The sequence below is a fragment of the Prunus mume genome, linkage group LG3 (genome assembly GCF_029339155.1).
Source record: "Prunus mume cultivar Tortuosa linkage group LG3, ASM2933915v1, whole genome shotgun sequence".
Classification (NCBI taxonomy): domain Eukaryota; kingdom Viridiplantae; phylum Streptophyta; class Magnoliopsida; order Rosales; family Rosaceae; genus Prunus; species Prunus mume.
This window is the reverse complement of record NC_142700.1, coordinates 11,264,569-11,325,516: the sequence shown is the minus strand read 5'-3', so window position 1 is coordinate 11,325,516 and position 60,948 is coordinate 11,264,569. Positions and strand designations below refer to the sequence as shown.

General features: G+C 36.3%; 6 protein-coding genes and 4 pseudogenes across 10 annotated transcripts; 7 read left to right on the top strand and 3 right to left on the bottom strand.

Annotated features, from left to right (window-relative positions):
- The first annotated feature begins 302 nt into the window (after window positions 1-302).
- LOC103325820 (F-box/kelch-repeat protein At3g23880-like) lies at window positions 303-2,608 on the top strand (annotated as a pseudogene). The gene is made up of 2 exons (XR_016124903.1): window positions 303-1,715; window positions 2,322-2,608. The product of XR_016124903.1 is annotated as an F-box/kelch-repeat protein At3g23880-like (transcript).
- A 3,807-nt stretch (window positions 2,609-6,415) lies between these two features.
- LOC103325821 (F-box protein At3g07870-like) lies at window positions 6,416-9,057 on the top strand. The gene is made up of 3 exons (XM_089049372.1): window positions 6,416-6,507; window positions 6,908-8,203; window positions 8,922-9,057. Exon 2 carries the CDS (start codon window positions 6,989-6,991, stop codon window positions 8,189-8,191), a length of 1,203 nt encoding a protein of 400 aa, XP_088905498.1. The 5' UTR covers window positions 6,416-6,507; window positions 6,908-6,988; the 3' UTR covers window positions 8,192-8,203; window positions 8,922-9,057.
- A 1,868-nt stretch (window positions 9,058-10,925) lies between these two features.
- LOC103325822 (F-box/kelch-repeat protein At3g23880-like) lies at window positions 10,926-13,675 on the top strand (annotated as a pseudogene). The gene is made up of 3 exons (XR_016124898.1): window positions 10,926-11,170; window positions 11,513-12,771; window positions 13,378-13,675. The product of XR_016124898.1 is annotated as an F-box/kelch-repeat protein At3g23880-like (transcript).
- Window positions 13,676-14,138: 463 nt separating this feature from the next.
- LOC103325902 (ubiquitin-conjugating enzyme E2 11 pseudogene) lies at window positions 14,139-15,044 on the top strand (annotated as a pseudogene).
- Window positions 15,045-15,724: 680 nt separating this feature from the next.
- Window positions 15,725-17,118, top strand: HBP1 (SOUL heme-binding family protein). Its single transcript, XM_008228009.2, has 2 exons — window positions 15,725-16,087; window positions 16,472-17,118. Exons 1-2 carry the CDS (start codon window positions 15,831-15,833, stop codon window positions 16,902-16,904), a joined length of 690 nt encoding a protein of 229 aa, XP_008226231.2. The 5' UTR covers window positions 15,725-15,830; the 3' UTR covers window positions 16,905-17,118.
- A 370-nt stretch (window positions 17,119-17,488) lies between these two features.
- On the bottom strand, window positions 17,489-25,108 carry UBP15 (ubiquitin-specific protease 15). Of its 3 annotated transcripts, none has more exons than XM_008228010.2 (14): window positions 24,890-25,108; window positions 23,805-24,243; window positions 22,812-23,259; window positions 22,262-22,721; window positions 22,037-22,185; window positions 21,798-21,886; window positions 21,267-21,352; window positions 20,999-21,161; window positions 20,707-20,830; window positions 20,406-20,563; window positions 20,215-20,299; window positions 19,615-19,827; window positions 18,618-18,679; window positions 17,489-18,340 (listed from the first exon to the last, which is right to left on the bottom strand). In XM_008228010.2, the coding sequence occupies exons 2-14, from the start codon at window positions 24,089-24,091 to the stop codon at window positions 17,653-17,655; spliced, it is 3,012 nt and encodes a 1,003-aa protein (XP_008226232.2). In that variant the 5' UTR covers window positions 24,092-24,243; window positions 24,890-25,108; the 3' UTR covers window positions 17,489-17,652. The 3 variants fall into 3 exon arrangements, with proteins under 3 accessions (XP_008226232.2, XP_008226233.2, XP_088904261.1); XM_008228011.2 differs by having other exon boundaries at window positions 23,805-24,151; window positions 24,890-25,107; XM_089048135.1 differs by lacking the exons at window positions 20,215-20,299; window positions 20,406-20,563.
- A 2,851-nt stretch (window positions 25,109-27,959) lies between these two features.
- Window positions 27,960-30,226, top strand: CAT8 (cationic amino acid transporter 8). The gene has a single exon (XM_089049243.1). The coding sequence runs from the start codon at window positions 28,178-28,180 to the stop codon at window positions 29,933-29,935; it is 1,758 nt and encodes a 585-aa protein (XP_088905369.1). The 5' UTR covers window positions 27,960-28,177; the 3' UTR covers window positions 29,936-30,226.
- A 9,275-nt stretch (window positions 30,227-39,501) lies between these two features.
- Window positions 39,502-41,269, top strand: LOC103325827 (gibberellin 2-beta-dioxygenase 1-like). The gene is made up of 3 exons (XM_008228016.2): window positions 39,502-40,049; window positions 40,159-40,507; window positions 40,830-41,269. Exons 1-3 carry the CDS (start codon window positions 39,649-39,651, stop codon window positions 41,079-41,081), a joined length of 1,002 nt encoding a protein of 333 aa, XP_008226238.1. The 5' UTR covers window positions 39,502-39,648; the 3' UTR covers window positions 41,082-41,269.
- A 1,520-nt stretch (window positions 41,270-42,789) lies between these two features.
- Window positions 42,790-44,246, bottom strand: LOC107880670 (GDSL esterase/lipase EXL3-like; annotated as a pseudogene).
- An 8,703-nt stretch (window positions 44,247-52,949) lies between these two features.
- LOC103325828 (9-cis-epoxycarotenoid dioxygenase NCED1, chloroplastic-like) lies at window positions 52,950-55,599 on the bottom strand. The gene has a single exon (XM_008228017.2). It carries the CDS (start codon window positions 55,170-55,172, stop codon window positions 53,304-53,306), a length of 1,869 nt encoding a protein of 622 aa, XP_008226239.1. The 5' UTR covers window positions 55,173-55,599; the 3' UTR covers window positions 52,950-53,303.
- Between the last annotated feature and the right edge of the window lie 5,349 nt (window positions 55,600-60,948).

The window sequence follows — 60,948 nt, the reverse complement described above, 5'->3', positions numbered from 1 at the left end:
TCAACCTTATTCAAGCTTTTAATCAGGGACAGAGATATAAATAGAGAAGAGAGATGCATTAGGGTTTCAGCCGACGCGTTGCTTCTTCCACACTATCATGTACGGAAATAAATGTCCTAGAGGCTAGAAAGGGTTTTACTCCTTTCTTCTTCACTCTTCTTCTCTAACGTCAGCTCCATTTCTTCGGCTCTGCTCATCATCAGGACCAAAAATTGTAAGTTCCTAAAGTTTCTCTTTCCTTTTTCTGTCAATTTCGAAAAATCGGCTCCTAGGCGCTAGGCGGCCGCTGGGTTTGATTTGAAAATTATGACGTTTGACGTTTGGGGTACTCTGCTGTAAGAACAGCTCCCTGGATATTTTTTTTATTTATCTCAGTTATAGCTGAGTTTTGTCTCTACTGCTTTTCTCAGTTGGTATAACTGCGTGAATGTGCTGGACATGGATAACATACAAGATATCACACAAGCGATGCAGGAATTCAAATTTGAAGCTTTTCCTCAGGAAATCATACAAGATATCCTATTTAGGCTACCCGTTAAATCTCTGATCAATTGCACCTCAGTGTGCAAGGCATGGAGGTCCATGATCATGAACAAAACCTTTATCCGCGCCCACTTAAGCCTAACAGTCGATTTTGCTAACCAGGATGACATTGACCTCCTCCTACTCCACATAATTTCTGGTAGCAATAGCCTCAACTACCACCAAAACACAGTCGTTCACAAGGTGAAAGACGAGGTTCACTATGTGCATCATGATAACCAAGCATTTGATGTGTACTCAAAGATCGAATTTCCAATTGCTGCAAAGAAAAACTACGGCAATTCACATCTTCGTGTGGTTGGCACTTGTGATGGGCTAATTTGCCTTGCGATGATGTCCCCTCTTATGCTTACAACTTCATTATATGGAACCCAACCATTAAAAAGTCAGTGACCCTTCCCATGCCTGGTATTACCTTTCAGACGCATGGTGGGTACGATGCTTCTATTGGGTTCGGTTTTGATGCTACAACCAATGACTATAAGGTTGTGCGAGTTGTGACTTTATTGGATTACTATGATGAGAAGTCAACTCTAGCTCAGGTTTATTCCCTAGCCACCGGCACATGGATGAGTCTTGGTTGTGTTTCTCCTGCATGTCTAATAGATAAAGCTGCATCCAGTGCTTTTGTTAATGGGGTTCTTCATTGGCCTGTAGCCTGTCAGACAGATGTTGAATCTTACTATATTATATTGACATTTGATCTGGGCAAGGAGGTGTTCGGTCAGATACCTATGCCGAAGATTATTCAACGGGATTACTATTTGGGATTGCAATTGTCTGTTTCAGATAACAAAAAATCTATTGCTTTGTTCATGAGGCCCAACAATCGTGAAGATTTCTATTGGGATTGTGGGCGTGAAGATTCTGTTCTTGATATATGGGTGATGAAAGAGTATGGCAAAGAGGAATCATGGACCAAATTGATTACTCTCAATCCACAATGTCCAGAAACAATTTTCCTCAGTGCCTTATGTTTTAGGAAGAGTGGGGAAGTACTGTTACTGCTCAAAGAAAAAGAGAAGCAGGAACTAGTATCACTAGACCTTGTGAGCAAACAGTTTAAACTTCTTGGGATTTCTGGATACAAATATTGTACTGGTCATTTTTATAAAGAGAGCCTCCTCTTACTCGACAAGAGCGATGCAGAGTCATACCAAGAGAAAGAACAGGTAATGTGATTGTTGTGCTGAGAGCAGAACATTTCAATTCTTTGTTTGCCAGGTTTTTATGTTCATTAAAAGCATGATTGATGACTTAATTGATGTGGGATATTTCTTATGTCAGACTTGTTGTGGGTTCTTTCTTTTAGCTGATTGTCTTTCTCGCTTATGTTGCTAGAACACAACTTGTGAGTAAAGTCAACACAGCTCTCATGGAGACTCAATTTGGATATCAAAAAGTTAAAAACAGTGTAATTATAATTTATAATAATATCGACTCAGCTCTCATGTAAACACGATTAGACTGGTCTTTTATGTACTCTTAGTCTTGGTCAACTTGGTATGACTTTAGACTTTTGACTGATTGCTGCTACTTTAGTGAAGTCTGTGTATTCAATTTGCATGGTTTTGTTTGCTGCTTTAATCCCTTTTCCAATATTTTCATTTGTACATTAGTTTCTTTTCCAATTTAGCTTTCATTTGTGTAAGCATGAAGAGGAAATTTGATTTGCACTCCTGAAGAAGTACTGGGAAAAGTTTTCATGACAAGTGAAGTCAACTCTAATGCTTAACAATTGATTAACGCAGCACTTTTCTTGTTTTCTTTTGTTGCAGATTTTTAGTGCAGCAATGTTGTTTGCCGAAAGTGCCTGACGTGCCTAATGCCTGATGCCTGATGCCTGATGTGCATCAATGTCCGTTTCTTGTTATCTATCTTGCTGATGTATTTTTGTTTTCTTGTTCATTTTTTGCCGATTTGTAGGGCAGTAGTGTCCTATGCCTGAAGTGCCTGATGTTTCTGTGTATTTACTTGGCCTGGAACATGTTATCTAGTAGTTCTTGAACTATTTATTCTTCAGCTTTTGGGAAGCTTTAATGGAAGTACCTAGTTACAAATTTCATTTGCCTTTGCAGTTCTTTGCACCAGTTTCCATGAAATGCTTTTGCAATTTTCTTTTCCCTGATCTGAACAATTTACAGCAGAATTCACTTTTAATTAAGTAATGAGGGTGAATTGAAATTGTACCCTGTTTTAGTTAACTGCATGCCTGCAACATATGATGGTTGTCTATTTTTGCAATTGCATTCGTTTGAAGACTATTTTTGCAACTCAACCCCCATTCAACATTCGACTCAATAATAATGATTTTTAAATTTCATTAAAATTCCCATAAGCTCAGATAAAGCATCTTGTTTCAGAGGCTAGAGCTGTTTCAGCATTTGAATTAAGAACTAGTCTGCTGTAAGAACATTTTAATTAGGAGTTGAAATCTCTTTTACAGTTTTTTATTGAATGATTTTCCTATAAGGGATTTAATTAGGAGTAAAAATCAACTGGATATCATATGCTTGAAACTATAGTCAAAACAATACAACATCAAGCATGTAATAATATACCAAATGCTAACCTATATCAAAGGTTTATTCGAATTTCAAAACCAAGTCCTAATTATTTGACGGAGGAATTAGACCCATAACTACAATAAAACAAGCCGATTAAGTACGAAAATCCCTATTCACCTCCACATCCACCTCCGCAGCCACCTCGACGACCACTGCCACTAGTGCCACTACTAGGTGCACACTACGAACAAGTCCAAGCATATAATCTGGTTTCATTTCTCTTAACAGTTTTACCAGCGTGATGATATACTGGAGGAAGAATAAGCTGGCTATTTGGTACATTGAAAGGCAATTTGTAACCTTTTTTTTAACCTTTCTTATGGATTCGGATTGGATTTTAGTACTTCTAATTTTCCGACTAAAAATTGTATACAAATGTTACTCTGCTGTAAGAACAGTTCCTTCCCTTGATATTTTGTTTTCTCAATTATAGCAGAGTTTTGTCTTCATTGCTTTTCTCAGTTGGTATAACTATTTGAATGTACAAGACATTGATAACATAAAAAATGTCAAACAAGGGATCAAACTGAAAATTAAAGCCATCGCACGCTCTTCAAAATAAAATAAAATGATGGTTTGGCTTTAGTGTTAGTTTTTTTTGGCCCTGATGGGTTTGGAGTTTTGATTGACAGAGTATGATCATGAACATGAACAAAAGCTTCATCCGCGCCCACTTAACCCTAACAGTCGATTTTGCTATCCAGGATGACATTGACCTCCTCCTACTCCACATAATCTCTTGTGACAGTAGCAGCACCTTCGGCCACAAAACGATCGTTTCTGAGATACAAAAAACTTCTCACGACCAAAGGTCACAAGACATCTATGCCGTAAATTTGATGGATTAGAAGAGTACATGCTCACTGTACAATTTCTTTTAAAAAAATTTAAAAATCCAAGTACAACTTAGAATTTTGTGTATAATAGTGAATTTTATGTCTTATTGAATTTTTTTTATACCAAATACGTGTATTAAACACTTAAAATACGTATAATACTATTTTTCCTTCATTAACTGAACCTCAACAGTAGCAGAGTCTAGCCGCACGGCTATACTGCTTCTCTAAAAAAAACAAAAAATCCAGGTATGGCCGCACGGCTATACGTTAGAGGCAAGCCGTTCGGCTAGACTATTTTTTAAAAATTAGGAAATTTTTTAAAACCTGATATAGCTATACTATATATATATATATATATATATATATATATATATATATACAAAGACCTCAAATAAGCTTATTTGAGGATACCTGTACCACTATGGATTGTATTTCACTAATCCAAACCGTCTATTTTGTAGATACTCATTCAAAGATCATCTCTACAAAAATCACTTGAATCCAATATCATTTGACCACTCAATTGAGTTATTGAAATTTTAGTACTTTCTTGAAGTGTTCATTGATTTTGTAAGACACAATTGGATGTCGAAACGATTTCGATTTGTCTAATTTTTTGTAAGGATGATCTATGAATGAAGACCTAAAAATAGATGGTTTGATCACTGAAAAAATTGTAGGTACCTAAAGGCGCCAAATAAAATTATTTGAGGATCGGCACTAATCCACGTCTATTTTGTAGATACTCATTCAAAGATCATCTCTACAAAAATCACTTGAATCCGATATCATTTGACCACCAATTGAGTTATTGAAATTTTAGTATTTTCTTGAAGCACCGTGTTCATTGATTTTGTAAAACACAATTGGATATCGAAACGGTTTCAGATTTGTCTAATTTTTGTAAGGATGATCTAGGAATGAAGACCTAAAAATAGATGGTTTGGATCATTGGGAAAAAAATTATATGGTATCCTAACGTCCCTCAAATAAAATTATTTGAGGATCCTAATATGTATATATATATAAATGTAAAGAAAAGTTAAAGCCAAGTGTCTGTAAAATTAGGGCAAACCGAGTATAGCTATACAATTTTATTTCAAAAAATAAAAATCCGAGTATGGCCACTATTTTGGCACACTACAACTTAAAAGTCTAGCCACTATATTATATTTTAATATAAATTTTTAAATATATATTATTTTTATTCAATAATGCGTGTGAATTGTGTCGATAATATGTGGATTTTGAGTGCCTTATTGAAATTTTTGTAAAAAAAATACATGTATAATACAAGAATTGTACATTTGGTTTTCAAAGACTTGGGCCTTCGGGCTCTTGAGCTCTTGAGCTCTGGGGAAATCTAATTAAGACAACCAAACGGAATAAGTAATTTATTTTTTTGACGTCCATTGAACTTCAAGAACTCACTATTTATTAAGTCATTTGTGAAATCAATAACATATTTAAATATTGACTAAAGAAATAATAATCAAAACATAATTACTAATTAAAATAATTCAAAAAGGCTAAGATATTACTTAATTAAATATATTAATTAAAAGAAGTTGGCCTAACAAACAAAATTAAAGAAACAAAATTTATTTATTTTTTCCCCAAATTAATGCAAAAAAACCTCTCCCGGTGGAATTTGCCGGATTAGCAGAGTATAGCCGCACGGCTATTACTATTTCTCTCCAAAAAATAAAAATCCGGGTATAGCCGCCCGGCTGTACTCTTTTGCCACAGTACAACTTAGAATTTTGTGTATAATACTTGAATTTTATGTCTTATTGAAATTTTTATACCAAATACTTGTATTAAACACAAAAAAATACGTATGTACCTGTCTAATACTATTTTTGCAACACTAACTGAAGCTCGATTCAACATTAGCAGAGTCTAGCCGCACGGCTATACCATTTTTTAAAAACATTAAATATCCGAGTATAGCCGCCCGGCTATACGTTATATAAATATAGAAAAGGACATCCCAGCGCCTAAGTTCCACGTGTCAAAGAAAGTGAAGCCGTACTATTTTTTTTAAAAAAAGGAAATTTTTTAAAACCCGGTATAGCCGCCCGGCTATAGGATTTATATATATTTAAAAAAAGGCGCTCAATTCCTATGCGCCACGTGTCAAAAAGGGTAAAGCCAAATGTCTACACCATTTTTACAAATTTATAAATAAATCCAATTCTAGACATGTATTTATAAAAAAACTCAAGCACTATTTAAATAGAAATACACCCAAAATCAACTCCAAAGTCAACTTTTCGGGTGTGTTTATAAATGAGTTTTAAGTGTGTGTAATGATGGGTTTTGGGTGTGTTTATATGTTTAAATAGTGTTTGAGTTTTTTTATAATTTCAACCCTCATTTTGGGTGTTTTAGTAAAACTCCCTACTATTTTCGAAAAAACCGAATATAGCAATCAACATATAAATAGCGAAACAGAGGTCCCTCCCTCTGATCCGTTAGGGTTCTACTCTTTTCTTCTTCACTCTTCTTCCCTAACACGGCACAACGAACGAGAGGCTGCATCAGGACCCAAAACTGTAAGTTCCTAAAGTTTATCTTTCCTTCTTCTGGGAATTTTTTAAGAGCTTTTTTCTTCGATAAAAATGACGGGTTTGGCTTTAGTGTTAATTTTTTTTTTTCCTGATGGGTTTGGATTTTTGATTTATTGAATGGAGATTGGGTTTGATCTTAAAAATATGACATTTAGGGTTCTTGTTGTTCCCCTTTTTTTGTTTTAATTTTATAGTTTATGTATATGAATGTTACTCTGCTGTAAGAACAGCTCCCTTTGATTTTTTTTTCTTCAATTATAGCTGAGTTTTGTCTCTATTGATTTTCTTTATCAGTTTGTATAACTATTTGAATGTGCAAGACATGGATAACATACAAGATATCACACAACTGATATACACATTCAAAGTTGAAGCTTTTCCTCAGGAAATAATACATGAGATCCTATTTAGGCTACCAGTTAAATCTTTGATCAATTGCACCTCAGTGTGCAAGCCATGGAGGTCCATGGTCATGAACCAAAGTTTTATCCACGCTCACTTCAGCCATACAGTCGACTTTGCTAATCAGAAGGACATTGACCTCCTCCTATTCCACAAAATTTCTGGTAGCGGGAGCACCATCTACTGCCACAACACAGTCATTCACGAGGTAGAAATCGAGGTTTACTCTTTGCATTATGATAATAAGGCTTTTGATGTGCACTCCGAGATAGAATTTCCAATTGCTCCAAAGAAAAAACTGCTCAATCCACATCTCCGTGTGGTTGGCACTTGTAACGGGCTAATCTGCCTTGCGGATGATATCTCCGCTTATGGTTATAACTTCTTTTTATGGAACCCAACCATCAGAAAGTTATTGACTCTTCCCGGGCCTGGTATTACCTTTTGGACGCATGGTGCATACAATGCTTCGATTGGGTTCGGTTTTGATGCTATGACCAATGACTATAAGGTTGTGCGACTTGTGACTTTAATGGATGAAGTTGAGAGGCCAACTCTAGCTGAGGTTTATTCCCTAGCCACGGGCACATGGAGCAGTCCTGCTTGTGTTTCTCCTACATGTCGAATAGAAATGGCTGCATCCAATGCTTTTGTTAATGGAATTCTTCATTGGCCTGTAGTCTCAAACGGCAATCATTGCTATTTTATACTGACATTTGATCTGGGAAATGAGGTGTTCTGTATGATACCTATGCCGAAGATTATCCAATGGAACTTCAATTTGGGATTGCGATTATCTGTTTCAGATGACAGAAAATCTATTGCTCTGTTCATGAGGGATAAGGGTCATGAACGTCCTCATGAAAATTTCATGATAAATAATAGTCGTGAAGATTCTGTTCTTGATATATGGGTGATGAAAGAGTATGGTAGAAAGGAATCATGGACCAAATTGATTACTCTCAGTCCACAAGGTCCAGAAAGCCATTTACCCAGCGCCTTATGTTTTAGGAAGAGTGAGGAACGGTTTAGGAAGAGTGGGGAACCGTTTAGGAAGAGTGGGGAACCGTTTAAGTTTGGGGAACCGTTTAGGAAGAGTGGGGAACTGTTACTGCTCCGAAAGGAACGGTGGCAGGAACTAGTAGTATCACTAGACCTTGTGAGCACACAGTTTAAAAATCTTGGGATTGGATATAAATATTGCACTGTTGATTTTTATAAAGAGAGCCTCCTCTTACTTGACAAGACTGATGCAGAGTCGTACTAAGAGAAAGAACAGGTATTGGTTTTCAAGAACAGTTTAATTATTTGTTTGCCAGGTTTTTATGTTATGATTGGTGACTAAATTGCTGTGGAATCCTTATTATGTCGACTTTGTTGTGGGTTCTTTGTTTTAGCTGATTGGCTTTCTCGCTTCTGATGCTAGAACACAACTTGTGACTAAAGTCAACACAGCTCTCATGGAAACTCAATTTGGATATCAAAAAGTTAAAAACAATGTAATTATAATAAATATCAACTCAGCTCTCATATAAACACGGTTAGACTGGTCTTTTATGTGCTCTTAGTTTTTGACTTATATAATATGGTATGACTTTAGATGGTAGACTGATCGCTGCTACTGTAGTGAAGTCTGTATTCAATTTACATGTTTATGTTTGGTGCTGTAATAGATTGTGCAGTAGTTCATGCTTTAATCCCTTTTCCAATGTTTTCATTTGTACAATAGTTTCGTTTCCAATTTAGATTTCATTTTTGTAAGCATGAAGATGAAGTTTCATTTGCATTCCTGTAGAAGTACTGGGAAAAGTTTTCATGACTAGTGATGTAAACTCCAATGCTTAACAATTGATTAAAGCAGCATTTTTCTTGTTTTCTTTTGTTGCATATTTGTAATGCAGTAACTTTGTTTGCCCAAAGTGCCTGATGTCCATTTCTTGTTATCTATCATGCTGATGTATTTTTGTTTTCTTGTTTCTTTTGTTACCGATTTGTAGGGCAGTAGCGTCCTATGCCTGAAGTGCCTGATGTTTCGGTGTATTTAGTTGACATGCCTGATGTCACTATTTATTATTCTTCAGCTTTTGGAAAACTTTAATGGAACTAATGGAAGTATCTAGTTACAAATTTCAATTACCTTTGCAGTTTGAAACTCTGCACCAGTTTCCATGAAATGCTTTTGCAGTTTTTTGTTTCATTTTTATTGCATAGTTTTCCTGAGCTGAACAATTGACAGCTGAATCCACTTTTAACTAAGCAATGGAGGTGATTTGAAATTGTACCCGCTTTTAGTTAACCGTATGCCTGCAACGCCTTCTCCAATGGCCCTCATTCGATTGCAACTTGCAAACAGCATATGATGGTTGTCCATTTTTGCAATTGCATTTGTTTGAAAAAACTGCTCAATCCACATCTCCGTGTGGTTGGCACTTGTAACAGGCTAATCTGCCTTGCAGATGTTATCTCCGCTTACGGTTACAACTTCTTTATATGGAACCCAACCATTAGAAAGTTTGTGACTCTTCCCGGGTGTTGTTACCTTTTAGACGCATGGTGCATACAATGCTTCTATGGGAGTAGAGAAATACTGACGTGACTTGCAAGGTTTGTCTACTCCCTTGCATTGCATTATCCGTTAAGAGCTGATTGAGTTATTTAGCAAGGGTGTTTATTGATTTGATTATCAACAATTATATGACTTTTTTTGGGACTAGAACCATAATGGATTATGAAAAATGCACCCGTCATCTGACTTGTAAAAACACAATAAAAGTGTGCATGAGTTTCCATAAGAAACTAAACAAAACCTGACTTTCTTGTTGGTGCCCCAAAACAGTGGAGATCCATATTCAAGTAGGATGTCATTGAAGAAATATATTTGCTTGAATGCATGTGCAATGTGAAGAACATTGATGTCTTTGGGTGTTTTCTTATAAAGAACATGTGGTAATTCCTCACCATCTTTAATCCTTCTAAACAAATCCGCATCACCCAATGTTGTCGCCTCATACACCAAACGATCCATGGTTTTGAACTATCTCAAACTTGCTCAATGTAGCACATAAAGCAGCAATGCACTGTAGAGGATTGTTTGTGAACCGTGCTTAACATCCGAGGCAATAAATAAATCTACACAAACTTGGTCCTAATTACTTGTCATGAAAACAGTATTATAATCTGTCACATTTTACTTCTACTAGTGTACCAAAAGTAGAGGTGTCAAACGGGTTGAGTCGGTTCAACATGAGACGAGTCCAACCCATTTAATTATAGTATGATACGGCCCAAAAATAATTATTAGTAAGCAATACTAGGCACGTCACGAAAGCTTATGCCAGATTTAAAAATTAGATCCAACAAACCAAGTCGGCCCACAGCTTGCTATAAGCCCGGCCTGAGCCCGAACCTGACCCAAGCCCACTCTAAGCCCGACATGAACCCACTTAATTAATTATTATTATTTTATTTTTTTTGTAATTCCACTCTCTAATTCAAATTTCCTTTTTTTCCTTCTTTGGTCGACAAGACAATAAGTCATTTTGCTTTATTGAAGAAATTAGCAAACAAAAATTGGGTTTACTTGAAACTTTACACCAGAGAACAATATCAACAAATAGCATCGACATGTGAATGGGCCTGGGGGAAGAAAAACGGGAGTTTCTACAATGAGGAGTTAAAGTGAGAAGACCGATCCGACCGTCAAAACATTTAAAATATTTAAGTCCCATGATTTCTTTATATTTGTTGATGGTGAGATTTGACCTCCTCAAATAACCTCCTCGCTTTAAGCTCTCATTATAGCATTTCTGGAGAAAAACACCGAAGGGGCCTGTGGAGATAAAGTTACATTACAGAAACCAAGCGGTCCAAGAAAAAGAAGGGGTCAAAATATAAATTAGACAGAATTATGGCGAAAAATGAAAATTTCGACAATAAAAAATTGTTCCCGCGAAGCTTATCCAGTTCGTAAACCCATAAACTTTCATCAAGCTTTTAATTTGGTACGGAGCTTTTAGACGTAGGCAGGCAATCTCAGGCTCAGCATATAAATAGAGAAGAGAGGTCCCTATGATCTGTTAGGGTTTGGGCCGGCGACTCTCTCTCCCCTCACTATCATGTACGGAAAATAATGTCTTAGAAGCTTGGGTTCTACGCTTTTCTGCTTCTCTCTTCTTCTCTAGCACAGCACATGCACAAGAACGAGACGCTTCCTCAGATTCGGCTCTGCTCATCAGGACCAGAAATTGTAAGTTGCTGAACTTTTTCTCTTCTTTTTCTGGGATTTTTTTAGAGCTTTTCTGTTTCGAATGTTGGGTTTGGATTTAGTGTTAGTATTTTCCTGCTGGGTTTGGATTTTTTATTTGTAGAGTGGATGTTGGGTTTTATCTGAAAAATATGACGCATCCTTTTGTTTTTGATTTGTAGATTCGATGTTGGTCCTCAATACTGGATCTTTTTAGTTTTAGTATTCTCCTGAGTTACTCTGCTTTCAGAACAGCCCCATGATTTTTATTTTTATTTTATACTCAATTATAGATTTTTTTTTTTCTATTGTTTTATCAGTTGGTATAACTGTTTGAATGTGAAGGACATGGAATACATACAAAATATCACACAAGGGATGCACGAATTGAAATTTGGAGAGATGGCAGGCTCTTTTCCTCAGGAAATCATACAAGAGATCCTAATTAGACTGCCCGTTAAATCTCTGATCAAATGCACCTGTGTGTGCAAGACATGGAAGTCCATGATCATAAACCCAAGCTTTATTCGCACCCACGTCAGCCCAGCAGTCCAGTTTGTTAACCAGAATGACATTCACCTACTACTCCACAGAGTTTCTGGTTTGCAGATGACCACCTTCTTCGGCCAAACGGTCATGTACAAGGTAAATGACGAGGTTCTCTCTGTGCATTATGATAACCAGGCTTTTGACCACTACTCCAAGATAGAATTTCCAGTTGCTACCCAGGGAAAAAAGCACAACTCATATATTCGTGTGGTCGGCATTTGTGATGGGCTATTCTGCCTTGCGGATGATATGTTCCGTTATTGTTACAACTTCTTCATATGGAACCCAGCCATTAGAAAGTTAGTGACCATTCCTTGGCCTAATGTTAGATTTGATACACATGCTGGGTACGATGCTTCGATTGGATTTGGTTTTGATGCTACAACCAATAACTATAAGGTTGTGCGAGTTGTCACTTTATTGGATCAACACGGGACACCAACTCTCGCTGAGGTTTATTCCCTGGCCACCGGCACATGGACCAGTCTTGGTTGTGTTTCTCCTACCTGTCTAACAGATGGACGTGCATCCAGTGTTTTTTTCAATGGGGTTCTTCATTGGCCTGTATTCTGTAAGACAAATGGTGATCTTTACTATTTTATATTGACATTTCACCTGGGCAAGGAGGTCTTCCGTAAGATGCCTATGCCGAAGATTATCAAATGGAAATTCGACTTGGGAATGCAATTGTCTGTTTCAGATAACAGAAAATCTATTGCTCTGTTCACGATGGATAACAGGTTTGAAGATTCTTTTCTTGAGATATGGGTGATGAAAGAGTATGGCATAAAGGAGTCATGGACCAAATTGATTACTCTTGGTCCACAAGGTCCAGAGAGACTTTTACCAAGGGCCTTATGTTTTAGGAAGAGTGGTGAAGTACTGGTGCTTCTCACTGACAAATCAAGGCAGAACTAGTATCACTAGACCTTGAGAGCAAACAGTTTAAAAATCTTGGGATTTCTGGATATCAATATTGCAATGTTGGTTTTTATAAAGAGAGCCTCCTCTTACTCGACAAGAGCAATGCAGAGTCTTACTAAGAGGGAGAACAGGTAATGTTATTATACTGTTGAGAACAGAACATTGCTTTTCAAGAAAATTTTAATTCTTTGTTTGCCAGATTTTTATGTTCATTAAAAGCCTGATTGGTGAATAAACTTATTGGCGTTCTTTGTTATGTTTTGACTTGTTGTGGGTTCTTTTTGTCAGCTGATTGTCTTTCTTGCTTCTATTGCTAGAACACAACTTGTGACTAAAGTCAACTTAGCTCTCATGTAAACTCATTTTGGATATCAAAAAGTTGAAGACATTATAATTATAATAATATCAACTCAGCTCTCATGTAAACACGGTTAGACTGGTCTTTTATGAGTTATTTTAGTTTTTGACTTATGTGACAACAACTTAGTATGACTTTAGTCGGTGGACTGATGATACTTGCTGCTACTGTTATGAAGTTTGCGTATTCATTTACATGGTTTAATTTGCTGCTGTAATAGGATTGTGCAATAGTTCATTCATTAATTCCATGTCCAATGGTTCTCATTTGTAAAATAGGCCCTTTTACAATTTAGCTTTCATTCATGTAAGCATGAAGAGGAAGTTTCGTGCTTAAGCATTGATTAACCTAGTACTTTTCTTGTTTTCTTTTGTTGCAGATTTGTAGTGCCACAACGTCCTCTACCCGATGTGCCTGATGCGCAATAACGCCATTCTCTTGTTATCTCATATGCTAACATATTTTTGTTTTCTTGGTTATTGTGTTGCAGATTTGTAGGGCAGTAGTGTTGTATGCCTGATGTGGTGGTGTATTTACCTAGTATGGAACTTGTTATCTGTAGTGCTGATATGCTTTCTGTAGTAGTTGTTGGACTATTTATTCTTCAGCTTTTGAAAAACTATAATGGAACTATGGAAGTATCTATCTAGTTACTAATTTCATTTGGCTTTGCACCAGTTTAAATGCTTCTGCAGTTTTCTCGTATTTTTTTGTGTAATTTTTCCCGAGCTCAACGATTGACAGTAGAGTTCACTTTTAAGCGACAAAGGTGGCAAAATTATACAAGCTACCAGAAGAAGGGATCAAAATGAAATCAGACAGGAATTATGGCGATAAAATGAAATTTCTACAACAAAATTGTTCCTGGAAAAGCTTTTGCAATTCATAAACCCTCAATTATAAACCCGAAGATGAACCATAGATAAACTTTAATCAAGCTAAATCCAAACCCAAATAAAATATGAAACTTAAAACTAGAATTCGGGAAATCCGGAAAAAGAGAAATCTTACTAGAATTTGAAAAACTAGAGAATCTAGGAAACTAATAAATTGGGTTTAGTTGAAACTTGAAACCAAGAAACAATAACAAAAAATAGCATCGACATTTCCATCGATCGCTCAAACATTCCAATACAGGTTTTGAAGCATGAACTCAAAGCATATTTGGTTAATTTCACATTCAAAATGGCATAAGTTAGCTGCTAATGGACATCAAAGTTGTGTTGTACAATTTATCTATGTGGAAAAATTGGAAAAATGCAAAATCAAGCAATCTCATCAAGACAAGTTTAGGGTCCACTTTTCCATTTCCTTCATTTCGATGATCAATGCTAACCCATGCCATCTTGGAAGTTAATGATGTTAATTATCAGGCAATTTTGAATTTAATTATAAACCCATCTCACATGTCTCTCATCAATGCTAAACCCATGCCATCATTTTGATCAATGCTAAACCATGCCATCTTAAAACATGTTATTGTACAAACTCTATAAATTCAGAGCAATGCAGCTCCATGGAACGTACAAACAACTTCCCAGCAATAAGCAATAAGCAATACATCGTTTCGTCAATCGATTAGCTATGAATTTGAGCACGAAAAACCGCATTCAAAAGGAGCTTAAAGATATTAAGAAGGACCGCAACCCTTTGTACAAAGCAGTAAATACAGTAAAAGATAACATTTATCATTGGCATGCCACAATTATGGGACCTCCTGAGAGCCCATATGAAGGAGGTTTTTTTAAGCTTGATATTGAATTTCCCTCTAGTTATCCATTTAAGCCCCCAAAGGTGAAGTTTATTACCAAAGTGTACCACCCAAATATCAATAGCAATGGAAGCATTTGCCTCAACGTCCTAAAAGACGAATGGAGCGCTGCCCTTACCATCCCTAAGGTGTTGATCTCAGTCATGTCCTTGCTGACTATACCTAACCCTGACGACCCTCTCGACAAGGATGTCGCCCACGTCTACAAGACGGATCTACAGGCCTACAACGCCACTGCAAGGGCATGGACTCTCAGGCATGCGCAAAACAAATAATATGGACGTACTCTAAATCAACTCTTTCCCAGCTTTAGAATAATACCATGCATGTATGCTTAGTGTTAACAGTACAAGGAAGAAGAATTGAGACTGAAGGAAGAAGATGAATATTGAAGAAGAACTCAGGGAAGAAGAGAGAATTTGTTTTCTTTGATTTTCAATCGTATTCACAATTACAGAGAGATGTTGTTTTTATATCAGATGTTTAGCCGATAACTAATGCTTAACAAACTAACTAATTACAGCTGTGACATGTGAGCCACACGTGCCAACACTAACAAACTCTTAGCTAACTATTACTGTTATCACTTAGGGTTTAGAATATCTTTAGGCTATAGCCATTAATTTAATTATGTTGTTTACAATATTTGGCCACCATCAATGATAAAAGAGACTCCATTTTCTATGAGTTCATGTTTATGTTCACATCTCAAATAATTCTATTGGATTTCATTGCATTTCATATCATTCGATAAAGATATCGCCACGTGTACACTCATGGACCTCTAATAGAAGTTGTAAATACCCCCAAAAGATTCTAGAACCACAATAGTGCCACTGGTGTATAAGTATAATGAGCCCAATTGTAAATTCAAGATATTCTTGAGGGCATTTCTCCATCACCTCCTGCTTCTAAATTCTTCCCTAAATCATCCAGACAAGTCCTATAAACTTGTGGACCTAAGACATTGATGCTCTTCAGCAACATATACCAACCTCTCACAAAAATTACCATATCTCTCTGTTAGGGATACAAATACATACAACTTTCACAACTCCACCATGGCTGCTTCTAGCATGTTTAAGCTATCATTTTTCTTGAGCCTTCTTTCCCATCTGAACTTGGGTCTGTGGCCACAAACTCATAGCAGCTTGGCCATATTTCCACCATCATGTAACAGCATAGAGTGCCCAAGCTTTGACACAATTGAGGTTGGCAATGGCTATGAAGTCCGGCGATACAATTCGAGTGAATGGATATCCACTTCTCCTATTCAAGATATCTCTCTTGTTGAAGCCACCAGAACTGGCTTCTTACAGTAAGTTTGTTTTTCCTTTTTTTATTGTTCATGTATTCTTGCTAAGCTAGAATTATTATGGGAATGGCTTAATTCGAAATGTTTTATGGACGTGGAAAAATTATTGTATGTGCCGCTGTGCGGGTTATATATAATCTATTTTTTACAACATGGGAGTTTCGTTGTTAGATTTTATATGATGGGTTTCACATGTATGTTGCGTAAGAGGGAGGGAGGTGATACATAGTCAGTACATACAAAGATTCTACGCAAATTCAATTGAAGTACAAATTACTCTCACAAGGAAACAATAATTGATAAATCACAATAATTGTACTGAAGAAATGAGGGAACTATGGAATTTTTGGAGTTCATTGATGATGGTTTTTGGTTTTTTTGTCACAGGCTGTTTGAGTACATTCAAGGGAAGAACAAGTACGAAGAGAAAATAGAGATGACTGCCCCAGTGCTCAGTGAAGTTTCACCAAGCGATGGACCCTTTTGTGAATCTTCATTTGTGGTGAGCTTCTATGTGCCAAAGAAGAACCAAGAAAACCCACCACCAGCAGAAGGCCTCCATGTCCAAAAATGGAAAACCACATATGTGGCAGTGAGACAATTCAGTGGGTTTGTATCAGACGACAGCGTTGGAGAAGAAGCTGCTGCCTTGAAGACCAGTCTTGCAGGTACTGTTTGGTCTGCCGCCATCGAGAAAAGCCATGCAGTTGATCATACTTCAGTTTATACTGTTGCACAGTACAATTCCCCATTTGAATTTGATCATAGGGTGAATGAGATCTGGTTGTCGTTCGATTTGGAAGACGGCATTGCAGTATAAGAGTGAGAAGAGAACAAAACCACCATGCTTTAAGACCTCTAATCTCTTGTAGAGATAGGCATTGTGACGGTGAGTAGGTGGCTAAAGTTTTATGGTGGGGAAATCCAAACCTGCTAATTATCAGTTTACTTCTTTTTGTAGTGAGAAATGTTGTGTTGCCCAGTATCAAACTCTGTTACAGTTTACACAGAATAAAGAGGCTACTTCACTGTAAGGAATTGTAGCTAGTCAAGTTGCCTTAATTTGTAACACTAAATGAAGCTTAGAAGCTGCAAATATCCAATTAGGGAAAGAAATTTCTGGTTATATGTAGCGACTTAGTTCATATCTGACAACGCAACAATGGCTTTTAAGGGTCATAAGCAACTCCATTGAAATAAGTATAACCGACATTTAAAATCAATTCCCTCCATGCTAGACAAAAGTCATGGAAGGAAACAAGTCCCACGACAACGAAACAAACTTTTCCCACTCTCCATGAATACCAACAATTCCAAGATTTTATGAGCTCTACAAGTGAGACAAATTTGTTTGTGAGAAAAGATATTCAAAGAACAGATTGAAGCGAAGGAAAATCCCGGGACTTTACAATTTTCAGCGATAATTAGATAGCTAACAAAGAAGATGGTTACATTTACTTGTTTTAATACGAACTGCATGCCCCAATCAACAATACATTGAAAACAAAAATTTTGAGGCACAGCTCCTACCAGACTAAATCACCTACTTAATCAGTTGTACTCATGGATTAAAGTTTACAATGATCAGACGTTCGATCAAGAAAGTGTACTGGGTTACTCCCATATCTTACAAAAGTGCTGCATTTACCATCTGGAGGGTGTGCAGTCGGTGAATCACTGACCTGTTTTGAATAGTTTCGATTCTGTACTCTGTCAATGGGACGGGTTGACAAGTACGAATCCAACAAAAGGCCCTTGTCCTTGGAAACAAACCTAGTGTTTGGCCTACTATTTGAAAATTTTCTGCATGAAACAGAACTGCGAGAATACTCTGGAGCATATAAGGTGTTGAAAATTGACGAGATATTGCCTGCATCAGCATAATCTACTGTACTAAAAGAGTCTCTAGTACTCTCAGTTGTGAAAGAGGCCTCATCGGAACTTGTAAAAAGGGACCAATCGCTTGATGTAGCATCAGAGAACTCCACGCCGATGGGCTCACCATATGTTTCCGTCATTGGGAAAACATTCCCATTAGAACTCCTAAAGATGTCACTGGAGGTACTATTGGCAAAGCTATTTGCGATTTCTGGCCTGATATCATCCGGTAAATGCACTGGGCTAACAAATTGGCTGCTGTGTTTGCTTTGACCTGGCCTTGACTTCTGAGCTTTTGACATGCAATGGTTTTCAACGTTCGGAACTTGCTGCCTAATAGATTTTCCAGTGAATGCTCTTTGAGGGCGGGGACAAGACCTAAGGACAAAAGAAATTTCAAAATTCAAAGAGAGCTTGGTGGGTTCACAATAGATAAATGAATATATGGCACAAACCACACAGCAAATATCCATTGCAAACCACATGGCATTGACACCACCAACTGAACCCCTCTTCACACTACCATAGTTGGTGTTATTAAGTAGAAGCTAATATATTCCAACATCTAATTATGTAAATGCTAATTAAAACCCCAACAAAAAGAAAAAGGTAAGGAAAGATCATAGAGGATTTTTTCAACCTCAATAAGTCTTACCTCATGTAAAATAAAATATATGCTCCTTCCATCATAACCTGGCTCATTGAAACGGGCTGAACCTGTTTATGAAGCTTCATCAACTTTAGGACCAATTAATTGAAGAAAAAATAAAACAAAAAACATACACTTCAATCACTTGTTTGTTCGAGATATGTACCAAGGGGAACCATGTCACTACTCAAAAGGCATAAACGCAAATGAGAGATTCCTTTCCATTTTTGCTTATGGAATAAAATGCAGGTCCACTCCATCAATTGTTGTTGTGAGTATAACATAGAGATTTCATAAAGCAGTACCCTTTTATTTATAGTGACCAACAGACCTAATTACAACAATACGGCTTCTACAAAATTATAATTTACATTTGAAGGGCGTTAATGTCTTATCAATTTCATGACATTGATAAATGGAGGCTCTATCACACACATTATATTTTCAACAAACTGGGGATTCTTCAGTAAACAACCATACGAGCATTAATGTGATGAACAATGGAGGACATCGTGCGTTTGAGGGGAATATTTTTGTCGTTCAATGAGACAACAGATCATCTTTCTTTTTCTGCAAAGTTCTCATTATGTTCTTATTGCCACACTGTTCATTTCAAAGATTGAGAAATATCCAAATTATATTGTAAGTTTGGAAGAATAGGTTTGAAGTAGATCTCACAATCTTTTTTTTATTGTCCCTAAAAACCCAAACTCAACAACCAAAATGTTTCATAAAAAATTGGACAAGGAATGACAAATACATTATTTTAATATTGAATGACTGACCAAAGAAATTAAAGTCTAAATATTATGTTGGTCTTTTGGCTTTGTGAAACTATAATCAAAATATGGGCAGGAAGAAACAAAACACATTCACTCAGTAGGTAAATTCGGAATCAACCCCCTTTTTTTTCTTTTCTTTTTTTTGGGCAAATGAAATTTCATTCGCTATGAAAAGCTCCCCAAAGCCTTGCACTGAAATGTTAATGAGGAAAGGCATTTACCTGAGTGTCATCTATCCTGAACCAATTGCCTCGCATGTCTTTCACATATGCCACATAATGTCCAGAGAAAGATGCATTCTGCGTATCCAAATGCACCACAACGGCATAGAGCAAGTAAAGTGGAGGAATGTCGCCCTTGCCAGTCATAAATGGAACCATATCCAGCATGTCCGGAAAAGTGATGCACTTATTTATTTTCCCATATTTTCCCTCCTGAGGAAAAACCAGCCATGATTTAATAGTCCAGCAAGTGAAGTAGTGCCAAGAAGAAAAAGCCAGGAAGCCCTACAATTATCTAGCAGTAAGGTGTCAACCCTGAAACTCGTTTTTATGGGTAGAAGTTGGAATCACAAGATGACTAGGATTTGAATTTTGACTTGCATTTGTGTTTCAGTGACTTTTAAGGGATAGTCATAAAATGCTGTTCATTAATTCAACTTGATTACCACTCTTGCTTAATACCAAATCAATTAAGTTTCTAAAACCTGAATACGGTACAATAGCAGCTTTTATAGTTCCCAAAGAAAGTTGAAAACCACTGGTTATATAGGCTTTAGAAGGCACCCACAAACACCTCTCAACGCTAAATCATACTGATACCTGAAATCTCTTCAAGACAATTGTGAGGATATTTGGAGCTTCGTGTATGCTCAATTGCTTCCTGGCTCGAACATATGCAGCACACCTTTTTCCCCAATAATATGAGTTTGTAAGTTATTTAAGTTGTACTGTAAAACTAAAAACTTATACATTATTTGGGATCCAAAAATACTAAAATAAGGCCATCAAACCTTCCGCATCTGTACATGTTTTCTCCATCCAAATCTTCAGGGGTGGTAAATTGAGTCAGTGCATCCTCAAGTGACTCAACCCAACCAAATATTTCTAATGTTAGATCCATGATGTTTTCATATCGTTCCGACTCATGATGACATCTCAAACACTTGACCTGGCGGCATCAAGATTTGATTCATCCATGATTAATGTGGGCAAAAAGTAAAATAAATTTTTTATTAAAAAAACTATTTAAAAAAGTAGTTTTATGGAAAGATGATTCATGACCGAAAGAATATGCAAGTATGCAATGAGCACCTTTGATCTGAGGTGCCCACCAAATGTATGTTGTATAAAAGTTGTTTCTTGCAATCTGGGATCAACCTTATTTTCACCACCTAGCCCCTCCAAGCATATAGATTGCATTGATGTAATTAGAAGCCTGGATAAAGACAGCATCATATACAAAAATTCCTTCATCAAAATCTGAACTTTCAATTCATTAATTTGAATTTCCAAAACTGAATATAATATGGAAAGTTGGAGACAGATGCAAATGCCAGAACATCAGTGTCAAGAAAAAACACATAACTGAAAAATTTTGACAGACCTTAAAAATTCATGTGCATCTTCCTGACTTCCATCACCAATTTGGCAATTAATACTCCTCATGTGAAAAAGAATTCGGCTAGGAGAAAGGGGGCCCCCACTTTCTCGTAGCATCATCACATGTTGCTCCAATTCACACATGAGACACCAGTCTTTACCACAACCTAGTACAATACCATAAACAAAAGTGATTCGCATGCGGATTCAAACAAAACACCACCATCCAAATTCATTGACTAATTCAAAGGGATATGAGAAAAGGTAAGTACAGGCGCTTGAATGTGATCTACGAAGCAAATACATAATGAGAGGCTTTGTGCAGGTTAAGCACTGCAAGACAGCATTTGCATAGCAACTGCAAGAAAAAAGTTACAATAAAATAAAGTGGCATGGAAGATTCAAAGAAAACACATAAGCTCATGTTCATTCTTTCACGCGCATAAAACAATGCTTGGTCTTTCTGTTACAAACCCAATAACCCAAAGACACAGCACGCCAAAATATAAAATAATTAACGGTTGGGTCTTAGGACTTTATTCAGATGAATCCCCTGATCAACAACCAGTCTCCATCTCCACAGATTACATTAGTCATCTTTTAGTCAAACTTTATCTCTAGTATCACTTGTATATAAATTTTTATGCATTAAAAAAAAGGGTAAAGGTCATTATAAGAAATCAACATCGAGAAAGTACGGGAAGGTTATGTTCACGATCACGTGGAGTTTTCATTTCTATCACGTGGATCCCATATTTAAGCTCATGACCTAGTAATACCATACATAAATTATCATACTTTACCTGTTCCCACAATTCAAAAGGCCTCGAGGTGATAAGTCAAAGACTTCACACTGAAAGTACTTCACAAACTCATCATAAGGGAACAGGACCTGAGAGTCAAAGGGCATATATCAGTGACAACGTGCATTCAACTCAGAACACAGAAGAATAATATAATTCATGGAGGAGGGGTTGTAAATAACTCAGGAGATCGTCCATTCAACAAATGAAATGGGGATTCAATGAAACAGAGAATAGACCTTCCTGGTTTTGTGTCGATAACCATTGACTTCAGGGGCATCCTCTCTGGTTATGGTTTTTGGCTTCTTTAGACCCATCATCTTCATGATCCTTAAGTTTGCAATTCCATTGCTCCCCTGTGTGGTGGTATCTCTCATTCTAGCTACTTCTGCATCACAAACATAGAATTATAGGAACTATACTGTACAAAATATGTTTAAAGAGTAATGGTTTACTAGACTGACTGGAATCTTCAGCAATGTGTCCCTGCGTCTCTATCTCTGAGCAATACTGCTCTCCAGAGACTTCCATTGTTGATTTGGGCAATTTAGACACCTTGGTCCCAAGAGAATACGGAGCTCTTTTAGCCTTTACGCTGGCCTTCAATGCAGTCATTTCAGTACATTTGTACTCTGTTGTTTCAACATTGGATGTTGTTTCCCCTTTAAGGGGATTTCCTCCATTCGGAATGAAGTCCAACCCAATTTCATGCACATCTGTTCCGCATTTGGAAGAATATGACGAGGATGTTAATCCAGAGTTGCTTCTTGATTCATATATGTTGCCATGTTGACTTTGAAACATATCATTCTCCTGCACTGTATTTCTTGAAGTAGCTTGTCCTTTTATATAATTGTCAGAAATATTGAAACTTTGTTTCTTACGATTTTCTTCCTCTGGTAAGTGAGAGTCAAAATTTCTTAACTGCAACCAACAGTTAAGCATAATTATTAGACATCAAACACAAAGGGTAAAGAAAGATCAAAGATAACACAAAAGCAAAGTGATGCAAACCTTATGCTCCATAAAAACATCTTTTGATGAAATAACATTAGAAGGGGTTGATTGGGTAGTCCAACCACAGGATGCTTCTTCAGAAGAATTAAATGCAATTCCAACTTTTTTTCTGAACAGTTCTCTGTTGGATTTTCGGGAAACCCGCTTTCTCTCCAGCATGGGGACTTGAGAGGGATCAACTGAAGCACAGTCAACCGTAGCAGCAGGGACACCAGTGCTTATAGAAGGATACATTATATCATCAGCTGGTGCTTCCTCAGCCAAAATCTGCTCCATCTTACACCCAAAGTACTGTGAATTGATGCTGTCATTAAGTAAGAACTTCTCATGAAAAGATTCTCCAAATGAGACAGACTTAGGGGATGAGCTTGAACTAGTAGGTTCCAACTGCAGGCATTCTTGCCTGTGAACTTCCCTCCAATGAATTATTTGACATTTCCCAGAACTGCATATAATTAGTGTAACCATTTAGAGAAAAAAGATCATGTTGCCCCTTTAGAGTTCATAATGAGAAATCTTTTTTAATAAGCAGTTCATAGTGAAAAACATGTATCACAAGCATTTGCATCTTTCTATTTTTTTTGTTCTCCTTTATTTCATTGATTGTGCCAAATTTGGTACAACACAACACAACACAAGGATGAAATACCAAAATTAGCTACTTGACTTTAGTTAGCTGAACGCTGCACACCTTTTTTCCCCTTTTCAATTTTTATGTGAGTGCTGCATTCTAAGTTCCCATTCACAGAAAATATTGTCCTTGTATATCTCCCACAACCTTAATATGCTTAAGGTACACTATCAAATAATACTTAAGTTCACTGCATGAATAACCACCAATTCTGTAGTGCATAAATCACAATGGTTGGAATACTACAATTTTAAATTAAGTTTCAATTTCCTTTCTCGAAAAGCAATTTTTTTATTGAAAAAAAAAGGAAGAATATACTGATAGACTATATGTCTTCATGCTGTAAAATTAGAGCGTACCAATATCTGACAGACTTGCATCTAGAGCAGCGGGTTGTAGCTGGACTAAAGCATCTGGCACATGCATGAAGTCCATTCTTCGAAGGAGACACAGGAGGAATAACATCAGCAACAGCCATTGCTTCTGCTCTAAGTGCTTCTTCTGCAGCCAGTTGAGCAAGCAAACTTACCCTCTCTCTCTTCTTAGATGCCTCACTCCATTTTCCAAGTAAAACGTAAGCAACCAAAGGCAGCACAACGAAAACCAGAAACAGGGCAGGTATATCAGCTTCCCTTGGCTCAAGCATGTCCTCACCAGCATACTCATGTCCAATACCCCGTCAAAATCACTAACCGGGAGATGATCTCTTCAAGTTAGAAAAGTTCAAGTAAGTTGACATCTGAGTTGGCAGCATGAAATGCAAGATAGATCATATTCCACTGGGACTACCACTCAGACCTGTCAAATTTTCAGATTCATATTTTCACAAAATGTAGTTCCGGTTGAAAACAGAATTTCAACACTGTATTTTCCTTTTTAGTACAGAATACTATAAATAATTACAGACAAATCAAAGAAAACCTGATTAAATTCTGAGCCTCGATTTTAAAACAGATTTGTTCATTCAACTTAAAAGTTACAGAAAAAAAAAAAACAGGATATAAGAAAAATTGCTTGTCCAAACAATAACAGAACCAATGTGACCCGTAATAGAATCAATGTGAATAGCCACAAATTTCTCCCATTTGAGCATACCCATTATTCAAAATGGAAATCTAAGACAACCCTATTTAAGAAATCCATCTAGTTTTCTCAATCTTTGCCATTAACACGGAATACTGCTAACCAAATCCCTAACAAGACCCACCAGTTCCTTCCAGTAGACTCAAATTGACCAATAACTTCTCCAAGTACACTACTTTGACAAACGTACTCTTCTATAATTGCAGAAACCAGGAAAGAAATCCTCTCATTTGAGTTAAATGAGAAAACAAAAAGTAGCCCACTAGAGAACAAGCAATGTAAATCTGAGATTCAAGTGCAGAATAGTGAAAACATTTAAAAAGTACAGAAAAATTAAAAAATGAAACAGCAAGAAGCATACCTCATGCACAAGCAAGAAATCTAAGCAAAACCGAATAAACACTCTGAGCTGCCTCTCCTTCTTCCTCTCTTCTTCTTCTTCTGGAAAGAAAAAAAATTTGATTCTTTGAATCCTCAGACGGTAAGCTCAAAAACAAACACTCTTTCTCTGTTCTGCGCCAGCCCCCTCTTTGCTTCACTACACACTTCGTACCCCCTTCACACTACACTTTTTAACACTAAGAAACTCTCCCCTACATCCTCAAAAACCCAAATCAGTGTGTGCACATTGAGACCCTCAACACGTGGCTCGAACCCATTTGGTACTAAGCCTGCAGACGCGGGACCCGCCTGACCCATGTTACAGAAAAAATGACAAAAGCTGATTGATTGATTGATTTGGAGCCGTGGGATCTAGACTGGGGGTGGACTAGGGAGGGAGGTCAGGGTCAAAAAAATGTAAAAATGACATAATGGGGGTTAGAGGGCGGGACCCACCGGATGATGTTCCCAATAATTTTTAACAGGGGCCACGTTTCATGGTCGATTCATGAATTGGAGAAGAGGATAATTGTTTGCGGAGGCAGAAGACATCATGAATTTTAAAAACATGAGTGAGAAAAAGTACTGCGGTTTAGAATTAAATATTGATTTTTTTTTGTGTCCTAAAATAATAAATATTTTTATTTTTATTTTATTTTAAATTTCAAAAAATGTTGGGCGTCTGGTGTCTGCTGCCTTGTTTGGGGGGTCGTGATTTTAATGCCTCAATGTCAAATATGAGCATGAGAGAATATGACCCCCTCCTTCTCCTCCTCCTCCTCCTTCTTTTGGAATAATAGAATTCTTGTCTTGTTCCCGGATCTCTAATCTCCCTGCCCTATGCATCCAATTCACAACCCGTGCTACTTTTAACTTTGGTTATTCATGCATTCTATACAATCCAATGTCATGTCTATGCAGAAAAATCTACATATATATCCCGGAGTGAGTGATACATGTGTCATATTACGTACTATGTAAGAACCGTTATTATATATTATGTGACGAGTGTTGTAGATACAGATGTTTCATCACTCTGTTCCTAGTAAGTTTCTTTTGTTAATCTCATATCATTTTCAAAATGTTTTTGGAAAACAAATATTACAAATTTATCACATGGGCGGTTGACGAAATGACATGTGTTGATTATGCAAAAAAAGTAATGTGTAACTTAAGTATGAATTATAACCCTAACCTAACCATGATGGGTTTTGAATTTTTTGTAATTTCATCATCACGAAAATGATACGTGTGTTATTTGGTTTGATACTCCTAATTCTGGGCATTTGATTTCAACATAATCGATGGTTGGAAAATGAGACTTGTTTCCTCTCTCTTTTTTGGGTTGCCACGATTGTTTTGGTGTCCGTATAGCTTTATATGGAAAAATGTTGACTTGTTTTTTGAATTCCATAAAAATTTACCCGGATGGGATTATGATGCTTTCCCAGAAAATGATACTTATTCGATGTTTCCATATTTGCCAAATATGACAAAGGATTTCACTATTGTACGTGCCAAAAATGCTCCAGCTCCTAAAGCGATGATGACTGGAGTGGAAGAAAGTGCCGGTAGTCCGATTGGGGATACTTGAGACTGTACCAGAATCAACAATGGCTGAAGCTGGTTTTGGTCCAAACAACTATTAAAACAGTAAGTCTTTAAAACAAGGGAAAATGCTACTGACCACCGAGCTATTGTACCACTCTGAACAGCAAGTCTTCAATAGATTGTGTTGCTGTTCCAAGTTGGTTTGACTACACGTAGCTAATTTGATCGTACATTATTCATTAAAGAAAATCGTCATCTTTTGCAGAAGGACTTGCATATCGCAAGGATAACATTGTTTTGCTATTCTCAACCAATCACATTTTATCATGTGAAAAAGTTACGCATGACAGAACATGATTTATTAGAAATAAGAAACAAGATTATTCCCGTTATATAGAAATTATTCTCCATCTTTTGGTTAGGATAAATAATAAATAAATTTGAAGACCACTTCTACGGCCCACTAGGGATGTATCATTCTGGAGCAGCCCATTACTAGGTTTGTAGCTAAAGGCTCCTGAGGCCCAGTGGCCTTACTGGGTTGTTTCTCAACTTTCTTTGAATAAATGTAATATTCTTGAATTTTAACATTACTGGATGAATAAATCATTTAAGATTTATAAATTTGTTAAATTTCCTTGTTCTTATAAGAATTTCTCATATTTCTCCGCATACAAATTCAAAATTTTTTATATTTTTATTTTATTTTATATTTAATTTTTTTATTTATACAAATGATATTTGAGAGGAAAGTGAATCAAATTGAAGACTTCGGATGTTAGATAAATGCTCTTAACCAATTGAGCTATAAGCCTATTTCTATTTTATTTCTTACTTCTATGATTGGTTACTCTTTTTTTTTTTTTGGTGGTAGAATACTTTAATTCCACACCTTAAACAAGTTTTTTTTTGTCATTCACACCTTAAACAAGATTTGAAGCCCATCTCATATGTTCTAAATGTTAATATATATATATATATATATAATACCACGTGGGAATAAATTATTGGTGAGCATATGGGAATAAATAAAATATTATTGGTGAACACATGGGAATAAATAAATATTTACTCATTCATTTGTTCCAATTTAATAAAGAGGGAATGAAAGTGCTTGAGGATCCATCTCACCGTTGAACTTCAAGCACCAACTTCTTTTCCAAAAGTAGGAGAATTTTCAAAAAATTTGTTGTCATGGAATCTACTAAAAAATATAAGTTCTAAATTAAAAATTCATCCATGCATTATGCAATTCTTCATTCTAACATTTTTACGAGTCGGGTTTAATAAGTTTTCCGTGTCCTGTCGAGGTTCATAAAAAAAATAATTGAAAGCAGAAAAAAAAAGTTGAAAAATCTGGAAGCTAATTAGTTTATAAAAATCGAAGTAAAACTCTTACTTAAAATTTACGGAAATGAATCTAGCTCTAATGCTAGCATTTATTCAATCAGAGCCAATGAATTTAGCCTTAAAAAAAACAAAACAAAACAAAACAGAAAATTCAATTTCAATCCCAAATGAAAATGGAACTGTACACCCGGAAAAACTGTAAGCAAAAACCAATGGCCTGCCAGTGGTTCCCTTCAATTATTCGATTACCATCACCAGTCTTCAACTCCAAGACAACAACAACAACTACAGCATAAACACTTCAAATCTCACCCACCCTTTCTCTTCTCTGACCTCAAATCCCAAAACCAGAGACACCGCCGTCGCCATGGAAGAAGAAGACCAACAAAACGCACAACAGAGAAGCTACTGGAGCAGATGGAGCAAACACGACTTTTTCCCAGAACCCACATTCCAAAACTTATCTTCATACAAAGATGCACTTTCCCACACTCCTTCTCGCCTCAAAGACCGTCTTCTCCACCGCTCTTCTGACTCCTTTGAGCTCCTTCAGCTCCCGAAACAGAGTGAGAATCGCATGAAGCGTTGCCTCACTTGGTGGGACTTGGTCTGGCTCGGCTTCGGCTCTGTTGTTGGTTCAGGCATTTTTGTAATCACTGGCGAGGCAACCCGTGACTATGCTGGGCCTTCCATTGTTCTCTCCTACGCCATCTCTGGTTTCTCTGCTTTGCTCTCAGTTTTGTGCTACACAGAGTTCGCTGTTGAAATCCCAGTTGCAGGCGGGTCCTTTTCGTACCTTCGAATCGAATTGGGGGACTTTGTGGCTTTCATAGCAGCTGGGAATATTCTGCTGGAGGCCCTTCTTGGTTCAGCTGGACTGGGTCGTTCTTGGTCCTCTTACTTTGCCAGCATGTTTAGGACTGATGACACTGACTTTCTTCGAATTCGGGTAAAATCTTTGCCTGATGGTTTTAATCTCTTAGACCCAATTGCCGTTGTGGTGCTTTTGGTTGCCAATAGTATTGCAATGAGCGGGACAAGGAGGACTTCTGTGTTGAATTGGATTGCTTCTATAGCTAGTGCTTTTATTATTGTGTTTATAATAATTGTTGGGTTTGTTCGTGGCAACACTGCAAATTTGACACCCTTTTTCCCAGAAGGAGCAGAGGGTTGTTTCAAGGCTGCAGCTATTGTGTTCTGGTCTTATACAGGTTTTGATATGGTTGCCAATATGGCTGAGGAAGCTAAGAAACCCTCAAGGGATATACCAGTAGGTTTGATTGGTTCTATGAGTTTGATCACAGTGGTTTATTGCTTGATGGCTTTGGCACTGAGCATGATGCAGAAATACACTGAAATTGATAGAGATGCCGCTTATTCGGTTGCTTTCGAAGCGATTGGCATGGATTGGGCTAAGTATTTAGTGAGTATATGTGCCCTCAAGGGAATGACTACAAGCCTGCTGGTTGGGTCTATGGGGCAAGCTAGGTATACCACTCAGATTGCAAGAGCTCATATGATTCCGCCCTGGTTTGCTTTGGTTCACCCGAAAACCGGAACCCCTATTTATGCTACTGTCATGGTGACCTTAGTTAGTGCAGTTGTAGCACTATTCACTAGTCTGGATGTGCTGTCCAGTGTCTTTTCTTTCAGTACGCTCTGCATTTTTATGTTTGTGGCTATTGCATTGCTTGTGAGGCGGTATTATGTTAAGGATGCGACACCAAAGAATGATTTGGTCAAATTTCTTATATGTTTGTTTATTATGATTGGTTCTTCTATTGGAATTTCAGTTCTTTGGAATGCAGACAAGCGGGGGTGGATTTGGTATGTAGTTTTTGGTGTTATTTGGTTATTGGGGACTTTGTGGATGGCATTCCTTCCAAAGCACCGAGTTCCCAAAGTTTGGGGGGTTCCGCTTGTTCCTTGGTTGCCTGCATTGTCAATTGGAATTAATGTTTTCCTCATTGGATCTCTGGGTTATGTTGCATTCTTGAGGTTTCTCATTTGCACTGCGGTTATGGTTGCCTACTATTTGCTAGTTGGTGTACATGCAACATATGATGTAGCTCACCAGTCTGAACAAGAATCTAAAACTGAAGAGGGAAATCAAAGTGCAAGTTAAGGGGTGATATGCTTGAGGTTTTTCATATGCAATGCAGTAATGGTTGCGTTGTATATGCAACATATGATTTGGCTCACCCGATTGAACAAGACTGGAGAACTGAAGAGACCAATTAAGGGGTCCTGAAGCAGGTAATCGACAATGCTTAGGTTTTTCCTTTTTTTTGGTCTTAATTAATGTTTAGGATACTGCTTAAGAGAATTTGTGAGTACAAATTGCTTTGGAATGTGTAGTTTGACAGACAATGTTTCACTTCCTCCGTCACTCAATATCATATTTCATATTCTTGTAGTTTCAAGTATAAATTTTCGGAACAAAGTGTTTCAAATAAGTTTTTCTTCAACCTAATTGAATTTGTCTTGCAAAAGAATGTACCCTTGTATTGCATCAGTTCATATTGTTCCACATAACATTCGACTTAAGTCAATTCCTTTTAAAGCATTTGGAATGAACATATTAGTAGTCACTGCAAGCACACTATCTTTATACATTTCCAAAAGTTACAGTTATGTCTGTGTCATGTCTGCGCTATTCTCATGATTATTATAGCTTATATACAAACTATTTGTAACTCTGTACCAGAAGATGGCATTTTCCTTAAAAATATACTTTGCAGAACAATTGGAATGATTCTCTTTCCATCCGGATACTCCACTTCGTATAGGTATGTTCCAATTTTATGTGCCGAGACTTTAGACAAAGAGGTGCAATTGATTCGCACAATGTAAAAACTTTCAATTGCTTGAATTAATGGGGTGTTTACTAATCAAGAATTGAAATTTTCATTAGAAATTGAATTCCACCTATGGAGGATTCATGCGTTTACTTCACATCAAGAAGTTGAAAAGTAAGTGGGGCTCACACAAAATTAGTATTCTAATTCCTAGAGAACTAACTTATTGGGAATTCATCTTTTCCAAATTTGTCCATATACTTTAACCTAACAACGAGGACATTTTAGTAATTAATATTACTCCTACCCTAATTCCATATGGTTTAGTAAATAACTTCAATAGGAATCCGGAATCTAACTCCCCTTAATACATATGGTTTAGTAAACAACTTCAATAGGATTCCAAAATCTAAATCTTCTAAATCCAACTCCTTCTCAATTCAATTCATCCTTAATTCAATTACGGATTAGTAAACATATCATAAGAGCAGTTTTAAGAATAGGTAGTGCAGAGCAGCCCATATCCAGGTTTTGGTGGACAAAGTAGACTTCTCTTTGACCAGGGTAGTAGGTATATGAAAAGTTAAGTAGGCAGCAGGAGGAGGAAAGGTCGTCCAGCTATCGTTCTTGCAAAAGAAATTCTAGTAGAAATGAGGCAAGGAAGACACTGGTGCGGCAGGTGAAGTGAACGGACTATGAAACAAGGATTTTTTTTTTTATTTTATTATTATTATTTATTTATTTATTTTAATTAAATGAAACAAGGATTTTAGGTAAAGTGAGAAGTAGATAAAATGCATGGCGTGAACACAAGGATTTTAGGTAAAGTGAGAAGCAGATAAAATGCAATGACTTGAAAGAGGAAACATAATGAAAATGATAGAAACATTACAGGGTTAGATATGCTTTATAGAATGATATATTAAAATTTATACATACCATAGCTCCTAGATGCATGGACGATTGACCGTAACACTTCTAAAAAGATACTCGTGTGTTAAGTAACTTCAGTTGCGTGGGTAGGAAATTGACACAAAATGGACTAGGACATGTTGATGACATTTTTTCTCAGAAGATGTAACAAGGATTCTGCTTCAATTAATGTCTCTACTTAGAAAATTTGCACGACAGATTATAAGGGCTCATGTAGACTTGTTTTGTGGTGGCTTTACTGGTTTGACAGCTGAATTGGGCTGCTGCATACTGGACAGGTTTTCTAGGTGCTGGGCCATTGCAGGTTTGTTTTGTTTTGTGGTTTCGGGCCTTCAGCCACACACAAAAAATAAATAAATAAAAACTTCTGTAAAGATCTGCCCAAGAGAATTACAAGTGGTCTGTAGAAGAAAAGAGGGCTCCTTCTAAAGAAAATAACCATTTTGTTCCTCTAGTTTGTGTGTTTTTTTAATCAAATTTATATAATTTTGATTTTTTGACCAGGTTTATGTAATTGCTAATTAGGTGAAACTTACAATCCAGGAAAAATTGAAAAATTCGTCAATTTCCTCTGAGAAAATAATGTTTTTTTTTTTTTTTTATTTTATAAATGCATTAGATCAGCTCCTTATGCATTAAGTTATAGTTCTTCATCCATTAACTCAGGTCTTTGCAACTTGGTCTAAATCTAATAATGGGAGACCGTGAAAGACAAGTTTAGAGCCTAATTTTTATGACACTCACACTCACATTATCATCTGATGTTATTAATTCACATGTTATAACATAAATGAACGACATATTAATAGTAACACATAGTAACGTGGCGGCCACACCGAAAGTTACTCCTAATTGAACACCCGAGGAGGCAGCATTTAAAATGTGTTGGACAAGACCTTGTTGACAAGGATGAAGGATTGGGTCTAAAGGGGCTTGATCAATATTCATATGCAGATATATATTGGCGAAAGTGCAGATAAATATATCAGTAGTCATCACGCGGCAATCAACTTCTCCTTTTTGACCACCCCTGCAGAGTTCAATTTGTCTCTGTCACACTCTCTCTCTCTCTCTCTCTGTGCATCTTCTTTGACCAATTAAGAAGAATCTTTGCATTATTTCAAATCGTTTACATAATTTCCAAGGCATGAGCAAACGAATATGTTATTTTCTATATTAATGCAAATAGATTTCATGAAGATATATTTATATTGTGAAACTTGGTCATATGCCAAAAGTAATATGCTTGGTGCACATATGGAATAAGATACATACATGTGCTGACTATGAAACAGCTTAGATATGACTAATTCCCGTCCATTTTTTCGTAAATCGTGCTCTCCTAGAAAATGACTGGGACATGACTAAAATAAAATTCTACATCAACTGTCTGTTTCATGCCAATTTCTTCTTGTTTCATTTCTCACCTTTTTTTTTTCTTTTTTTTTTCCCTCTCTTTTTTTGGCGCTTTAAAAGTACATAATTGTGGAAGAAGACGATGGTGAATGAACTCTTTCACTATATGCATTAAAGTACCTGCTCTAACACTAAAGTTATTTCTACTTGTCGTCTACCTTATAACTCTCAAATCCAAAGTTATAAACTATCTTCACGTATCGTCTACCTTATAACTGAAAATTTACTCTAAGAAAGATGATGAAATTGAAATAAAAACCTTCAAGAATTCAAAGATGCATTATTTTTTTTGTATTGAGTTCTATTCATGGTCAACTAACTTTGTTCATTATATTATTCTTCAACTTCAATCAAGAATCTTCCATTAGGACATAAACTAACTGATTATCAACTTTGTTCATTCATTTGTTATATCTTTATTCTTTTATATAATAATAATATTTCATAAACTAATTTTTAATATCGTATTTGAAGATTGACCAACGACCAATTTCCCTTTTTGACCATAAGCAGCCTGTGAACCTTTCTACCTAAAAACATAGCCATCTCAGTCTCTTTCTTTGTCAACTGAATTTCAATGAAAAGTGCACACGTGGCATGAAAATAGCACGTAGATTTTACACCCATTATGGTTCAAGCTTTTCCATGAGTATTGACTAGAGAGACATTAGTGACCCCCAAACCATTTTGGATCGTTTATTTAAAGAATTTCGTTTTCGTACATTATTTGGCGGGATATTATATACCTGCGGATATATCAGTCGGTCCTCCACACATACGATTCTGGTTCCACCTGTACATTAGTCGGCCCTATATAAATACTTTTTAATACAACTTGTAATTGACTTCCATTTCATGGGTTTCAAGTTTTTGCCTACTTCCCCAACTTATACTTCATTTTCTAGGTGATAATGATTTATTTGATCACATCTTATGATGAGGACAATGCTTTTCTCTTCGTCCACAAGAAAGAACTTATGTTTTTTTTTTATGTGGCTCAATCACAAAATGACATGCGTCATCTGACCTGGTTGGAATTGCCTTATTATACTCGTATCGTACGTAAACACGTCACAGACACTTCATTTATAGTGATCGAATACCTCATATGATGTGTACTAACCATTTATTTATACTCATCTAAGACATCATATGACATGCACATCATTGACCTTTCATTCACTCATCTAACACCTCATATGACGTGCACATCAACACAGCATTGACACGTATGTAACTCTAATCTAGCACGTACATCACCATGACGTGTTGGTACTTTTTTTTAATCTCTATCCAACACGTACTTTCTCGACACTTCTTTGACAATGTCACGTAACGTACTATCATAGTCTTTGACTTTTATCGAAGAGAAGTAAATGATATGAACAAAGGAAATAGAGCGAAATTTCTGATATTACAAGACACATTTGATTTGATTTGGTTCAATTACGGTTACTTGTAATTGCAAATCTCTCACACAATGATTTAGAATTTGGCCTATTGATGCTTGTTTCCTATTTTCAGAGGGGTCTTAATTTATTTCGAATTTTGAGTAATGTTTTTTTTCTCTGGAGTTATATAGAATTTTAAGATTTACATAATATACTGAAATTGTAGTCAGTCTCACAGTACCAATAGTTTGACAAAAGAACATTATTTTTCTTAAAATTTATTATATACGCGTTCGTATTCTGCCGCGTATCTATGTCGACACAGTCAAAAACTTTTGATTTATGTCTACATCAACCGAGTCAGCAGCACATGTTCACATGAGGAAATCTCACTGCACAAGAATTAAGTCTCCGCTAAAATGCATAAATATATATATATATTTATATATATGTAAGGCGGCAGCGGCAGCAGCAGCAACAACAGTAGCAACAGCATCAGGAAAAGATATAATTCAGTACAGAGAGAGAAACGTGAGCAAATAATTGTGCGAGAGATGTGATGGCATTGAAATTCCTCGTGTCATTTTCCACCCCTTAAAAATCTGATGGGTTTTTTTTTTAAAGGGAAGGAAGAAGCTTCATCCATAGAATAGGTCAAAGCTGAATCTTCTTAATTTCCTTGAACATGGGTCACATCAAAATTGCAGCACAGAGATGGATGAGCTGTTTTGTGTCCAAATTATCGTAATGTGGAAAAGCCTATAGTTTTGTGTTTCATTCTAGAACGCCCTCGTTCGTTGCATCTCTGTTCAAATAAACTAACAAATTATAAATTATTTTTTTTGAAGAAAAAGAAAGAGGGATTTTACTCTGTTTAATGTCTGCGATCATGATAAATAATTTTCTTCTTCACTTTTTATAGAGGACACCTTGATCTGTCTGCAGCAGAAGTACTAGGGACCCTAGTTTTAAGTACACTTGATCGACAAAGTAAATATTTCCTGGGATTCTGTATAGTACTAAAAGAGACCCATGTATAGTACGACTGTATAATTTCATCATTATGAGATTTAATGCAAGCGATAGTTTAAACTACATGAAAGGAATATTTCTCGCACATACACAACTATGATGTCACGAAGAATTTTAAACTTAAGATCTTCGGTTTGTAAATAAAGATCCTTTTCCACTAGGTTAGACCCCAGTGAACAATAGATTTTTAGTTATAATACAATTTAGTAGGATATTTAAATGGCCATTTGCACATTATTTAATTAATTATTTGCTTTGTTTTTATTCTGGTATATGCTCACATCATTTAGCACCGAAGGTCCTAAACTTGGCTACATTCATTCTTTGGTTCAGATCCATTCAAATTGTCATCCATCCAATGATGCAAGAAGAGGTCATTCAATGACCGAACAGGAGGTAGATGAATATAATTTGGATACTCCAGCCTGAAAATTTTGGGAAAACATCAAACACTCTTCAGACTTTAGAGACATGAAGAGGTGAGAAATGATAAAAGATAAGGAGAAAACTATCATCTCTCACTTATCCGATTTAAACACTTCTCTTAAATAAAATTGTTAAATGATATGGAGAATGATGCTATAACCGACTAACTTTTAAGTGAGTCTGTAATATCGTCACGTCATGATACACTCAAATTATGTTATTTATATATCACGTAATGATATTTCTGTATCCCACAATAATTTTTCTGGCCAATGACCACATCATTCTTAAACTTCATAATCAATTCATTAAACTCATTTGAAACAAGATTGGGTATATTTCAAAGAAATTAGCATATGGATGGAAGGAGATCCTGGGTGGGGAACATTACAATCCATCAATGATATGATAAGAAGCATCGGAAGTGAGTGAGTAGGAGAGATAATGAAAGCAAGCAAAGCGTGTTTCGGGGTGTGATGGGATATATCAGAGAGCGAGAGAGAGAGAGAGAGAGAGAGAGAGAGAGAGAGAGAGAGAGAGGTGGTCTTAGGAGGAGGACAAAATAGTAAATAGCAAAAGAAAAGCCAACCTGGCGTGCGACCCATAGTAGCATAACAACTGTGCTGCCAGTGCCACCACCAACAGAAACCCAAAAATAATAAGAAGAACAATATTGCGTACGTATACTAAGTTAGGTTAGTTAATCAAGATGGTGTATCTGCTTTCCTACACTGGAATTCCCATTCCGTACATTAGAACAGTTTAAAATATCGTTGTATCAAAATAATAATGATAATATATAACACGCGACCAAATAATTTAGAATTTTGTCAAAAATAATAATAGGTGTGTGTAGAAATACGACCGACAAAAATGAATGCGAATATTATGAGGCCGCGTCGCTCAGAAATAGAAGCTGACGGTCTCTTCGTGGGGCCTGTGGGGCTGCTTACAGGCCGTAGCAGATGCCTGGCGCTGCCTATTTCTGTCTTCCAAATTCCAAATCTTTTTGTAAGCACGCCTTTCAACTCCAGGCTGATCTTTGAACACGTATCTATATTCCATATGCTTTCTTTTTGTTCCGCAATTGGGACTTTGGGACGTGGGATCTAATTGTAAACAGAAAAACTAGTGGTAAAATTAGTCGCTTTTTAAATTCATAAAAATATACATTCGCATCTTTGAAGGAAACCCAAATTGCTTAATGCTGAAGTAAAATCGGGAACTAGGGCCGAAGAACAAAACCTTTAAAACTTTAAATTAGGAAGCTTGTAGTTCTAGTAGTTAATAATATATATCATATATGTACAAGAAGTTGAGTTTAGAGTCATTATTTTTGAATATTGTTTAAATGAGAGTCTATATTTGAGTTCTCCTCTTCTAACGTTGGTTGTATTAAAATAATGCTCGATAAAAAGGAAAAAACCTCATTTGTATGAGCTTCTAACTTCATCCATGTTTATCTTGAGCTTCTAATTTCACCCATGTTTATCTTGACCTATAGGTGCTTTTCAAAGGAGCTCTTTCGGTTAGTCTTATCACTTTATATAGATATATATATATAATTAAAAAAACAAAAGATAAATAGAAATATAATGTTGGTAGGGGTCACATGATAATTATCTTATGATCTTATCAGTGACAAATGAATAAAGTTTGGTTGTACATTCTATTTTTATTTATTTATTTAAATTTTGATACAATTGGGGACCAAACCCCCCAAACCCCAAATCCCAATTGTACAAACCTAGAAACAAGGTGATATGGACCTAACAACAACCACAAGTATATATATATATCATTATGCGGAGGTGAATATCAAATTTAAGATGACAACAATCTGTGAAAAAAACATTGCCCCAAATCCCAGTAAAAAGGGTTTTGAGAATGAGTATCTTTTTGGTAGTTGAAGTCCATCATAACCGTTTGTGATGGCCATCTCTTTCGCTTCACCTTTTTTGGGATAGTCACTTGACGTATCCTTGGAAGTTGATGCTAAAGTTCAAAGATTTTTCTTCCCAAAAAACGTCCCCACTAATCTTTTATTTTTTTAAAAATGAGTTCATAAGTTCTTTATTTTTGAAGAGGTAGTTAAAAAAAATCCAAATTCAAAACTGTAGAAAGCTTCTTAAAATAACTTTCCGGTTTTTTTAATACTGAAACTTAACTTACTACGAGCATGATTGAAAAATGAGAAATTGTAGATGTAGATTAGGAGAATAGTACATTGTCATTCATATACCATGTAATGTTTGTTGAATTTAACTTTTAAAATTCCCAATTTAGAATTTAAATATTAATAATTATGCACATTTTATAATTTGAGTATGTTCATAACATCACGCGGACATGCCACGTGATATTGATGTTCCATCAAGAGATTGCTTGGGGCATCTACCCTCTAGCTTGAAAGATAGGTAGCTAGGAGTTTAGATATGCTCACCCACTACCAATATTCTTCTTGTTCATTTTGGAAATACAATCTTTTTATATTTAAAGTTGTCTACAAAATTTAACCGGACGTGTTTTCCATATACTTTTCCAGATGAAATAAAGGAAAACATGTAATGCACGTTAAATAATTTTCCCAATATATATATATATATAAAGTAAAAGATAGAGAATGATAAAACATTTAAAATATCAGAAAATACATTTGGTTAATGTAAATATTAATAATTAAAATTATTAATTGAATGAGAATAATATGGTAAATTCACTCTTTTTTTATTTAAAAAATTAAAATTAAAAGAAAAATCAGATAATATATCATATTTTTATGGAACACAACTACCTATTATCTTTTTTAATTCTAAAATAAATTTATATAATAAAAAAAGCCTCTTATAAGCGCGGAAGTGCTTGCAGAAAGACTAATATAAATAAAAACGTGCGTATAGGAAGGCTAAGGAATATGGAGATAGTTTGCATGCAATCTTAAAAAACTGCAGTATTTAATAATGAAGCAGCCTTGTAAATTGCTCGAACAAAGAAAATAAATAAATTGACACGTAAGAAGATTTAGTGGAAGCATACAATGAAAGTAAGAGGCTCAAAATTGATCAATCTTATTATATTGAGTGGACATCCTGATTATGTTTTTGATCCACAAGAAGATTTGGATAATGCTCCATTACTTTTAAGGTTTTCTTTTTATACTTTAAGTTTGTTGATTAAGAGGCTTTATGTCGCAAGTTCGAATTCTATTTTTCTGTGTTAACCGGCTCAAAATTGATCAACCGTTAGCATGTAAAGACGTGGCCTCGTTATAGTAAGAAGAACAAGAACCAAAAACAAGAAAACATAAGGAAAAAAAAAGAAAAAAAAAGAAATAGAGGATAAATATTCAATGAATGTAGCGTACGTGTTCATTTTCCTTTTGATTTATAAATTGACTGTGATGTCCTTTTCAGGGGAGCAGTCAGAAAATAGTCACTACTCATAAGATCCTTTGGGACGGTGATGACTAGACCGGCCGTAGCATTTAAAAGGCTGCAGAGTAAAATAACAGTAAGTCATATATTTTATTCTTCAAATGTTTGTAAACTTTCTATTTTAAGGTCATATAAATAAATTTTCATTATAAAAAAAATTTCTTTTTCTTTTTCTGGAGTGTTTATTACATGAAGGTTCCAAGTCCTTTCTCTCTGCTCCCCTCTATAAATAGGCACGACCACTCAGCTCAAACTCAAAGGGCACCTCCAGTCAAGGCATATCAACTGTCTTCACATCTTCAAAAATTCTATCATCCATATCAACTTCTCTCATCTTTCAGCTTCTTCTCTCTTTTACCATAAACACACACACATACAAAGAGAAGAGCAAGAACAACTACTGCCACAATGGTGTTTGTGACTAAACTACCTACTGAAAACTTTTCTTATCCTAGAGGCAGCAAAGTCTCCAAATTCTTTGCTGGGATTCCTCTAATAGACCTTTCAAAACCAGACTCCAAACAGCTCATCGTCAGGGCTTGTGAGGAGTTTGGGTTCTTCAAGATCATCAACCATGGTGTTCCAATGGAATTCATTACCAGGTTGGAATCTGAGGCCATCAAATTCTTCTCCTTGCCACTTTCTGAGAAAGAAAAAGCAGGGCAACCTAATCCATTCGGATATGGTAACAAGTATATTGGGAAGAACGGTGATGTTGGTTGGGTGGAGTACCTTCTTCTAACAGCCAACACAGAATCCAATTCCCAGAGATTTTTATCAGTTTTTGGACAGAACCCAGAAGAGTTTTGGTATGCTATTCAAGCACAATCAATCAGAAGTTGGAAATTTTGGTTCTTTTTTCCTTTTCTTTTCATGTCAAGTTCTTGATAAAAAACATGTCTTCTTTTGTCCTTGCAGTTCTGCTTTGAATGATTATATATCAGCTGTGAAGAAAATGACATGTGAGATTCTTGAACTGATGGCTGAAGGATTAAAGATTCAACCGAGGAATGTGCTCAGCAAGCTTTTGATGGATGAACAGAGTGACTCTTACTTCAGGTTAAATCACTACCCACCATGCCCAGAGCTTCAAGATTTGAGTGCCAGAAATGTGATTGGATTTGGAGCGCACACAGACCCACAAATCATCTCTGTGCTGAGATCCAACAACACATCTGGCCTCCAAATTTCATTGAAAGATGGGAATTGGATTCCAGTCCCACCTGATCATAACTCCTTCTTCATCAATGTTGGTGACTCTTTGCAGGTACTGCTACTTTTTTTTTATTCTTTTGGCTTTAAAAAAAAAAAAACTGTTTAAATAAGTATAAGCAAAGATTCTAATTTGCAAATCAGTTTCCTGTAGAGGAAGATTCCTATTTCCATGTCAGTTCCCTATTACCATGGATAAGATATGAATATATATAAATATATTTGACTCAAAGAACATTCAACTGTTTAGTTTAGATAAACACCACATCCTTGTTTTTATCTTTTATTTATTTCTATTGGGTTTGTTCCAAGTTCTTCTGTTCTCTCTCTATCATTCGTATTAATCTAATGGGGGCCTTGGTGGGTTGGATTTGCAGGTTTTGACCAATGGGAGGTTCCAAAGTGTGAGGCACAGGGTTTTGGCCAATGGTTCAAAATCAAGAGTTTCAATGATTTATTTTGGGGGGCCACCCTTGAGTGAGAAAATAGCTCCACTGCAATCTGTCATGAAAGGAGAGGAGGAAAGCATGTACAAAGAGTTTACATGGGTTGAGTACAAAACCTCTTGTTACAACTCAAGACTGGCTGATAATAGGCTTGGAAACTTTGAGAGAATTGCAGCCTCATAAATCAGCTACCAGAAACAGAAAGAAAAAAAAGAGTCCTGCTTGTTTATTAGGTTAAGATCATAATTAGTTCATCAAGTTTTCCATAAATGGAATCCTCTCTGTTATATCTCTTCTGTTTTCCCCTTCCCCTACCAACTACTTCCATGTAAACTACCTTTCATCTTGAAATACAAACATGTTCATGCTTTTTTTTTTTTTTTTTGTTTAAAAAATAATCTATGAAAATAGGTGGGATTATTACTTTCTGATCAGTGTGGCCCCACAAGATATTTGTTCATCTTAATCTACAACTGTTGTTTCATAAAGCTTTTAATGATGTAAAAAGAATTATTGTACTCTATCAATCAACTTCGTACAAGGCTGTTGTCTCTCTCTCTCTTTCTTCTCTCCAATAATCAGGTCAATTAAGAATCATGGCCCCTCTTTGGTGGTGCACGCAAAAATCATTGACAAATTTTTTATTGGTCTAATCGATATGGTTTAGATAAGCAACAACTACATTCCTCAGTACAATGATTTTGATGTCAGTCCAACTCCTCAGTCCGAGTGCAAATCACCACCACCAATTACAACTCAACAGTCAAGAAGCTGTACCAGAATGTTCAAGTCCAGCTTGGTTGGAAAAAGACTTAATTTTGAACGCATTATACACAGGAATCTTTAATTTTTGAACTCACACTCACACTAATGATGTAGGCTATTGGTTTTATGGTTTTCTTTTCTTGGAAATGATTGGAGGCAGAGGTGGAGAGCTATTCACAGGCCTGAGGGGACCTTGTCCTCTCTATCTTCTCACCTCCTTTGCCAGATAGAGAGTACAGGCAATAGATAGCAGAAAAAATCCCACAATTTTAAGTTTGTGGCCCCCGAAACACCAAATCTACCTATATATGGTGAATGAGACGTAATAGTGACTTCACACAAACACATCCTCTAAAATAATATCTTGAATAAAATCTTGTGGTTCTTCAAACCACTCAACTTTGACTAACGATAACAAAGTCTTGATTAACTTATGTGTTAATAGATCCCCAATTATCGTATTATTATTGGTGGTTAATGAATATTAATCCGTGAGATAGATACTCATGTTGCATAGATGCAACGATTTAATTTACTTAACAAAAATTAGGCAACTCATGTTGCATTAATCCTAGCTACTTGAAAAACCTTTAAATAGTACAAGGGACTAAAGCCAAGGTTTGCAACCAAAGGCCCAGGAGATAAACAACCCAAATTGATAGTCAAGGTTCTGCTGCTAAGAGAATTTTGCAGCCCAGAATGAGGTGTGGTCCAATGATGCGCTACACTGTTTGAGCCTCTTTTTTAAAGGAAAGAAAAAGACCACGGTTAGAGCAAATGGTAGGTAAATATCTATTGACCAAAAAAGGTATGTAAAATACAATTTCTAAGTCTTAAAAGTCGAGAATGCATTTTATAAAGAGTGGTGATTTCCCCACTTCAATTTTATCCACTTACACTCCATTTTATGACTAGAAAAGGAGTAAGTGGATAAAATTGAAGTGGAGAAATCATTACCCTAAATCAAATTATTAAACAAACTCGTTGGACGAAAATAGAGATATAGTTGTCATTTACTACATAATGATTGACAATTAGAGAAATTTCTCTTGTAGAAAGTCTCTATGTTGTGTTTATAGTGTGTCAATCTGACAAGACATAACATTGTTTTAATGTGTGGTTCAAATTAAATAACAGTAAATACTGTAACGTAGACATCTAGCAATATAACAATCCTATTGGAGTGAATCATAATCTCAAAACTGTGACGGGTTTTGTGATTACCATAATGAGTAGGGTTTTGAACTAAAGCAAGGGTTGGATTGTAGGTATCAAGATAGGCACAAGTCTAGCATCTGGAAGAAGTTGATTGAGAGAGTACATTTGGGTGGAGAGTTTGGAGTTGAAGAGCATGCTTGCATTGTTGGCATACTCTGAGCATCCTCTCTGTATGCCCCCACCCAATGTCCTCTGTGAATCTGTGATGGCACACATCCAATTACTGGTACACTCATCACTCCAATTCTTATTGCCCCAAGTCCATAGAGTTCCTGTCCAGCCATTCAAACCCATTACAACGTTTCCCACAGAAAAAATAAATAGAATTTACAATGAAATTCCTAACTAATTAAGCTTCATAACCAAGCAATGGGGTGACAATTTGTATTAGTAGGTCATGTAATTCAACCTTAACTCGACATGTTTAATTAATCGTGTCAGATGACTCGACGTTAACCCAACCCAACTTGTTTATTAGATCAGTATATGCTGGGATATCATAATTGGCTCTCCTGAATGGTGTGGAAAAATATGTATTTGCAATGTCATTACTTCCTGAGCACACCAGGAATATGCTTATTGACAGTATAATCTCTGTTTTGTTTTCTCCAACTGCTGCCTTTATCTTTCTGACGTAACTTTTGAACATCTCTAGTTGATCGGACATTGATAACACAGACTGTTATTTCAATGGAAAGAAAAGGATTAAATAAGATACATTGATTCTTTTGTAAGAAAAGCAGAATTCTATAAACCAAAACCATACCATTAATTTAGCAGTGAGAGGATCATATCCTGAACCACATTAGGCAAAACTTACACCAGTGAGGAATTCTTGGAGCTGAAGATTTGGACTGAGATAAGCTGGCAAGAGCTCCTTGACCCCAAATCTTTCAGCTGGAAAAAAAAGAAAAAAGAAAGAAAGACAATTAGTCTCTATTTTAAAAAAAGTGTATAGAGGTTATGTATGTGACACATACACACACCGAGAGACTTTAAAAAAAAAAAAAAAAGAGTAGCATGCCATCACTTAATTAAGTGTTACATTTACGTTACCGACGAAATCTGAGGGACCTATCCATTGCTAAACCTTCTGGTTGGTTTTCTTTCGACGAAATCCCTGCCACAACAGAAACACAAAAGTGTAGCAAGAGGTAGCCACACTTTGAAAAGATTGCGTGACTTCTGTTTATAGTTTATGCCATGTTGGCCTAACTTACTAAAAATTCAAAGGGCCTCTCCTACGCATGGTCTAAAATATCGAGGATATTGACAGAATATCATAGACATTATCGTTTTTACGAATTACGGATATTTTGAAATGTATCCATGCACATATCGTATAAATATCGAGAATATCGACATTGATAATTTCGCTCACACTTCAGCAATATTTTGTTACAATATCGCTAAAATATCGAAAATATCGATGTAATGAAAAAAAAAGAAGGGAAAAAAACACAAAGGGGATTTAAGGCATTTCCTCTTGTAAAATTAGTCGTTCTTGGTTTGCTTTGTATCGTGGTGTCCAAGTGGTAAGTTCTATTTTCTTCTGAATATTGAGACATGGATAGGCAAGGAATGATGGACCTTACATTTCTTACTTTGACAAAGTTCACACATATATATCACACGTATATCATTTGATGACTACTCTTCACAATACACTTACTTTACACATAGAGATGATGAAGATAGTGAAAATTTTGAACCTCATAGGAACTCTATGTGGTACTAAGTCACTTATGTATCTTACCATGCAATTTATCAAATGTAAAATATTGTAGTAAATCATTATATATAAATGATTGTGGTGTGTTTAATCTTCTTTTATTAATTACTACATATTTTCTACACTTACAGTGTTTGTCAGCTCGCTATATAATCAACTTAAATTAGTTAAATCCATCATGCAATGCATTTCCTTCCAATTTTTTGTGATAAACTAATAGATCATTGACAAAATAAGCATCCTCCAAAGTTTCAATGAAAATTTCAAAGTTTTTCTTACAATTTCCGTGGTTTTTATTCAGTTTTTATCGATATCGATAATATCCTGATATTTCCATTGAAATTTCCGTGTTTTTGGACTACTGATATTCCGATATCACCGATATTTTAGACCTTGCTCCTACATCAGTAATAAATTGAATTGTACAATATAATTACTTAATCGTTAGTACAAATACAAAACAAACCCAACTAAATGATGTGACCTGGCTTATAAAATCTTCTTGGTAAGAACTGGGATTTGTTAGCTGATCTATCATGCGTAGAGAGAAAAAAAAATTATCAAACTTGGGAATCATATAACTTTGATTTGGGCCGTTCACGTTAGTTGCCCCCTCAGTGTGTTTTTGTGGGCTTTACCCAACTCACCTGAAAATAAATTTCACAAACCCAATAAACATATTTTCTTTTGACAAAATGATAGGATGTTTACAATCAAATTTAGGTTAATTAGTTCGTTCCAGCTCGAGGTTATGGGTATGTTATGGCGTTAGTGGTTAGAGTAGCTAATCTTCCCTAGAATTTTCTTCCATAAAAAAAATTTAGGTTAATTAGTTTACTTTAGCAAAAGCATATATATATATATATATATATATTAATGCTGATCATGATAAAGGCAAAGCTACATATAGGACACCAAATAATGTCGATCCATACGATACATGTTTGTAATGTATTTTCGGGGAAGAAAAAGAGCATCCAATCATCCCAAGAAATTTTCAACCAGGATTTTGCAATTTCAAAAAGGTTTTATGGAAATTTCTGCTCGTGTTATGCATGTAATCAAATTTCAACATGGGTTGGCTGAGTTTGTAATTCATGCAAACCCAGAGGGTGCTTCTCAGCAGAAACCCCAGAGACCTTCTTGGCCCACCAGAGTTTTTCCCATATTTTAACTGTGTTTTATGTGCATAATTCATGTTGCATGCACCTCAGAAATGATATCCAAACTATCGAAGTTTCACAAGAAGCATGAGTTATTGCTCTGGAAACTTCTAGACATATGAGGCCGCAACTCCTATAAATATCTAACATAAGGGTTAAAATGATAAGATGTTCATGTGAATTCAAACTTTCTATATCCGACTATGAGTGCAGGGCCATCAGACACACACCGTTTGACACATCTATCCAATCGAATCATGTTGATATCAATTTCTTGTAGATGAGCTCTTAATTATAGTTGCCTTGCCACATCTATATTTTATGGCTGTATAACCTATCTCTCCCCTTGAGTGACCACACAGAAGCTCTATAGTTGAAAGGTACGTATAATACATCACCAAATAGTATACGACGAAACAAGTATAATACTATATACGGAATATTGCAGCTAAGTTAGTAGTTATCATTTGGGTGCATGAGGCAGGCCATGATGTCACCAAACAAGGCTGTATCTCTAAAGAGGATAATTACATTGAAGAATGTGGACCACTAGATGGATTACACGTAGCTGCTCTTTGGAAAATAACCCTAAAGATTTGGATATAGTCTACTAATATCATAAGAAAATAAAATGCCAACATCAGTCAAGCACAGAAACGTGAAATTTTTTCCACTCATTAATGAGTGTGACTCTCACTCGAAAATCCCGCAACCATTTGCAGCTAAAAATTGTCCAGGCGCCTAGACGACTGACGGTAGCACGACTCTGATTTCAGGATTGGGGACCGCGATTTCTACTCTCGACACGTAGCCAACCTAATGTCTGCTTCCCTCCAAAGGCATTGGAAAATTTGGGGCCTTCAAACGTTTCGGCGGAAAGCAGTTCTTGGCCCTGTGCAGTGAGTCCAATGCACACCGAATTATTTGATTGCTTTTGACACACACTCTAGAGGCCCTGTGGACCACTATAGAATCTCCAAGGTGCGGGCATGAGAGCTGCAGCTTCAAAATCTTCTATTTGGTAGAATCGATCCCAAAATGTATTCTGTTGGGCTGTTGCATGCCTAGTCAACATATCTTTCATCCTTATGCATGTTGTTGAGTGCCTTCTTCATTATTCTGACACGAAATAATTTATATGACGGGCTTAAGAAAATAGTTTTACTATATGAGGACAAAGTCAACTCGTTTGATCATATTAAGACTTCAATCCTCTCGAGAAAGTTCTAGACCTTTTTTTTTAAAAATTTTAAAATTAAGAAAGTTCTAGACCTTAATTATTATTATTATTATTTTTTTTTACAATAGAAAGTTCTTAGACCTTAGAATAGATAATTGGAACTTAAAAAGAGGAAGAAGAAAAAGAGAGAGAGTGAGTTTAAAAGACATGACTCTTTGATGATTTTGATTGAAACCATATATAGAGTGAGTTTATGACTTCAGTTCCCAAGGGTGCATAGATTAATCGAAGAGGAAATCTTGTACTCACCAGTTCAAACATTTCTGTGCTCTCATCATCCCTCACCAGTACTGTGGCTTACATATATACGATGTTTTGGCCACTCGGCTGCTCACCAAATTACCCATTAAATTACTAATTTCATTGTTGGGTTCTATTTGAGCACGTAGAGCTTCTCCAGCTGAAATCCTGGGTAGCTTCTAATCCAGCGAGTTTCTTGTGAAGTTTAGTACACAAGTTTTTAAATTATATTGCTCGCTAGCTTGCTACCTAACTGCCTCTCTGGAAACTTCTAGATATATAGTCAAAGCTGCAGGGTCATGGTGAATTGGTGGTGATGATGGCAGCATTTAGCAGTCATCATATAAATCTAGCTAGTCATCTTTTTACGTAAATAGCAACACAAGCAGACACTCTTTTTTGTATTTTGTAGCCCCAATCTTTGAACTTGGAATATCCTTTAAATAAATTTTTTTTTTTAAAAAAAAAGCTATCTTGATGAGTCCCTGCCTGGAAACCAGTGGAAACCCTCTAATTTATTAGCATATTCCAACTATATTCCCTCATCATCTTCTGATTATGAACGCACAATAAATATTTCTTAGATTATCTCAGTTATGATCATGACCGATCACGATTATAATAATACTTAATAATCATATTAATATGTTCACCAAATGATATGTCAATACACATGTTATACATATGTATATAGTTGGTGAGAAAAACTGTGGAAAAATAAATAATTTGGTATGTGTACTACTCAAAGTAGACCTAAATATAAAGGAAATCGAGTGTTGTATTTTATCTTAGTGAAAACTGACCAGATTCAGGAAACTGATTTGGTCCTTTTCTTATACCTAAGGACTATTGACTATGTGAGTTTGGTATGTGTGGTTTTCATGGGGACTTTCTTTGGAAAGGGTGGGTCTTTGGGAAATTTGGTATAATCAAATTAGTAGGCAATCTTTTTTTAACAATTTTAACTTACCTACTGCATGCCTACTTGAGAGAGAGAGAGAGAGAGAGAGAGAGAGAGAGAGAGAGTCCAGGTCAAGAAAAAGGTAATTCTCTTCTCATAGGGATAAGAATTTGGATACGTACGCATGTATATATGCAGAATTATCAACGTGATAATGAAATACTAATATGGTAGTGGTTATGGTCAAGACCGAGTACAAAATTGATGTGTAGAAATTAATTAAGTAATGAAAAGTATTGAAAACAAATTGTGGAGTTAGAGTATATGAAGTCAAGTGTGATTGTGTTGTGATTTGACTCACCATTTGGTATGAAGTTTGGGAGTCAGAAAATAACGTTGGTACAAAAATCGGACCGATTACCAGAATGTGGGCGACGGGTCACAAAGCAACCATTGGGTTGTTGGGTTTCATGTGTTTAAGTCAAATTGCGTGTTACTTATTTCTTTAGCGTTTTTTATTTGATAATATTTTGTCAAAGGCAAAACAAATGCACATGAATCTCCGGAAAAAAGAAAAGAAAAAAGATAATCGAACATTCATGTATACGTGAATATGCACCACGTACGTACGCTGCAATAGAGACTGGGCAAATGTTTTGTTTATATTTTTAAGGGCAAATTAAATCCTTCTCTTTTGGTTCGACCGCAAATGAGAGCTTGCTAAGGTAGCTACACATTTTACTAATAATGAAAGAAAGAAGAAAACGACTGGTAACTACTAGTACCTTCCACTACGAGTAAGTGAAACGTGGCAATGTGATGGATGTCGAAAGGAGGAGCATCTACTTTTAGTAATAAAGAAAAATGATTGTTAGTTCCCCTACTTTCCACAGATTGTGACCTTTCATTTTGCTTCTTCAACGTACCAACTTATATCATTTCTCACAATATTATTATTATTGCGCAAAGCCAAACCCACGAAGCACTACTTCTTCAACAAAAAAGTTTTGATCAATTCAAGGGTGTTCGTAAGCTTTGATTCTAGTGTCAAAACGTGTCCAAGGTAGAGTTTGGGAAAATCTTTTTGATGATTTGTTAGTTGAATACACACCTGCATCATTTTGAATCGATTTGATTCATGCACATAGGTGCGTGAGGAGAATGTTCTAGCGTCAACGTTGATGTTTTAGGAGAATGGTTTGTACAACTTGTGGGCGTTATTACATATTGTATCTTATAAAATATAAATTCGTCACATGTAGATTAATAAAATCGTGTAATCTTATAAAAATGTGAAAGCATATGAACTTTATAGCCTCCTTTTGCTATATGTCATCATTGACAAAGTTACTAATTTCGTTCATCATTTAGAACTTAGGACTAAAATCCAAAGTTTGACCTCCGTTCAAAATTTAAAAATTTAATCCTAAACCCTAGGGCTCGTTTAATAACCATTTGAATTTTAGTTTTTAGTTTTTATTTTTTGTGCTAGAGTATAGAAAAAAAAGAGGGAGAATGGAAGTGGGAATGAGAGTGAAGATGGGATTGAGAGGGAAGATGAGAGGAGAGGATAAGATGGAGGATTAACAAAAGTGAAAACAAAAACTAAAAACTGAAATATATTTCAAACTGTTTTCACTTTCAAGATTTTGTTTTTACTTTTGTTACTCATCCTTCTCATCCTCCCCTCTCATCTTCTCCTCTGAATCTCATCCTCATTCCCATTCTCACTCTCATTTTCCTCTATACTTTAACACAAAAAAAGAAAACTAAAAACTAAAATTGAATTAATGGTTATCAAACTGGCCCTAAAACTTTTAAACTACAATTCTACAGCTTAATTAAATAAACCCTGAAGTTAGGCATGAAATCATAAAACACCCTACATGGAAAAAGAAGAAGAAAAAAAGCCAAAAAAGAAAAAAAAGAATACAAGTGAGAAGTAATTATAAAAACTCCGATAAAACAATATGATAAGATAAGATATGTCGAATTCAAACCTTGTCGGCTCTCCTCACTGCAACGTGCCAAGACACTTAAAAAAGAACGAATCACAAATCTGCCAAGTGTCAAAATCTCTAAAGATGATGAGAAATTAAAGGATCGATTTACAAAGAAGCATAAATTATGGCCATTACGAGTTTGCACTTTCATTGTCAAAAGTTCTTCATCAAAGGAAGGTGACTGGCCGCTAAGAGATAGTTTTATGATTTTATTTTCACGAGCAGTGTCGGGATAATGGACGAAACATACGGAATGAAAGGAACAATGACAAGGAAACCTAAGACGAATAATATATATATATATATGTGATATGAGCAGAGCAGTTGAAGGCTTTGTCCTGCGTTATATCACATGCCTGTCGACATAATTACAGGACGATAACATGCATGGATGTATGGCGATCAGAGCTGGGATTTGTTTTGCCTCTTCGTAACTGACAAAGCCAATGCTTTCATTTTGAGAATACAATGGTGACCGTGAGATTAGAGCAAGTTATTTTGTGCGATATCTTTCTATATATATATATATACACATATACATTGCCAATTAATAAGGACAATGACCTTAAGACCTTAAGGGCTCGTTGGTGGCAAGGAAGGATTGGATATAGCTAAGCACGCCAGATTTAAAGCATGTTGAATGAAGAAATGTTGTCCAAGTTGAAGGTATAAGATGGATTATTCATGAAGGATACTTATCTCATATAATCCCCACAAAATGGATATCTACACCTTATAACTTATTCCTTCTAATTTCCGAAAATGAAAAATCATTTACTCCTACCATCATTCTCTCCTTCAACATACCTTAATATAGTGAGTTATCCAATACAATCCAATAATAGGCACCAAACAAGCCCTAAAAGTTTGATTGAATTACACATAATCCGATCCATGTTAATTTTCACCTCCAACCACCTGACTATGATTATGGATCCAATCACTTATAATTTGCCGTGTTCATTTTAGTAAGAGAAGTAATTCAATGTACCTGTTGATTAGGTGACTTTTTTCTTAGAGCTACCCCTCAGTACTAGTGTCACCTATGAAATCTGTCATGGCAAGAGTTTACTATCTATAGCTCATCCTCTTGAGCTTTTGCCAAATTATAGGGCTTGTTAATTTTTGACATATAAAGTGACTGAACTAGATTCTTATGTGGATATAGTTTTTTCTTTTATTGAGTGAACCAAAAGAAATCCCTTGGCTACATGAAAAGCCTATGTTTTCAACCCAAGAAAGGCCTAGGGGAAGGGGAATGATAAAAACCGTTGATTCTAGATGCATAATGCACGTTCATCCTCTCCCTCCCCACTCAAAGAGACTTGACATGACAAACACCAACTCAAATGGGACACAAGAAGTACCTACTCAAGCACATACCCTTTTTTTTTTTTCTAAAGCCTATATTCTTTGGATCCCAAGAGAAAGGAGAGGCATCAAATCAAATGGGTACTAGCTAAGCCTAGCTACAAGTATTATCCTTTCTTTGATAATGTAGATGTCATAGATGGAGTGTATAATGTAGCCATTTGCAAGGGGGAGGATCAATGGCTCCCAATCAAGATCATGTGACATGTGTTCATTCAACTACGTACATAAAAGACATTGCTTCTCACTATAAAAACAAAACAAGACCATGACTTGGAAGAAGAACTAGATAAGACCACGCATGCCCTACATACCGATCACCCACAATCCAGGCACATTAATGAACAGAAAAGCCCATATCCTCCATCCCGAGAGCCTCTAAATTTTTTGCAGAAGAAACCCTCTTGGTTATGAAGGTTGTTTCCAAGCACCCAAAGCACTCAACTCATACGAGAAAGAAAGCTTCCCCAATATTATTGAGTTTCATATTCATCATAACCCACCCACAACTTTTGTTTTTATGAAAAAGTCAAAGACTCGAGCAAATTGCTTGAGCTCTCAGTGCTATCATCTCATCAAAACATCCCATCACTTTTTACCTCCTCTCGACGACCTTTGAAATTACTTACTTTTAAAGCATCATTGTTATTGTGGAGATTATGCAGCAAAATCATTTGTGTATGCAACAATTTTTATGTGGAAAACCTTAATACATTACTCTCAAAAGTCACCCTATGGTCGACAAGCTTTGCAAAGTTGACTAAAAATATCCACACCCAACTGAGATATTGATAGTTTCATTTAAAATATCTCACTGTTTGAATTATTTTGCTAGTGTCTTGCTGATATGATGCTTCTTGCTGCAATTGATTGGTTACTGAACCTAACATTTACCAAGCTACCAATCACAAATTGCCACCATCTTTTACAACAGCAATGCAATTTGCGAGAAAGTATCCAATCAATCAACCTTTGATGCTACAATTGTGTGCCCCAATCTCTTTTCCTAATGCTTAAACAGGAAATAATGAGAGGCCTATTGTAGGTATATCCACTCAATTGCAATTTCAACCCTTCTTTCAGTCTCTGCATTGGATGCTCATAATTGGCTCATTCTAGTTCAGTCTTCTTGATTAAAGCCTAATGAAGTTGATTAGTGATAGCTCAACACATTTAACATGATTATCTCACTCAAGACTCTTTCATTTTGACCTTTTTGGCATTTGCTTGTTTTTTAATCCAACATCATGTTTCAACATTCCGATCCGTGGAAATTCACATTGAATACAAACACAATCCAATCACCGTAATAAATTTATACCCTCGTAGAGTAGAATAAGCGCGTAAACAGGATGCTAGTGTGTATGCAAAATAAGGTATAAACTACAAAATTCCAGCATGTACAAGAGAAAACAGAGTGGGGAAGCAAACAGGTTTTAATTACACAATAAACAGAGACATATACAGATATACACTCTGTTGTATAGTCATATTATATACGACATATAGAAGTGAAAGAATGATGAAAAAAAACAGCTGAGCTCCAATCCTACGGCTACTCCCACAAGCTACAAGCTGGTCCCCCTCAAAACCTCTCACCCTAAAATCTCTAAATACACCCAAAATTACATACAGTAAAAAAAAATTAAAAAAAAAAATTAAAAACAGAGGAGACTCCGGGGGCGTATCAGATAGCTTCCCACAGGTAATTGTCCTCTGTAATTTTCTCTGAACATTTTCAACTGCAAACGGATAATATGGCAGTTGAAATTTCAGGCCTGCTTCTCCAAGTCCTTGGAACTTATGAACGTGCCGTGAAAACCGTACGGAACTCTGGAGGGGAGTTGAATTGTAGCTTCAACTTTCAAATCCATGGCGTTCACGATTTGCAGCTCCGATTTCCACTCCTTCTCGTTGTGAACGAAGGCCAGAATGTACCCATCGTCCTCATTCTCCGAATTTGGGTCTCTGGGCAGAAACAGAGGCTCGCCTCCGTACTTCTCGTCGCCATAGATATGCTTCTTTACTTCACCAGTAGAGAGGTCCACTTTGGCAAAGCCCGAAACTTTGGGCCACGGCTCGGCCAGAGCCAGGTACGCGAACCGGGTTTTTCTCCCCAGTTTGTTCCGGTTCACCATCCCGGCTTCCAAATTCACATTCTCGGAGCAAATACGGCGCCGTGTCGACTTGCCGGTTTTCAAATTGAGCCGGATTTCGGACAGAACGCTCTCCAATTTCTCGTCGCATTCGTTGAAAATGGAGTCGGGCGGGGTCATGCAGGACCCGATCACAACGACTTCGTCCGTCTCCGTCTCCTCCCACGCGTTCCAGAGATGGAAGCAGAAGCAATCGGGGCAGTCGACCCATCGGATCCCCGAAGAGTCCTCCGCATTCTTGTCGAGAATCCCAAAACGTGACATCTTGTTCTTGTCGTAGATCACGGGGGACCCACCGGTGATCATCTCCTGCAGCTTGAACACCACCTGCTGGTCAGGAATTACGACATACCGTTCTGTGATAGCGAAGTCGTGCATCATGGTGGGCTGGTCAAGATTGATTTCGACGTCGGGGGATTTCTCGCCGTCCGGCGAGACCTTGAAGTACTTCAAGTAAGGCCTCTGAACGACGTCGTAGCTGAGCGCGAAGAGCTCGCCAGTGTTGGGGTCCACTTTCGGGTGGGCTATCATTGTGGACTTGAGCTGTTTATCGAAGTCGTAACGACCGACCGTTTTGAGGTCCCCTGTTTCGGTGATTTTAACGTGATACGGCAAGTCGTCTTCCGACATGGCGAGCAGGCGACCGTTGAAGTAGACGAGGCCGGCGTTGGCGACGCCGATGCCATGGGTGGGATCCACGAGGCCGAACATGCCGCGCGCGTAGAAGAGGAGGAGGCGGGCGATGCCGGAATGGCCGTGGAGCTCGCCAATGGCTTTTGGGAACAGGGGACGCCCGAGGTCGCGCTCCTGGCTAAAACGGTGCGTTTCGGTGAACCTGCAGGCGTAGCTGGCGGCCCCGTCTTTGAATTGCAGGGCGTGGACCATGCCGTCGCCGTCGAAGAAGTGGTGGCCGGCGACCGGCTCGTGAAGTGGGTTAGCGCCGTTGCGGACGTAGACGCCTTGGATTGAGGCCGGGATTTTTCCGGTGACTGGCAGAGAGTGTTCAACCGGGTGCTCCGGTACTGGAGCGAAGTTTCCGGCGATTTGGACTTTTGGGTCCGCTGTTTTGGGAAGTGGGTGTTGCTGCTCTTTTAATAGCAGAGCGCTCTCCATTGCGTCCAAGGCCATGGCTGCTGCTCTCTGTAGGAAGTTCCATTGCTGGGGCACTGGCTTTGAGGATTTAGAAGAAGGTTGGGTCTTGTTTTCTTTTGGGTTTGAGGTTGTGGAGGGAGTGAAAAGGGTGGTTGATGAAGATGAGGAAGGGGTGTGTTTGGGGATTTGGAGAAGAGAGGGGGCTTGGAGAGAGCATGTGAGTGTGTTTGGGGTTGATTTTCTGCTGAAGAAAATTGGGCTGGAGGAGGAAGAGGGGGAAAAACCCAATTGGTTTGTAGCTAAATTTGAAGAATTTGTAGAAGAAAGGTAATGTCTTTTAGTAGTAACAGGCTTAACCCATGTGCCTGTTGTTGCTGCAGCAGTGGAAGGCATGGTTTCTCTATTTTAGTAAATTAAACAAGATAAAAAAAGAAGAAGCCTACGCTAGTAATAGTAAGAGTAGAGAATGGTGGCTCTTGATTGGCCTTGAAGGGCAAGTAAACTTGTGTATTTTGTGCTTGTTGGGTTGAGAGAGAGAGAGAGAGAGAGAGAGTGTGTGTTTTTATGGTCTGCTTTTGGTTTGGGTTTGTAGAGAGAGAGAGAGTGGCCGGGGCAGACACTGAGATGGAATGAGAGAATGTGAGACTTGAAGAAACAGGTGAGAGAGATGGAGGGTATATATAAGGAGGAGAAGGAGGCAGGGAGGCCCACCTCAAACATGTAGCAAGTGACCACGTGTTGGATTTACGAGAATGGGTGCTCAATTAGGATTGCCAATAAGTGATCAGAAAGAGGTGGTGGGGGGGTCTAGTTGCTTAATAACTTGACACGACCCCTTTCTCTATAACCCTTTTATATTATGTGTGAGCCCTCAATATTATATTACATTCAATTTGGGTCTTCCTTTTTTATATTCATATCCCAAAAGAAAGTTCCTTACATATAGAACAAAACCACTCACATTATCACATTGATTGATGTGTTGTAATGTAGTTAAAAGAAGACATGTGTCCAAATCTGATTATACCATGACTCGTAACATTGTCGCATAACAAAAACATTCTAGTGTTTTTTTTTTAAATCCAATTGGTGGGTACAGGTAATATGGAGATGACTTAGAAACAGTTACTCTTGCACTCGAATTTCTGTATTCGAATTCCCTTTCTTCAATACTGTTTGTATGGAACAAATGAATTTGAAATTGAGAAATGAAAAGAGACAAAGTAGGAGTGTTTTGAGTTAGGCTATTGGCCCATTAGTATAAAAATGAAGAGAGTAATGGAAGTGCTGTTGGGGTTTTTTGAGTGGGGATGGAGGTGGTATTGGTCCCTAAGGACACGTCTTAACCCCGCGTTCTTCCCTCAATCGGAGTCATGCAGAAACACGTGTCGTTGTTTGCAGGTCTCCTCCTTCACCCTGAAAATCTTGGTCGCAATCGAGTGCCCCACACGCTTACCCTCCTCCATCTTCGTCACTCACCATTCTACTCTTTTTGAGTTTTTTTTTAAATGAAAAAAAAAAACCATTATAAAATTTGTGAGTGAAATCCATGGTGCAACTAAAAAATGAATCTGAGAAAAGCTAGTCTCCTTTCCTCTTTATTTATTTATTGTTTTAATAATGGGCACATTCCCTACTCTCTTGGCATACATACGTCTCCATGACTACAAGTATATTTTTTTACCATACAAGTCAATACAACTTGGATAAATAAATAAGGCCATGCTTCACATGCATGCATGGTTAGGGTACACGCCTCTACCTTGAATTATTTCCACATTCAAAACAGATTAAACAAAATTATAATTTTTTTATATAAAAAAAAAAAAAGAAAGATGAGAGAAATGAGAGTTGAAAAAGGTGAAGAAGAAAGAAAATATAGGATTTGTGAGAGCACAAATGGAAGCTTTTGTAAAGGTCAAAGAAAGATAAAAGAAATATGTAGTGTGTCTCATTTTGCTTATCTATTTCTTCTATCACTAATGAAAAAGCACAAAAATTCAAACCAACTATGTACAAAATATTTAAACGCGACGAAAATATTCTAATTATCGAACCCCACGGTGACGGTAGGGTCGATGAAAAAACCAAAAACTATTGATAATGTAAAACAGGTGTGAATGTAGAGTATGAAAGTGATTAAAAATAATTGATGTACTAATCAAGAGAGATTTGGAAGTTTTAATTTAGTAATTAATTTCTTAAAAAAGTCTTAATACGAAGGTAACAAGAGTGCAAGACTGAAATTCGTACCTAACAATATAATACAAACTAATTATTTTAAAAACTTGTTCTTAGTCGCTCGAAAATTAATCTAAAAATGCCTAACAAGATGTTCAGTCAATGACTCAATAGATTGGTAGCATTGTTAAAACATAAAAACATAATTTTAATTAGATAACACAGGTCTTAATCAATTTTAGGTTCTCCCTTTTTCCATATAACTAGCTTTTGAGAAAGAAAAAAAAAACCAAAAAAAAAACATTCGGGGCACGAAACCTTAATGGGATTCCCATGTGTCCTTATGTCGGAAAAAAATTCAATGAAAAATATAGTTTCCTAATCCACATTTGCAAGTGTTAATGATGGATTTGGAACAGGATCTAGGACCTGCCGCCAGACCAAAACTTGTGAAGAAATAGACCACTAGAATTTAAGGTAAGACTTTGATGTCTTCTTTATCCAAAAATAAAAAGAAGAAGAAAGAAGACAACTTCGATGATTCCTTTTTGGTAACTCTAAAGTCGGTGGTCAGAGGCTAAGACGTATTAAACTTTTACTTAACGCGCTAATCCAAACACCAATTAGCATAACTTGCGGAGTTTTAGTTATGATTTCCTGGAGTGAAACTCATTATATATAAATACATAAACAGTACGATGAAGATTGTGATTTCAAGAAATTATTGTACAGTAATTAAATACAGACACGTAATGTTATTAATTCATTTATATTATAACATGTGAACTTGTTGTATCTATCAGGTGACAATGTTATTCTACCACATAATATTTTCTTATAGATTTTCTTTATATGCCTCAAATTACTGAATGACACACGCGTTTGGCATTCCAATTTAGTCATTCATGAACATTTTTCATTGATTTTTAAAGTATAATAACATCCAAATTGGCACACGCACGAGAATTGTAGGATCAAAAGTACTCCAAAATGAGTCGGCAGACTAAAATGAAATTCAAATATAAGTTATACACTATTGTGATTAAAAGCTCTTATTTTACCAGTTATATTGTTGTTTTCTTGTTATTGCGGGTAGAGATTCCTTCTTCCATCATCCAGATGATAAAGCTAGCTTGCATAATTTATGTAGAGCATTAATTAAGAGGCTCTCAACTTCCTAATCATGGGCTAACAACCATATCCTTTGGTTCATGTTCTTCCACATATGAATTACATATTTTTTATTAGTGGGATTAGTCTCCTTAATGTCATGGATGACTCTAACCTCGAAAAGGTGGAATAATATATAATTTGCCACTTTAAATATTACTTGATTTAATGGAGATGATCTTTTCGTCAGTTGCCATCGAATCTTCGTCGACATTCTTAAGTTGTCTACGTGTCCGCTGATGACGATCATACAAAAGCTGATTATATTTTAATTTAATTATTTTGTTACCCATTTTTTTATTATTTGCTCTCACTATATTTTTTCCATTCACCATTATTCATTTCCACCTAATTCTTAAATATCTAGAAAACTTAAAAAATTTGAGGTTTTTTTGGGCTATATAAAGCACTCTCGTTTGGGAGTAATTATGGGAGGACCAAAATTACTTATGGGAAGAAGCACAATACTTCTCCACATGTTCACTTTAAGTTATTTTAAGAATTGCTTAAAGTGATTATATGGAGAAGTATTTTTACTACAATATGAGTTTATTCTTTTTATTTCTTCTTTAATTCCTTTATGATACATTATATTGTCAGTGCATACACATGTATGCCATGGTCAGAGATGAATGATAAATTATCAGTATAGTTTTATTTGTAACAACCTTCAATAATCAACAGTAAAAAATGCAGAGAATCAATATAAATATGTAGAATATGTATATATATATATATATATATATATCCCAACAATTCAATTTTATATATACTCAACCACCATGCGAAATTCTGAGTCTTTGAATATTTTCTGTGTGTTTTATGAGGCACAAGTGCTGCCAACCATTTGGTCTGACTGAAAATCTGGTATGTTCTATAAATCTATCCTCGTTTCTTAATTAAAGCCATAGAGACCCACTAGTTTGTGAATTATTTCTTCATCCACCTCTATATAATATTATGTAAAACAATGTTCAGAATTTATATAACAACCTGCATTAATTGCACAACATGCATGAGTTCATTTTCAATTAAGCTCTAAAACAATGACAACATTATAATATGCTTTGTATTTGTATTTTTTTTAATACTGCAATTCATAATCTAAACTACTTTAAATTACTCTAAGTAGCCGAGGAAGGGAATAGAACTCGACTGCAAGAGGGCGGACACTCTGCATTGACCAGCTGGCCTTATTCACATATGCTTGTGTTTTTTCTATTTTTTATTTTGAAGTAAATACCACGAGGTGTCCTCACACCCAAATGAGATTAATCCTCGCTCTGAGTTCGGTTTGCCCCTGGCCACAAAGTACTTCCAACGGGTTTGAACCTCTGTCATTGAGGCACTAGTTAGTTAGCTGAAGGTAACAGTTTGCTAACCGCACCATACCTTATGGTTGTGTTTTTTCTATTTTAAAAGAGGAGGATTCAAATTTAAAACTTATAATAAAAATACTACTAAATTAATAATTGATGAGTTTTCATGTGCATCACATAACCACGACAATGTGCACATTTTGGAGCACAATTATTATAAGATTTCATTAACGTTTATAAATACATGGGGACACACAACAAGTTACTGTTAAGCTATTTGGTCATACAATTATTTATTCTTCTTTCTTTCTTTCTTTCTTTTTGTAAGATGTCTAGATTTAATGAGTTGCAGGGTGTTGCAGATGAGCACACATGGGATGTGAAACTTGCTGCAGGGTTGGCCAGGATCAGGGGAAAATTGTGATTATAAATTCATATATAATATGGACATATGATTTTATTTTTGGAGGCTCGTGACCCACGACAAGTGGAAGATTCACATGACATGATTATTTATTTAATCAGTACTCTAATTAAAACTGTAGCTCTTCTTAATTAATCAAGAAGCCTGAGGCTATGACCCTATAACTAACTATAACATGGAGTGAATCATGCAAGATTTAGGGAATTATTTCGGCATATGATATCTGACAATAAGAAAACCCAAGAACTCAATTATCAATTTGCAATCAGAAGATCCCCGGTAAACAAATCAGCTATCATGGTCATTAATTATGATTAAGAAGAATTAATGGAATATTTAACAAATTATTTGGAAGCTAATCATATATCTATAGCATGGGGTCAATGCTTTTGCATGCTACCACAACAACCAGTGTGAGTATTTTTAGGTTACGCAATTAAGATCATGGTCTTACACATGCAAGGGACCGTGGTCCATCATTTGTGTCATCACTCCGTTCATCATCTTCCACGTGTGCACGTGCTGCCACATGCTTCACTTTGATCATTTTGCTTTCCCCCAAGTTGATCATTTTCAATTAATTAGGGTACAAACTAATTAAGGTGTTGCCCATATGACTTTAAAGGTGAGATTAGGCTAATCTAGGTTTTGTAAGTAATAATGCCCCAAAACAATGAATGGTATGTTTGGGATGTGGATCGTATATAATAAACCTTTGATTTGTGCTATATAGGAAAGAAAGTCTTGTAATAACATGCATTGTGATTTGTTAAAAGGCATAAACAACATGTCTATTGCAATGTCCAACATCACATTGCTTTACATTATATACGTTCAAAGTGACTTTTTGGGACCGAGGAAATCTTCAATAGGATCTCGGATACATTAGTAAATGCTATTAATCACTTAACTTTCAAGTTACATGTGCAACAGTTGACATTATCTAGAGTTGAATTACCCTAATAATGCCGAATGATCACATGTAAGATAGGAAACGAAAAATGACAAGGGCATGCACTCAAAATGAAGTGCTAAAAACAAGTAATGTAACCAAGGGTGAGATATTTTTTTGGGG

Bases quoted from the DNA above. Each gene is read 5' to 3' on its own strand.
- UBP15 (XM_008228010.2), bottom strand. From the start codon at position 24,091: ATGCTTGAGCCAAGGGAAGCTGATATACCTGCCCTGTTTCTGGTTTTC. The intron at 23,260-23,804 runs GTACGCTCTAAT...AATTATATGCAG, and splicing joins TGCAAGTCTGTCAGATATTG to TTCTGGGAAATGTCAAATAA. The intron at 22,186-22,261 runs GTCAGTCTAGTA...TTTGTGATGCAG, and splicing joins ACACATTGCTGAAGATTCCA to AAGTAGCTAGAATGAGAGAT.
- LOC103325827 (XM_008228016.2), top strand. From the start codon at position 39,649: ATGGTGTTTGTGACTAAACTACCTACTGAAAACTTTTCTTATCCTAGA. The intron at 40,050-40,158 runs GTATGCTATTCA...TTGTCCTTGCAG, and splicing joins CAGAACCCAGAAGAGTTTTG to TTCTGCTTTGAATGATTATA. The intron at 40,508-40,829 runs GTACTGCTACTT...TTGGATTTGCAG, and splicing joins ATGTTGGTGACTCTTTGCAG to GTTTTGACCAATGGGAGGTT.
- LOC103325821 (XM_089049372.1), top strand. From the start codon at position 6,989: ATGGTCATGAACCAAAGTTTTATCCACGCTCACTTCAGCCATACAGTC.
- CAT8 (XM_089049243.1), top strand. From the start codon at position 28,178: ATGGAAGAAGAAGACCAACAAAACGCACAACAGAGAAGCTACTGGAGC.
- LOC103325828 (XM_008228017.2), bottom strand. From the start codon at position 55,172: ATGCCTTCCACTGCTGCAGCAACAACAGGCACATGGGTTAAGCCTGTT.
- HBP1 (XM_008228009.2), top strand. From the start codon at position 15,831: ATGGCTGCTTCTAGCATGTTTAAGCTATCATTTTTCTTGAGCCTTCTT. The intron at 16,088-16,471 runs GTAAGTTTGTTT...TTTTTGTCACAG, and splicing joins ACCAGAACTGGCTTCTTACA to GCTGTTTGAGTACATTCAAG.